The sequence below is a fragment of the Sinohyriopsis cumingii genome, unplaced genomic scaffold, assembly GCF_028554795.1.
Source record: "Sinohyriopsis cumingii isolate HCF-2022 unplaced genomic scaffold, ASM2855479v2 utg000974l, whole genome shotgun sequence".
NCBI classification, from domain to species: Eukaryota; Metazoa; Mollusca; class Bivalvia; order Unionida; family Unionidae; genus Sinohyriopsis; species Sinohyriopsis cumingii.
In genome coordinates this window covers 1,401,171-1,473,259 of record NW_028315950.1, presented here as the reverse complement: position 1 = coordinate 1,473,259, position 72,089 = coordinate 1,401,171, and the positions used below count along the sequence as shown (strand labels likewise).

Here is a 72,089-nt window from a genome sequence, read left to right as displayed (position 1 = left end):
CATCTTCCAGGATATAAGTATTGTGGTCCTGGAACCGGACCTGATATCCGACTTGGCGAGAACGATCAACCAAGACCTGGAAAGTATCCAATAAATGTGATTGATCATGATGTAGCTTATAAAAGGAAACATTTACAACAACGACGTGTTGCAGATATGAGGTTAATTCACTCGTAAAATTCGATAAAGAAATTAAACTTTCAGATAATCATTAGCTAATTGGTTGGTAAGATCTGCGATGAAAGGAAAGCTAGTATTAGGGGCTGATAATTAATCAACCGATTATTATTAAATAATGGAGTCGATTTATTACAGTCCAAGAGGATATTGGAAGGGTAGAGCAGCGATTAGTAATCTTGCTGAAGAAGTAAACGTTGCACGTTCTGTTGCCACAAAATTGATTAGAAGGACAGGCAATATACCAAATTGATGCACCACCACCTAAAAACATTCATCATGCACATTTTGAAGTCAGTACTCCTAATGAAGCTCATCAGTTTGATATTTGATTTTTACCACACGACAGTATTAAAATTGGTAGACGTCAATCACGTACATACAAATACGCGTTAACCGTCGTTGACTTTGCAAGTAGGTATAAAGAAGCAGAGCCGCTATCAACTAAAACAGGAGCTGAAGTCGTATCAGCTTTTAAACGGGTTTATCAACGAGGACCATTGAGATGGACACAGTCACTACAGGTTGATCCTGGCAAGGACTTTCTTGGTGCTGTATCATCTATGATGAAAACATATAATGTCAGAGTTAGACGAGGACATACTGCAATCCACCGTGATCAGGCAATTGTTGATTGAATCGAACACTTGCTGAGCGGTTATTTGGATATCAATATGCATCGGAAATAATTAAGAAAGATAAGAGATCTCGAGAATGGTTTGCAAGATTACCAAGTGAAATAGCTGCGTTAAAATGAGATCAGTCGTGCGATTTCTATGAAACCCGTTAATGCGATTACCAAAAAAAACCCATAAAAAATATATCAATACAACGGCAGGACCTTTCCAAAGAACCAGTATTAGGTAATGTGACTGTCAGATATTTATATTTACCTGGTGAACTTGACAGTGGTTAAAAAGAGCGACTGATCCTATTTGGACTATTACGACACATACAATTTTCAGCGTGGATCTGCAATCTACAGATTAGATTCAACCGCTCCTCAAAGTTGATTTGCACGCGAGCAATTACAAATAATTCCTGAAAATACACAATTACCAACGCATTTTCTTTTCTAAACTAGAACCTCGACGTCGATTACATTAAAGACAGGTCAGCATCACATTTTCGTGTGTATTTCCACAATTACTATTAATTCTGTCTACGGTGAATTGTCTTGGAATATTATTTAAATACTGCCACCTTATTACTGTGTTACAGCTTGCAGAATGTTTATTTAGCTGTTGTTTCTTCAGCGTCACCATAGAGATTAAAATCACGTGTTTTTGCCACATTGTTTATTACTAACCAATTTGTTCTTACTACAACATTGCTATTACCAGCAGCAGTTTGATTATTATTTTCTGTAAAGTATATGACATTTCTCCGCAGCTGAGATATTCTTCTGATTCGAGAAACTGCGACATAAACTAAGTTTGACCATTCGATATGATCATCAACGATCATAACACTTGTAGAAGAGATGGTCAATCCTTGTGATGAATGAATCTTCATTGCGTATCCTAGCGTCCATGGAGTTTTGTCAATAGTTAACGCATCCTCTAAAATATTGACAGGAGCTAAACAATATCATTTAATACAAGATTTTGTTTCTCTGATCATCCTGGTATTTCAACGTAGATGTTTTGTCATCGCGTTTCTGCTGGCCGATAACACAATGGTACGGGTTGATTTAATATTTCTTTATGTAACAAAAATAATTGTTGTTCACGAACTATCTTTCTACTTATAAGTATCAAATCATTTGGTCTCCATAAATTCCAAAAATTGTTCATAGGAGTTTCTGAAATTATTTCACGCATTATTTCACACTGAATTTTATTCGGTTGTAGTCTGATTAATTTCTGAAACTCTCTTAATTCTGGACCAAGTGCTCTATGATCATTAGTAATTTCCTCATAATAATCCACAAGTTTTACACCCATTTATGTGGGAACAATTCAACAAAAGGTGATGGCTGACCATGATAGCCACACATTATCACAGCAGTATTTTTCGTCAATAACCAATCAAGAAATATTTTTAACGTTTCTAATGAAAAAGTGCATAATTCATCAATAATCCTTGGAATATATTGCTCGCCCATTCGTTCATGAGTCCATTTATCTCCCTTCCATTGAAAGTATTTGTGATAAGTTCATGCTTTATTATTTCTTTCTTTCATTTCTCTTGCTTGTCTGTGTGTATGTGGTAATACAACTATATCAAATTCCGAAATAATTCAATCACACGAGTAGTTTTACCAGAACTCCCAGACCAATTGAGATAAACGGTCTTATTTCTAGTCACAGGATCATATACCGATGGCGCAGATGACGATTTTAATATTGGATTTTTTTGGTTATAAATATCCTTAATTTTAACGTCGGCAGATGCAGAATAATAAATTATATTTTCTTGCTTTATCTCCAATCACCCCATGATGCATAAGTGCAGATATCCAGTTTGTTCTACCTATCCTGTATCCCTTTTTATTAATATAAAATGAATTCGTAGCGACTCTGACAGCAAATTCAGAAACTCTATCTATTTTCGATAATAGATTTATCCAAACATACGCAAGCATTGAATATCTTACATGAGTAAATTGCGGTGACTCACTTATTTTTACATCGAGCATATGTCATATTATACTTTTGGTGCCCACATTTTTTTCTGAAATTATTTTGCCAAACCAGATATAACAAATCGGATGAAGATCTTCGGCAAACTTATATGTCTCGATACAAGCAAATCCGTTCAGGTCTAACTCTTGTAATGGTCCATTTATGGATACTCTGGACATGTACAAATCGTGCAAAATACGTAGTACACTCTCCCATTCCAAGTCAACTTCCGGGATAACATGCAACCATATCAACCGAGCTAATATCTGGTATTCCATATTCAATTATATCAGTATTCGTCACAACAAAATAGTACATCATTAAGAAAATCAAACCTCGTAGGATTCCACAATTGTTTTTCTCTAACAAAATGAACCGCGACTGGAGTCATAAAACAATTACTGATCAACTTTGTATTCATGATATCGCCATGGGTGTATTTTGACGCAATACCTTTCAGTTCTTCGTAGAGAGATTACGTGCGATAAATATCTCCATTACGTCATACAATCTGATCATAGTTTCTATCATTGGAACTCTGAAATAAACATACTGATACAGGATCGTTCTTAATTATTTCGTTAGTAAAATTAAATATATATCCTTGGTAAAATTTATCAATTCAATTTCGTGGAAATGTTGTTACTGCATTAGTCCACACATGCGCATTATGATCAATAATTTCAATCGAAGCTCACTTAGATTTATGAATTGATTCTTACACAATATCTGCGGTTTCTACCATTGTTGGAGATTTTAATTTCCTTCCCAGATAAGAGACGTCTTTGATTGACGCTCCGGTATCTTTAACTATTTCTGCAAAATCATTTATTATTTTATCCCTTAAACCATTTCCATGAGTCAAAATTGTAAAATGTTCCGTTATTATGTTGGCTTCACAATTAAGCGTTGACAATGTTATCAGTTTTAGATTATAAGCGCTTGGTTTATGATTCAGCGGATATATTGCATAAATAAACACGGTTACAGGATACGCACTTTCGTTATCCACTTTGTCAATACAAGTCAATATTTCCAATTTGGAATTTTTAATTAATACGGCGATTTTTTCATTATGAAGGACAGGATCACGTTGGTTCCTGATAACCCAAGTATCGTCTACTTGCTTAATAAACTTAACTCTGAAAAAAATATCTTTGACCGTTCGTTTTTCGTTCATTGTAGCATCGATAACATCGGTGTTGCATATAATTTTGAATATTGACCACACATGAGATGAACCATCGTCGTGAATTTCTTTCTTAGGATTACGAACACTTTCAATCAGAGTTACCGTAGGATCGACCAGCTTTCATCTTTGTGAGTCAGGGGTTCTTCTATCAAGAACGATTCTGTATTCAGAGGGTTTAATCGCTGATAATATATTAAACTCATCATAATTAAGACAAATATATATTTCAATTGATGTGATGTGATCTGGATTTTTAACGTAGCTTTAACAATTTTTCAGCCGTATCACTATGATGTCTGAAATGCGGCAGTTTATGGCGATGTCTAGCACTGGGGCATCATGCCCCAGACATGTAGAATGATTTCCCACCCAGTCACAGTATCTTGACACCAGGTCGACCAGTCCTAACAATAACCTCTAATGCTAAGCGCAAAGCATGGCAGCCCTTAGTACCATTTTTGTAAGTATTTGGTATGACTCGGCCGGGGATCGAACACACAACCTCCCGCATCCGAGGCGGACGCTCTAACCACAAGGCCACCGGAGCGGCATATAATCTTGTGTAAACGAATTCTGAAGACTTCACTTACGAAGTTTATGGAGAGGTAGTTTAGGACCTAAAAGTTCTTTGAAATGTAGTGTTGTGGTTAGAGAAAAATCGCACTTGTGTGTGTAATGTGGTGGTAAGATAGTATGATAAAAAAATAAGACCGAAAATAATGTCATTAATGTATGGAATTCTGAAGATTATCTCTCCAGGATTTTAAACTAATCATTTAGAAAATAAAATTTCTATATAATGGAGCAAAAAACATTTGTAAAACATCAAGTATTACAAGGCATCTCGTGATGGTGTAATCAGGCACTCTGGACTAAAAAGTCAGTCGGGGCTGTTAATAATACTGGTTATGACAAAGTTACGGCTGCGGAACACATATTTTGTCAAACGTTTGTCTACGAATGTTTTCGGGGTGTAATTAAAGATCGTGTTGTGATCGATCATATTAATAAACCAAAATTTGATACCTCATTAAATAATTTATGCGTAATTACACGGAGTCAGAATTGCAAATTTGGAAATACTGGAAGTATAAAACAGTTGCAAAAGGGCGGTTAAATCGGTAAATAGATAAACCGGTGAAGAAAAAATATTTCAATCAATGAACGCAGCTGTCAAATATATTGATATATACCCGTGCTCGGTACCACATGTCGCAGAAAAATATACAAATCGGCGTTTTAGATGAAATATAAATAAAAAATAATATATTATTATTGTTGAACGGAGATAACCCTGTCAAGCTACGTTCTGTCCGATAGAGTAATGCAGTAGTTATCTCACTTGTTACTGCGTATTAGACCGAATTATTTTGTTTGTCATCGCAACAAATTATATATAAATATGCAATAATTTAACCAAATGTATGATAATTAGTATCAGTAAAGCAATATAATTTTGTAATAGTTAACATTAATGAAAAGATAATTACATCTTCTAATTTCGTCTCCTTGACAACAGCAATCAGCCTCTTTGTAATACAGTAGTAATTATTAGATCTCTCTGTTATACAGAAACAGGTGTATTTTGAAAAGGACATAGTCAAAGGCAGAAGTATATAAAATATATGATTTAAAATACGAAGTGTTCTTGCAAATTGACACTAAATCCACGCCGTGGCTATAATAATGATCATTTGTAGGAATCCACCATAAGCAACTTTATAATAATTTCTGAAACATATATCAGTCAAGTTGGAACATAAAGCAGTGGTAGCGTGGCTGATTCTCATACTTGAGGTATTGCGTTCCTATCCCGTGTCTGACAAGCTGCCGAGGGTGGCGATATTTCGCGAATTGTCATTAAAAACGTGGGTATCAAGGGATTTCATGCCCACCTCTTCATCACGTCGAACAAATGATAAGTGTGTTTTGCACTGTCCCCGGGGCTTGATATGTGGGATGTACATGAAAATGAAAGGCCTAGACAATCCTCTCAATCTCTAAAATTTCGTTAATTGAGGGATTCGCAGGGAAGGGGGAGTATCTATCAAAAAATAAACCGCAGTATGATGTGAGCTCTCAACCTCACTGAAGGGTACCCCACACAAGATGTTCAGAAAGAATGTCAGCCAATACTCATTGGGTGGCTTATGCAAATGATCCAAGTTGAATTATTTATTTTGATTCGTATGAACTGGCTCCAGCAAAATAATTTTTAAATTACGTAAACACAATAAAATCTCCAGTCTGGTATTCAAAATTACCAACACAAACAATAACCGATCCGCCAATATGTGGCCGTGAAGTAATTTATGTACTCGATGCTATATCTAAATCTTCCAATGCACCTCATAAAGTCATGCACGAGGATCCAAGTAGATTCGTCGTTTTAAACAGATCTTAAAGTATTATGGTTGATATTTAAGGAAGATCTTCTTCTAAACAAAAACGAAACACCGATGGAATAACTCATGAGAATGTAAGTAATCGAATCAGTGATTAAATATCTGAATTATTAAATCTCGCAAAGTAGCTCCAAACGAGGTTGTATTTCAAGATAAGCTAGGAAAATTAAAAACAAGCTATCTTTAATTGAAAGATAGTATCGTTAAAATTAACGGAGTAATTGAAATTTGCATAGCTGTGTTTTATAGTAATGGAAAAATTAAACTCATTGTTATTATGTAAACCATATAAGATAATATTCGTGGTCGAATACAAAAATCCGGTAATACAGTGACTGGTTTTCTCAATATGTCTAATAATAAAATTACTAATCTTGGAGAACAAGAAATCGACAATGACGCTGTCACGCAATAATATGTCCTTACAATGATGAGAACGTCAGCTTCAGTTAATAATGAAATGACCTCATTTAGAACTGATTATTCTAATAATGTACAATTGTTTATGTGTTTTCGTAGAAACATAAATTGATACATTAATGAATTTTTTGAAAGTCCACCAGCCATCGATATTAAAATCTCCGACATCCACCAGCCATCGATATTAAAATCTCCGGCATAAATTATTTTTTACCGACAATGTAGTATATACAGTAGCGTCTGGACAAGCATTATGGTCACCACTCAATAAATCCATTAAACATCGAGCTGAGGTTACGAGTATATACAGGCTCTCAGTACTTTTTGTTAAAACGCTGACGATATCTTCCACAATTTTACGCTGCAATTCACTTACTGGATCCTCTAGATATATGTTAGTGATGTTGGAACAAAATGACGAGGAAATGTTTATTATGGAACCGAAGTAAACAAGCTCGGCTTGATTTACCATTGGTGTCTTGAACCATTAGTAGCTAACTTCCCATATATAATGAGCATTTCGATCAACGTGCAACGTTTTAGAAACTATCAAGCTCTTGAATGGCAAAATAAAATAAAAATATTGTTGACGAATATACAGTAAGAGAAAAAATATCGCAGACTTGTAGATGTTGTTGACATAACTGCATTCGGTGTCTGCTGTTATTGCTGGAACCGGCGTATTATTGTCGGCAATAGCAAAGACATCACCAGCAGTCGTGACACTTTGTATTTCAGCTGCAACAACAATTGCTGGCCTTCTTAATATTAATGGGAAAAATATGTACATGCACAAATGCAAAAATTCAGGAATATATACTAAAATTACAGACAGCGCCGTTAGCATACTCTGAATAATCCTCGTTATTATCATCAAGCCTTAGTTATGGAAAAATATCAGATTCTGAGTTCACAGAGATGATTACAATTTACAAGGAAGTAATGACTGTGATATAATCAACATCTGATTTAGAAAATCAGCATTTATAATAATAATAATAATAATAATAATAATAAGCATTGTCAGAAAGTCATCCGTACTTCGTCTTCATCTTTGTATATCAATGATACTGACGTACTTCGTCTTCATCTTTGTATATCAATGATACTGACGTACAACATCTTCATCCTTTTTATCATAAATCCTGATATACTCCATCTTCATATATTTATATCAACGATACAGACGTAGTACATCTTCATCTGTTTATTTCAATGATACTGACGTACTCCGTCTTCATCTATGTATACTATTGATACAGAGGTACTCCGTCGTCGTCTTTATATATCAACGATACTGACGTACTGCATCTTTATCGTTGTTTATCATAAATATTGAGGTACTCCATCTTCATCTGTTTATATCAACGATACTGACGTACTCCGCCTGCATCATTTTATATCAAAAATACTGACGCACTTCGTCTTAATATTTGTATATCAACGATACTGACGTATTCCGTCTTCATCTTTTATATTAATGATACTGATGTACTCCATCTTCATCCTTTTATATGACATATGCTAATGTACTACATTTTCATCGTTTTTATTAACGATATTGACGAATTCATCTACATCTTTTTATATGTATGATACTGACATACTCAGTCTTTATATTTTTATATCAATGACACTGATGTACTCCTTCATTATTCTATATCAACGATAATGACGTACTCCGTCTCCATCTTTTTATATCATCCATACTGAGATGCTCCATCTTCATCATTTTATATCAACGATACCGACGTACTGCATGTTCATCTTTGTTTATTATAAATACTGATGTACTTCATCTTCATCTGTTTATATCATCGATGCAGCCGTACTCCGTCTTCATCTTTGTATATCAACGATACTAACGTACTCCGTCTTCATCTTTTTATATCAATGATACTGATGTACTCCATCTTCATCCGTTTTTATGATAGATCCAAAGGTACTCTATTTTCATCTTTTTTATCAACGATATTGACGAATTCATCTACATCTTTTTATATCTACAATATTGACATACTAAATCTTTATATTTTTATATCAATGATACTGATGTACTCCTTCTTCATTATTTTATATCAACGATAATAACCTACTCCAGCTTCATATTTGCATATCACTGATACTGGCGTACTGCATATTCATCTTTGAATATCATCAATACTGATGTATTCCATCTTCATCTGTTTATATCAAGGATCTGACGAGCTCCGTCTTCATCTTCGTATATGAACGATGCTGACGTACTCTGTCTTCATCGTTTTATAACAATGATACTGATGTACTCCATCTTATCCTGTTTTATGACAGATACTAATGTACTCCATTTTCATCTTTTTATTAATGATATTGACGAATTCATCTACATCTTTCTATGTCTACGATACTGACATAATCTTTATATTTTTCTATCAATGATACTGATGTACTCCTTCTTTATTGTTTTATATCAACGATAATGACGTACTCCGTCTTCATTTTTGTATATCACTGATACTGACCTACTGCATCTTGATCTGTGTTTATCATAAATTTTGATATACTCCGTCTTCATATGTCTATATCGACGATACTGACTTACCCCGTCTTCATCTGTTTATATCAACTATACTGACACACTCGGTCTTCATCAGTTTATATCAACGATAGTCACATACTCCGTCTTCATCTTTTTATATCAAACATACTCACTCCGTCTTTATCTTTGTATATCAATGATGCTTACGTACTCCGGCTTCACCTTGGTATATCGACAATAATGACGTACTCATTCTTCATCTGTGTATATCAACGATGCTTACGTACTGCATCTTCATCTTTGTTTATCATAAATACTGATGTACTCCAGTTTTCGTCTGTTTATATCAACGATACTAACCTAGTCCGTCTTCATCTTTTTATATCAACGATACTGAAGTACTCCGTTTTCATCGTTGTATATCAACGATACTGACGTACTCCGTCTTAATCTTTGTATATCACCGATACTGACGTACTCAGTCTTCATCTTTGTATATCACCGATACTGACATATTCCGTCTTCATCTTTGTATATCAATGATACTGACGTACTCCGTCTTCATCTTTGTGTATCAACGATACTGACGTAATCTGTCGTTATCTTTTTATATCAACGATACTGAAGTACTCCGTCTTCGTCTTTATATATCACCGATACTGACGTATTTCGTCTTCATCTTTGTATATCAACGATACTGACGTACTTCGTCTTCATCTTTGTATATCAATGACACTGTTGTACGCCATATTCATACTGTTATATGACAGATGCTAATGTACTCCATTTTCATCTTTTTATCAACGATGTTGACGAATTCATCTACATCTTTTTATATCGACGGTACTGACATACTCAATCTTTATGTTTTATATCAATGATACTGATGTACTTCTTCATTATTGTATGTCATCGATACTGACATACTCCAGCTTCAACTTTGTATATCAAAGATACTGACGTATTCCGTCTTCAACTTTGTATATCAAAGATACTGACGTATTCCGTCTTCAACTTTGTATATCAAAGATACTGACGTACTGCATCTTCATCTTTGTTTATCATAAATACTGATGAACTCCATTTCAGATGTTTTTATCACCGATACTGACATACTCCGTCTTCATCTGTTTATATCAACGATACTGACGTACTCCGTCTTCACCTATGTATATCATCGATACTGACGTACTCCGTCTTCATCTTTGTATATCAACGATACTGACGTACTGCATCTTCATAGTTGTTTATCATAAGTACTGACGTACTCCGTCTTCATCTGTTTATATCATTGATAATGACGCACTCCGTCTTCATCTGTTTATATTATTGATAATGACGCACTCCGTCTTCATCTTTTTATATCAGCGGTACTGAAGTTCTACGTCTTCATCTTTTTTAATCAACGAAAATGACGTACTACGTCTTCGTCTTTTTTAATCAACGATAATGACGTACTTCGTCTTCATCTCTTTTAATCAACGATAATGATGTCCTCCGTCCTCATCTTTTTTAATCGATGATAATGACGTACTCAGTGGTAAAGTAAAAAAAGTAATAAACAGCACAAGGATGGCCGAGACAGATTTTATCTTGGTATAATGATTATTTTTATGACCAGAGGACCAGAATTTATGATGATATAAAAATACTGGACCAGAATGTTGCTCTTATAAAATCGATTTTCAGTAACAGTGGTCATTGTATCCTAGAACGTAGGAGCGTAGGTGGCCCATTCTATTATGTATAAAAGCTTGGCAGGTCAATGATTTTTAGCGAAGGTCAAATTTTAAGTGGTCCAGAATCGGGTACTGGTTAGTTGGTCTAGAAGTCGCATATTTGGACGTTCAGTGATTCAAATAACAGCTAACGGTGACAGCCAAATGACCATTTGAAGTATATTTTTAAAAAACATATGAAGATAAATGGTTTAGAGAAAACATATGGGTTGGGAATGAACAAAGAGTTCCGGTGTCAAGGTTAGTATTATGTTCCAGAATTCACAATGTACACAGTCGAAGCAAATTGACAGAAAGTTTAACGATTAATTTCCAGATTATTGTTATTTACTTCAGAAACGCATGCTACCGACCTATACTATGATAATTTTGGTAAATATATTGACCCTCAATAGATTTCCCCTATTGATATAGTCAGATATTAGATAGTTTCTTACCAATCAAATCAATACAAAATATTGACTGTGTAATGACATCATTTGTCAGGCTATATAAATGTGCTAAACATATCCCAGCATAAGAAGGTGTTCTATCTTAATTTTAGTAACCTCTTATCTGGTCCAAACTAATCCAAATATGCACGATATTCGATTCATCGTCAACGATATTCGATTCATCGTCAACTGAATTTAAATTGTGCATGAAATAAATGTTGTAGAATACTACAATATGCGACTTTCAATTATAGGTTGTCAAGTATTTATGACGGAACACAATAATAACATGTCTCGACAATATCCAACGGCGCCCACGCCCGGAAAGTGCAATAATGACGTTAACTTTTGTATATAACAATATGTCAGGTGTTCTTGTTGCCGTTTCTTTTTGCAATAAGAAGACACGACCGAAGATTATGTTTATTTCACCTTTCGAGGTACTAGAAAAACCACCACAAATTCTTTAATATACAGAATTGTGATGGGAAATAATTTTCGCTAATATCTTATAAGGGAGAGAAAAAACTTTGCAGAAGTTGTGAATTTTCAGTATTACCTCCCATTGATTGAATGCAAGGTGGATTGTTTGTTATGTTTTTCTCCCCATTGCAATGGCAAGAATGATTCACTTGCATAGATACAATTTCAAGTTTCCTTTATCAAATTTATTATAAGTAGCATGGAGGTCGGCCGGTATACTTTGAAATGTTTTGCACAATCAATTCTTTCCATGCAAATTGATGGCCCTGTATTTTAGGTTAAAGTTGAACATGCATTTCCAAAATTCATATTAAGGACGTGGGCCTATCCATCTACTGGAAATAGATTATAATCCAACTGTGCAGTTAAAATTTATATAATTTTTTTTTTTTTTAACTATTAACATACCAAAAAGAAAATAAACATATACCCACGTTCCCAGACACCAGCAAATGCAATTTTACAGATATGCTAATTATAACATTGTGTGTCTAAAGATGAGGGAATACACATATATTCAGATGTGTTTCTTTTTGTGTGCGTTCTTGTTTGTTATTTTCTTTCTTTGTTTATTTGTTTTTGTTGTGTATGTGTGTGTTTCACGCAAGTGGTGTACGGAGCAAAAATGCCGCTCGGGGCGGAGGTCCGAGATGTTGCTCTATTCTGACTTTTTAGGGCAGTGGCATCATCAGATTTTCAAAATATCCATTTATCTTCCTTTCTTTATTCTTGTTTCCTCTATTCTTTTTCCTCTTTCTTACTGCGCCAACGTAAGTGCCCGACCAATTTTTCATCTTTCCTGTACGCCAATGTGTCACACTATTTGTTGATAGTTTAAAGGAAAGGTTCTTGTAAACAATATTGTATATTACCATCTGACCTTGAAAACATATCCTCAGATATCTGTCCCCAACACATCGCAAACCCAACCCTACAATATCGGGAAAAGTTATACATTGTATAAACATTAAAAAGCCAAAATTAAGGGCAACAAGCATGCATACGAAACACTCTAAATAAGCATAAATGCTTTCTCTGGGGGCGTGGCATTCCTTTGGATTGTTGATACGTATCAAGATCAAGGACTTCTACACCCCTGTGGGTTTTGTTGGTTTTTTTAATGTTCAGTACGGATATTTGCACACGTTTTAACATTACCGGTGTTTTATTTTCCTGGCCGCATTAAGCTAAGTTGTATTTGGGTCAACCACGCGGGGACGATTCCGGCTAAATTTGTCGGAAAAAACTTCAATTCGACCCCGTAAGAGTTTCGTATTACGCTACTTACTTTTGCAAGCTATCTGAGGCTAGGGCAAACCTTAGCATTCTATAAATCATTACTGTTTAAAACTTCAAACCTTTAATTACTTGGTGAATAATTCACGACTTTTATATAGGCGCTTCAATGACTCATGAACCAGAGAGTCAGCTCGGAGAGGATCACAACAATACATCCGTAAACCGCTAGTGTGGGGCAACGAATGCGGGAACAGGCACATCTACATGTTAATGAAACTATGCGTCAATCACAAACTGTTTAAACAACTCCAGGCGTTCCAACTAAAACAATAGAAACTCGCTTATATGATCAGCGAAGCTATGAGCTCAGGCATACAGTTTTATTGTTGCTAATTCAGTTTAACCATCAGCAACACCATCACGAAATACTGGTGGTGACCATGGCGACCATAGAAATTAGCATAGTTTGGACACCAACATAATCATGCAAACATTTCTGTAAACCCCAAATATTTGACTGACAGGAAAAACACGAATGAGTCGTCATGATGTTGACGATGAAGAAACCCAAGGTCGAAACGATTACTGGTGCTAATTATTATATCATTTATATCTGCGTCTCTATCGCCGGTGTGCTTCTGGGGTCGCTTGACTGCTAACATGTTACGATTCGTAGCATCCATTGAGTCCTTGTAAAACATTATAACCGGAATAGCAATCTCATAATTATCGCTGTATATGGCGCGTCCAACAGAGTGCTTTTGAACAGTGCCAAAATGCCGTTGCTAACAATATCATCACCGTAATTATCGTCCTTGTCCGCGCAGATAGGTTTGCCCTGAAGTTGCCCACAAAAAGCATTACAAACGCGATTGTATTACTCTCCGAAGACTTGAACCCGGGTCCGATGGTAAACGATACATATCATGTTGCCTGCACGCAACAACACCGCTCCCCCCCCACCCCATATTTCGATCATGCACACATCACAACAATTGATGTCTGTACGATCCACTTTGCACCTCATTTTGGTGATGTGTCCAAAAGTCGATATGGTATAAGAGTTAGTGCGTACAGGTAATGTGATATATGAAGGGCTTTAATCTTCGTAGAGTGGGAATTAAACATTTCCCACCCTGTATGATAATATTATATATATAGATATATAGATATTAATATATATGCATTGATTTGCAAGTGATCTTCCGCTCGAGCTATGTGTGAATCCGTGTGACTATGGGGTGGGGAGAGAGAGACATATACAGAGAGAAAAGATATAAAATTAAATTAATCTGGACCGTTCAGACTGCATCATGAAAAATGAAGAGCAAGTGAGTAGTTGCAAATTGGCGGAAAATACAGGTCTTGTTACATATCAAAGGTTATTATTGCTCTTGTTGTCGTTATTGTTGATGATAACAATAAATGTAATCTGGACTTGAGGAATTCAGCAGCAAAACTTAGAAGCATCATCATATATGGTTCAAACTAGCTGACAGGTATTGCGACCGGGACAATAATGCAAATACGTGAAGTGGTACACCAATATTTGTATTTGCCACCTTCTGGCACAAGAAATTACACGATGAAATTTCATACTTTAAGCAATATCAATAAATATCGGCAGGGTTTCTGGATATGAATATATAATTGCAATAAAATCTGTCATTTTCTTTACATGGCTACTTATATGACACTGAGAAAACGCTTGTACGTTTATCCGGACTATTTGTATGACACTAAGAGAATGCTTGAACGTTTACCACGACTATTTGTGTGACAACGAGAGAACGCTTGCACGTTTGTCATGACTATTTTATGACACCTAGAGAATGCTTGTACGTTTGTTCTGACTGTTTGTATGACATTGGGAGAACGCTTGTACGTTTGTTCTGACTGTTTGTATGACACCATGATAAAGTACGAACATTTTAAGCTGTGAGAAGATAGCGAATATATTTGGTACAATGACATTTACATTCCATAACCGGTAACAGCCTTAGCAAACGCGGGGCCCGTTTTGGGTCATTTTGGCAAGCACGGCATTTGGAAATAAAATATTAAACAAGTTTTATACAATACTGAACTTAAAATTTCCTGTCATCGCTTTAAAATTAATTTCTGTCTATAGATATATTTTTTAAAGTTACTAACGCTTGAGGCCCCTGTGAGCACCGGGCCAGATTTCAAATCATTCCATTCGACCTAAGGATGGTCCTGTCAGTAAGTGTCATCACCTACCTACAATTAAGATGAAACCACCCACTATTGTTATATCAACAGACAAAAGGACAAACGATGCTAATATGTAGCTTGGATCAAATGACATCACAATTAATACATCCAAAAGTCTGACGGGTATGTCTACCAACAGTGACAATGTAACAATAGGTCTAGCCAGTTTGGTAGCAGTCTAACAATGGTGCCAATGTAACAATATGTATGGCCAGTATGGTAGCAATCTAACGATGGTGTCAATGAAGCAATATATATGGTCAGTATGGTAGCAATCTAACGATGGTGCCAATGTAACAATATATATGGTCAGTATGGTATCGATCTAACGATGGTGCCAATGTAAGAATATGTATGGCCAGTATGGCAGAAGTCTAACAATGGTGCCAATGTAACAATATGTATGGCCAGTATGGTAGCAATCTAACGATGGTGTCAATGAAGCAATATATATGGTCAGTATGGTAGCAATCTAACGATGGTGCCAATGTAAGAATATGTATGGCCAGCATGGCAGCAGTCTAACAATGGTGCCAATGTAACAATATGTATGGCCAGTATGGTAGCAATCTAACGATGGTGTCAATGAAGCAATATATATGGTCAGTATGGTAGCAATCTAACGATGGTGCCAATGTAAGAATATGTATGGCCAGTATGGCAGCAGTCTAACAATGGTGCCAATGTAACAATATGTATGGCCAGTATGGTAGCAATCTAACGATGGTGTCAATGAAGCAATATATATGGTCAGCATGGTATCAATCTAACGATGGTGCCAATGTAAGAATATGTATGGCCAGTATGACAGCAGTCTAACAATGGTGCCAATGTAACAATATGTATGGCCAGTATGGTAGCAATCTAACGATGGTGTCAATGTAGCAATATGAATGGTCAGTATGGTAGAAATCTAACGATGCTGCCAATGTTACAATATGTATGGTCAGTATGGTAGCAATCTAACGATGGTGCCAATGAAGCAATATATATGGTCAGTATGGTAGTAATCTAACGATGGTGCCAATGTAGCAATATGAATGGTCAGTATGGTAGAAATCTAACGATGCTGCCAATGTTACAATATGTATGGTCAGTATGGTAGCAATCCAACGATGGTGCCAATGAAGCAATATATATGGTCAGTATGGTAGTAATCTAACGATGGTGCCAATGTAGCAATATGAATGGTCAGTATGGTAGAAATCTAACGATGCTGCCAATGTTACAATATGTATGGTCAGTATGGTAGCAATCCAACGATGGTGCCAATGAAGCAATATATATGGTCAGTATGGTAGTAATCTAACGATGGTGCCAATGTAGCAATATGAATGGTCAGTATGGTAGAAATCTAACGATGCTGCCAATGTTACAATATGTATGGTCAGTATGGTAGCAATCTAACGATGGTGCCAATGAAGCAATATATATGGTCAGTATGGTAGTAATCTAACGATGGTGCCAATGTAGCAATATGAATGGTCAGTATGGTAGAAATCTAACGATGCTGCCAATGTTACAATATGTATGGTCAGTATGGTAGCAGTCTAGCGATGGTGCCAATGTAAAGCTGTGCCTGGCTAGTATGGTAGCAGTCTAGCGATGGTGCCAATGTAAAGCTGTGCCTGGCTAGTATGGTAGCAGTCTAGCGATGGTGCCAATGTAAAGCTGTGCCTGGCTAGTATGGTAGCAGTCTAGCGATGGTGCCAATGTAAAGCTGTGCCTGGCTAGTATGGTAGCAGACTAATGCAGCAATCGATTTGGCCGATATTGTGGCAATACAACAACAAATCTGTCAGGTATAAGGGCAATCTGAGAAGAAGTATAGTCGTTATGGAAGATATACTATCTAGCAATGTATCTGGTCAGTATTGTGACAACAAAACAACAATTCCCACACTTATGGAGACAGTCTTGACAACCACCCACCCACGGTATGCCCACACATAAAAACCGATCGCCAATAACACAAAAAATAGAAAATTCAGGTAGATCTAGATTTATGTCTCTGGAACACACACACACACACACACACACACACACACACAGACAGTTTAATGCGGTCCTGCACCGTTTATGGACACTCACAGTCAAACCCACGCAAACGTTCCTTGGGCTAAACAGTCCTGAATGATAAATGTGGCTGCCTCAGTTTAGATGTTTTTATACCTGTATGTAATCTAGGAACAATATGAAATACACGATTTGTTTATATTTGAATAAGTCCTTACGAAAACGCTATCTACAAAATCATACCGCCTTTTGCCTTTTGAAGTAGCAACATAAACGCATTATGGAAATCTAAACCATGTATGTACATGTTCGTATGATAGAAAGAGAGAATGAGTCATATAGAGACTAAATGGAGTACGTACTAACAAAACCGTAGTCGTAGTTGAAACGTTTCACCTTAATTTTGAAAGCATTTGGTTTGCTTATACGTTTTGGGGAGCACTATCGTTCAATTAATTTTAACAGCTCTAGATTTTTCCTTTCATGAAGAAAGTTATGGCTAGAGATAGTTTCGGTCCACTGATGTTCAGAATTAGAAGAAAACATTTACCTTGAGAGATAATGATGCCATATAGTTCAACGCCTGCTTTATTTGTGTATAGTATATGATGCAGCCTTAGTGGGAATAATTGCCTCAGTTAAATCGAAAACAGTCTGGTAGTTTGTTCCGCTACGGTCGCATATAGAAAGGCAATGGACAAAACAAAATCCCACGAAAAACAGTTTGCCATAAAAGACCATCCCTTAAGTCAACACCGTGCGCTATGAAATCCGCCTTAGCTTAACATGACCTATAACTGATACGCATGCTTTAACAATGTAAACTACACGAGATTCTAAAGACATGCAAATACAGCCGCAGTATTTAATGGTATAATGAAACAAAGTAATTTATTTAAAATGCCATGACAGTTAGTTGCTAATTTGTACATGCATTTATTAAAATCCCAGCCCCGAGTAAGGGTTGGCATTTCTCAACTGAGTTATAACTGTTAATAGAATAGGTTGGATTTTCAACTGAGTTATAACTGTTAATAGAATAGGTTGGATTTTTTGCAGCACTTGCAACAAAAGTCCATTTTTTGTATTGGGGCTCGAAGGGAAGCTCATATTTAATAATATAAATTTATTAGCTTATTTCAATGACGGCTTATAATTTAGGGTGGGGGCCCCGGAGCGCTCTCCGTTACGGATCACTGCCATCTCACCTCTGTCTGCGTAGGTTCGAGTCTCGGATTCGGCCAGTGTAGGTATGTGAGAAAGCTTGCCAGTAGCTTCTCGAGGGTCGGTGGTTCTTTCCGGGGTTTTCCCGGGTTCTTCCTCCACCATTAATACTGGCCGCCATGTATAGCCTATCGTGTGCTGAAAAATGGCGTTAAACCTTACAACAACAACATTAATTTAGGGTGGCATATTTTCGAGAAACATATCGGTCGACGATGCGGAAATGGTTTCCATGTTTATTTGATATTTATATATTATAAGAATTAGAAACAAATTTTAGTTTAAGCGTACACACTGTTCGGTATGCTTTTGTGGATTGATACGGCAGTTTTAATACGTTATTGGCTATATCATGCCTTGGTAATGGGAACTTCTTGTCTTTCCAAGGAAAAAAGTAATCAAGCAAGTCTGACCTGAACGGGTATGGTACCCGTGAAATTTATATTACGTGTAACACTATACAAACTGAATTACCGCTGGTCCCTGCACACAATATGTGCATAAATTGTATCTGGAAGGTGGTGGTGGCGTTTTTCGAACCCAACATACTATGGAGGACGAAACGTTTTTATAATTGAACAGCTTGTCTCCCGGTTTTGTTTTCTAGATCGAATTAAAAAATAATTTTGTTAGTGTCCTCTATGCATCGACACACTGGTTTTAGTCAGCCCCGAAACACGTGTGTGTCACTTTGTCGTCTTCTAGCGTTCACAATTACATGTTGTCATACCGAAACAAAAACTATTGAAGCACAGCCTTTTACCATTATAGAGTGTTACATTATTCCCACGTCCAGAGAAAAGTTTCATCCATCCATGAACAGTGTATGCCATTAAAAGATAACGAATCGTATTTATGGAGGTCGTAGCTCGAGGGGTAACCTATGCTTTGATGTTTACATTAGTGTATTTCATGCAAGCTTTCAGATCTTAGACAGATATGAGCGTTATAGTCGACGTTCTTGTCACACTCTGTCAAGCAATCAGCAGGCCATCAGCAACTTTATCTTAGCGCATGACAAGGTGAAAAATAAATGGGAATTAAGAGGCACCTTACGTTTTAGCCATCGTATCTCCTAAAAGAAAGAAAAATGATATTTGATTTAATCCTTACCGATTTTATATGTCATATTCGTGTACAATTGTATATGTTTCTGGGCAGATTCAGCAGGTAGTATTGTTGACGTTGGTAGGTTGGCGGTTGAGGCTAAATGTGCTGCCAATGTTCGTCGTATCATACACACATACATGCATTAAAAACAAACAAAAAAAATGCACATGTTCAATAATTTGGAATGATCACTTCATTTTCTATATAAAAATGAAATTTATATATGATAGAAAATATTCAGCCCCCACAGACTTATCCGGATCAGGCAAAGGTAATGTTGGGGACAAGTGGGGTGTTGGCTGGGGTGCAACGGAACAGAGAGGTTAGATACATGCCTTGTATCGCCAAATGGGTAATATCAATCTGTTTATAAAGATAATGCGTCACGAAGCTGGCGAAATTACGATATCTGAAAATATATACCTTTTACGTGTCTTTATTTCTCACTTACCTTTGACAAGAAAACTGTCTGCAATTTGTTTTTAACAGAATACAATTTAAAATGGAAAATAATGGTGTTACCGTATTATTTTCTCCTACTCATACAATTTTGGAATGACGACACTATACAGTGCCGAGAGAAAGTTTTTTTGTTTCTCTAATTTTTGAACTTGATATATAAGAACGTTACCATGCGCTATACTCTTCATCTGTAGAAATGGGAACTCGTTGTCTTTTGGAATGAGATATAGTATGGGATTCGGCTACTGTAATCAGTCTGTTTCATTGGGGGTATTCCGCTGCAGTGGGATACATTATGGAATTTGATTATTGTAATCAGTCTGTTTCATTGGGGTATTCAGTTGCATCAGGATGTATGATGGAATTTGGCTATTGTATTCAGTCCTTTTCATTTTGGGGTATTCTGTTATCTTACTGTAACTTAATGTAGTGTCTGATGACTATGGTTTTCACGGTTAAAGGACATCAGTACTTGAGTTCAATTTTGTTATTTTATGCTCACGATGTTTGATGTTTGATTTATTTATCCACGTCAGCAGGTGCCATCGCAGCGAGTCCATCATAATTTGGTTAACGAATATTGCCTTATGACTTTCAACTCTTAATTGTTGATGGTAGAACAATGATGACATAAATTTACGCATGCACTATATCCCCATCCCCATCAACGTATTGATGGATGAGAACCCTTCCAAATGTAGAATCTCGACGTATGGCTTCTCCAGTAATCCACGCAGCCGATTGCAAACTACTCTTTCTCATATAAATACAATATAGTGAAAACTATCTTAATAAGCTCAAATTCTTCAGACGTTGTGGAATAATCAGGAAACAAGACATGTACCGATCTTTTTACAGGAATGCTCGCATATCGGAGAACTGACCCACAGCAGTAACTAAATAATCAAATATATCAATACATGGTAATTGCAAAGGTTATTAATAACTAGTGTCATTGATGCAGTGGCAGTTTCTAATACAGAAGAACATTTCATTTCTATGATCATTCCAATTTGCATTTTTGAAAGAATAACCTCAAAGTGCGATCGTTACATATCAAGTTCTTTACTGTCAACTAAGTGGAACACAAACAATTGAAATTTGCATACATCATAAATCATGCCACAAACAGATTTAAAATAAGTACGAAAAGTATTTATCAGATCAAGAAATGTTGTATAAATTTAAAATAATAGCAATAATTCCAGTATCAAATAATAATGGATATTTGCTTACATCTTTTGATTGGATAAAAGTATAGTCGAAGTTGGTTCTGCTACAAAGTACTATTACAACGAAAACAAATATTGAAGATATGTTTCTTACAATCAGGTAATTGTTTGTACGTTATCCGTCAGGTTTAAAAAATGAAAGATTTAAAGAGGAATGATGTAAAAAGTTCATGTTCCACACAATATATATATATATATATATATATATATATATATATATATATATATATATATATATATATATATATATATATAATACGGATGATACCAAATGCAAAGTTCGAAACATACTGAAGACGATAAGAATGGACCAGAAGAAAGTAGGCACATATGAAATTGATATTAGAATCCTTTCATATATGGAAACCAGCAGAGAAAATGACTCCACTGACAATAATGATAAGCTAAAGGCACGTATTTGTGCCGTGAATGATATACCAAAATAATCGAATCCATAGGTGTGAGTTGAACAAGAGTGCCTGAAAAACAATTGTCGTTTGTAGCACAAAAATCACTGACATTTTGCATGAAAAGGATTTTCTATTTTGCAAAAGATGTAAATAATGATGTCGTTTAAGCATTAATGGCAACGAATTTGTACTTATCACATAAGCACAGGATTAAATGAGAGAAAAAAATAATGAAAACAGAGCAGGTAAACAACAAACACTATACACATGAACAACATGTTGAAAGTACAACAATATAAATATGTTTTTATTCTAGCTCTTTTACAGTGCAGAGAGTAATGAAAATTGTACGCATGCTGATGCAACAATGAAGGCATTTAAATGCATGTAACATCCTAAACAAAACTTTATGGCGTCGAATAATACAGCCGCTAAAATAACTGTGTTCGTTGATAATATTTTCGATATTCAACACATCATGAACCAGAATATGTTGATACTGGAATAATTTCTAAACATCTACACGATTTTGGAAAGGCCGATCGAGAAGATTTAGTTTTGGGAAAAAAACTTTCCTTTGATATGTAGCAGTAACCGAAACTAACATTTAGCAGTAAAACTGAGTTTTTGAAATTAATGGTAAAATCAACGTGAGTTTGTGGCATGGCCAATTGACCTCAAGGACACTCGTATTGGAGATCCGTTTAAACTTAAATAATACGTAACATTACTAACCGCAATAAGTGAAAGACGTTTAGACGAAATTGGAAAATCGAATACAGAATAACTAACATGCATTGCTTGTCCAAAATAAATGAGGTTTTTCTTATATAGCAGCGGGAAGAAAAACAGATTATAAAGATGAATTAATACAAAATTACACTTGAATAGGTAAAACAAATAAATAGGCGATATCGCTTTAACATTAAAAACCAATTTAATATTATTATTTACTTAGGAGACTCTAATATTTTTAATTGGATAAATATCGCCGCCCCAAAACAACAATTAATCTTCTCATCAACAACATAGTACTCCTAAAACGGGCATCACCTTCCACACGACTAGATTTTCAGGGTGCAAAATATACAGAAGTGATAAGCTCATTATATATCTAAAAACGAATTATTAAAAATACCGTCTAATGATTCTTCTGCGTATATGTAGCGTAAAGAATTGGCTTCTAGGTTTCATAAGTTGGATATCAGAAACGGCCATGTTTGTTCTCGTTCCTGCCGTTCATACGGAACAGGTATACGGTTTGAAGCATAATGAATCTTCTGTGGTAAGGTAATTCGTGTTTAAATGGAAAATGCAAAATCCAAACACCTTACCGTCGTGAGAGATGTGCTTAAGTATGTTTGACAGGCCATTTGGAGTTTGAAGATTTAACCGGTAGTATTTATATCCAGCACTGGACTGTAGTAAATGCCAAAAATGAACAACCACAATCAAATAAACCACAAAATCTTGGTCGAGACTGAAACACCAAGATGAGATCAAGCTCCGACCTAAAAGAAATAAATTAAAGTTCGAAAAAGCCCTTGACACTTCCTTTTATGATCAATGCTAAACAAATGAAATACGTCAGCGTGATAAATTAAAGCAATATAATTAAAATGTACATGAGCAATTTTTCTCCTGTATCGTCGCACACGAATTAGGTTCAGTTGTTTAATTCACATATCGTTTGAAGAAATATTTTTGAGAAATAGCAAATCTATGAATCATATCTTATGATATGAAGCGTAAATGAAAAATAAGCACGAGGACGCTAACCGCCTGCTAAAGGCATAAAAATACGAATTTTACATTTTTTCCTTTGATCTCAGTAGCTAATCATTGCAAAGATAACGTTCCCATTCCAACCGGTCTAAAAGCCATTGAGGTAGATCCTGATTTGATATACATTTTACGACTCCAGTGACTAGGTGAATGACAGGAGGACACATATATAAAGGGTTTCTATCGACTGCTCCCATTTGAAGGATATTTTTTGTCGTGCCCTCTTTAAATATAAATATTTGGTTATTTTTAATCGTCCTTCATGTCTACACAGTTCCTTTGTGGGTTGATGGTGTTTGTACTGCTAGCTTCCAACATAGGAAGTGCAGAAGATGCTGAAAATAACCAGGAAAATAGCGGTATCGATGCCAAGGGTGAGGATCATCCCGGGTTTACAGAAGAGCTTGCATTGGCTGGCGGAAAGGTATAAATTATTGTGATGATGGCATCTGCCCTCTCTGTTATATATTGTTTATTTTGTTTTAACGGGTGCTTATTTAGTTGCTGATAACAAATATCGACATGTTGTCATGTCTAATGAAAAAAAATATTGATATCGTTCCCAAAATTTACAGGACATTATTTAAAGCATACTATTACGTAAGTTTATGTTGAGGGTTAACCTTTAGACTTTCTACTGCCAAGTTAAGTAATTTGTCAGATTCATATCAAGCTATGTAGAATGGTTTGCACGAGTTTAACTACGTAATGATGCTACACTTTCCTAATAGGTTTGATCGTGTTCACCTATGCGTAAACAGTTAAAATAGCGTGCCATAGCAATGGGAAGAAATCATCTTCCTGACCGGAAGTCGTTTGTAAAGAAGGTTGCTTGTGAAATAATCAAGTATATTACATTCGTTGCCGTTGTTATTGATTTCTCTAAAACAAATTGAAGTATTTGCAATCACACACACACACACACACACACACACACACACACACACACACACTGTAATAGCACGTATTGGAAAAGTTCCAATGGCAGCAGAATAAGCATTTATACCATTCCCCTCCACCCGAAACAAAATCATCAAAGTTGCACAGGTAAAAGATCGTATAGTTCCCTCATCAAATACAGGAATCGTATTGAATCACATAAGTATATAATAAATCTCTGTAATTATTTTCAAAGATCTCTTATACTTTTCATTAATTTTATCATTTTCGTTTACATAACCGTTATTGTGATTATTAAAATGGCATAATTTAACATGACCGTTATTGAGATTATCAAAATGGCATAATTTTACATGACCGTTATTGTGATTATTAAAATGACATAATTTTACATGACCGTTATTGAGATTATTAAAATGGCATAATTTTAATTGACCGTTAGTGAGATTATTAAAATGGCATAATTTTACATGACCGTTATTGAGATTATCAAAATGGCATAATTTTACATGACCGTGATTGAGATTATCAAAATGGCATAATTTTACATGACCGTTATTGAGATTATTAAAATGGCATAATTTTACATGACCATTAGTGAGATTATTAAAATGGCATAATTTTACATGACCGTTATTGAGATTATCAAAATGGCATAATTTTACATGACCGTTATTGAGATTATTAAAATGGCATAATTTTACATGACCATTAGTGAGATTATTAAAATGGCATAATTTTACATGACCGTTATTGAGATTATCAAAATGGCATAATTTTACATGACCGTTATTGAGATTATTAAAATGACATAATTTTAATTGACCGTTATTGAGATTATTAAAATGGCATAATTTTGCTTTTCATCACCATTATTAAATAATACCCGGACACCTCAGTTATCTTATTTTACATCCAATCAATCACATAATTCAGTGCTTTCTGTGAGACGTTTTCAAAATTGTGTCTCAGTTTGATGTAATGTTCATGTCATTTTGAATTGTGCTGTGTGGGTTCTGTTTTCTTCGGACTCCATTAAGTTATTTTCTAATAATTCGGAATAAAATATTTAACATATACAGATTTTTAATTTTTAATAACTTCCATATAAGACGAGTGCTAGAAAAGAACATCTTCATTCTTCCAGATGGACTTTCTGTTCGCACTGATGGCTAAACAGATAGCGACGCTAACTCTTGAAGTTGACACGTTAAAGGACGCTATACAAAGTATCTCTCTCTCTCTCTCTCTGTCTCTCTCTCTCTCTGTGTCTCTCTCTCTCTCTGTATGTCTGTCTGTCTCCCTCTCTCTCTCTCTCTTTCTCTCTGTCTGTCTCCCTCTCTCTCTCTCTCTTTACTAAGCATTTTAATGGGACATTTTTTCTTCATATCTTCTGTTATTATATTAATATTATTTGGTGACCTGACCTAAATCATGAAGAATGGCCCTGAATTCCGCATGTATCGACAGTTTTATTGACAGTCAATAATCACAACATTTTGCTTCTCAAATGGAGGTACGCCTATTTGAAATAAATGTTAGATTGACAAGCACAGGCTGCATAGAGACCATGTACATTTGCTACCCGAACTCCATGAACTGAACCAAATTTGTTAGAGAGCATAACATAAAAAAGGTATATCAACATAGTTTAAAACACAGTCCAGCTTCGATGATAACCACAGTTGTTCGAATTCTTTTATACGAATTTTATTACAGAAAGCAAAAAAGACACATTCCGGAATTTGACCCAAAGACAAATATGATCCCGATGATTCTTGCATTGAATGATTCCTGGTTATAAATAATGCGAATTATCAACTACATATGGTAGTCTTTACAAAGAAACACCTTAAAACAATGAGACGATTATTTTTCCACAACGGTAGCCTCATATAATGATATTAACGTTTTTATGCAAAAATACAGAAATAACGGCTTTCTTTTTGGTACCTAATCGTCATCAAACGTAGCCGAAAGAAAACAACTCTGGACCAGTCTGTAAACAGCTTCTTCCTTTAACGGCCTATTGGAGCACATTTGATATAAAACAATTTCACAGGCGGTATGTCAACGACATGACGCATAGTGGCAGCTATTAAGAAATTACGGGAAGACCGATAAATTACTTCTTCCACAAAAGAAGTTTCTTAAAATAAAAATATAAAGCGCTAAATGTTTTTAAAACAAAATATATTCTTTAAAAGAAAACGTTCAGAAAAATTTGACTATAATGCCAAATTTATGAGGAAGTTTAGCTTTCGAAACGTAAAAAGAACACGTGAAAGTTTTCCTAATAAAACCCCAAACTAACACAGACAGCACGTCCCGTTCATTATTGCTTAATAATAATAATAATAATAATAATAATAATAACAATAATTTTCTCTTTCTTCTTCTACTTTTTTTTCTTCTTCTTCCTCTTCCTCTTCTTCTTCTTCTTCTTCTTATCATTAATAGCAGTATTATTAGTATTATACTGTGACACAATGATTGGAATGTTTTCGTTTCTTCAGATCATTTCCTATAATTCGACCAGTCTATCAACATGCATCTAGAAACTCATAAAAAGACTCAGGCACTAATATAAGAATGTATTTTGTTTATTATTGGAAAGAAAATAATTAGATGTAGAAATTAATATTTTTACGTAATTTTCTGTTAAATATTCCGTTTGTGTTTTGAAGAGGGATTCCCCAATACAACATGACCAGCTGGTCGCAAAGACACCGAGGCTTTCACTGATTTTACACAATATGCATTGAAAGTTCTGTTTCATAAATTACATCACTCTCTGACAAACGGAACCTTAAGAATCACAACTCTGTCAATGTTCCTATATTCCCCTCCCTTTATATCTCTTTCTGTATGAGTGAGTAGGTTCATGTACTTTTCCAAAATGAGCATCTCATATTCTTTATTATCAGTAACTAATTATATATTAAATTATATTCCGTCAAGAATATACAGGCGTTGAACCAGCCCCACAGCCGGGATTGGTCAATGGGCCAGATGGAAACGGGGGACAAGAGCCTGAACCTGAACCGGGTACCGTAGGTGGACGGTCTACTCTGCAAAGATTGGCAAAACTGCTCGCCGAAAGAAAGCTGTCTGATCAGAAAGAATCAAAAATCAACGCTCTTAGGCGCATGCTGGAGGTCTATCTATCTATCTATCTATCTATCTATCTATCTATCTATCTATCTATCTATCTTAATCTAATGTTGCATCGAACAAAAAGATGGATACATATAATCATTTTTGTTCTTTGTAAGTCCATTGGTATGCATGCAATAAGCTAGTTCCTTAATTGAATATTACGTGGTCGATGTTTAGTCACAGCTGCCATCTTTGTTAGCATTTCTACCTACAATGCTTACACTATTACTACTATTACAACTAGTAGTAGTAGTAGTAGTAGTAGTAGTAACAATTATACGACTATTAGTACTAGCAATACTGCTGCTAACACGACTACTGTTACGAATTTTACCATTACTGCTAGTAATATTACTACTAATGATATTACTACTGATACTACTACTAGCAATGATAAGAAGCAACATAATAAAAACAGCAACATCGAGAAGTTTAAATAGAAAGCAATTTTTATTGAGTATGTAATCATCATTTTAAAACTAGTTCAAATAATAATAATAATAATAATAATAATAATAAAATGCACAGAAAAGATATTAGTCTTAATGATGAGAACAAGAGAAAAGGAAGAAAAAAAACTTAATGTGTTCACGTCGTTGTGTGAAACACGCACACGCACTATATATATATATATATATATATATATATATATATATATATATATATATATATATATATATATACATATATATATATATATATATATATATATATATATATATATATATATATATATATATATATATATATATATATCTGCTTTGTTTTTCCTTACAGCCTCTTCAGTAAGAAATTGCGCGACGATTGATGAGAACTGACACGTGACACAATACAGCTCAACAGATCAGAGAATATTATTCTATTTTACTTTGTACAATATTTTATTAGAATAAATGCACACGTTTTGAAAATTTAGGTTTTCTATCCTTCTTTGCGTATATATGTGTTTTATATATGTTCTGTAAAAGTATTTCACATACACATATGAGCAATAAATTATACTTTGGAATACATTTGATAATCCAATTTATTACAGGAAAGAAGAGAGTGCAACAATGACTGATGTGTTGGAAAACCATGCCAACCTAGTTGTGTGTGTGTCTCTGGGTGTTTCTGTATGTGTGTACTATTTTTTAAATGACTAAATAATCATCTCTAATTCTTTGTCTTTTGACAGATTTCAGTGCGATAGCTAGTGTTTGCTTTAAACGTCTGCTTTTGCCTCGTCTGGCAACAATCGAGAACCTTGAATGTGATGTAATTGTAATCCAATCAAATTTGTATTTAGAAACATTAATATGGATAATAAATATCACTTCCGTTCCAACTCATAATTATAATTAATAATCACCATTAACTAAAGGAATCATCATAATATTAATTTGTTTGACGCCTAAAAAAAACATACTTGTGAGCCGGGTAGGTTTATTTAAGTTTGACGAAAGCCCTTGTTTCACGAGTCCAGAGAATGATTTGTTAAAGTTTGTTGTAAGGTGACTATGAACCAAACTAGTGCTGCAGTAGCAATGCAGTAACACTTCTTTCAATACCCACACATAGGCTATTATAATGGTCCTCGACTGCACTACAACTGTATACAGTCTGGAAGAACACGTTGTGCTAGTTTGCACTACCACTGCGTGGACCGTGAAATGCTCGGTTGCAGGACTGTATCGTAATTTACGTCTTGAGTAATGTATTAATCATACTTTGATAATCTACTATCGTGCTGTCAGTCGCAATAAATATCAAATAAATAAATAAGATGAATTAATATGTAACAAATTACAATTTGAGCGAGTAAATATTGATCCACCAGCAGTTTACCTCTACCCTAAATTCCTTCTTGGATATAATGCTGACAAGTGTTTGTCTTTATTCCACCGACCAACTTGTAGAGATTTAGAGTTTTGGTACAGTTACTTGTCCGAAAATATGGAAATCAACCATTTAATATAATGCCATTATTTTGTCAATCTGATTATCAAGATCTCAAACTGTATTTAGTGTATTCCTGTGCATTACACACCAACGACTGATGCTTGACACGGCTTTTCCAGTAAGGTGGAAGTATGGCTGAAATACGTTTGTTGCTCATGTATTCTTACTCCATTTATTTAAAGATAAAGCCCCAAAGATGTCTTACAAAGTCAGTATTTATTGGGCACAAACTTAATGTGCCACTCTTTGCATCTAAGGTGCTCTACGGTACAATTTACCCTGTAGTCTATCTGAATAGTGTGTGTGTGTGTATGTGTGTGATTTTCAATTTTAGCGTATCTTTAACAATTTTTCACTCATATCGCTACGATGTCTGCAGTGTGGTAGTTTATAGTGATGTCTAGCGCTGGGTCATCATGCCGCAGATATGTAGCATGATGTCCCACCCAGTCATATTATCCTGACACCAGGCCGACCATTCCTAACACTAACCTCTTAATACTGAGCGCCAAGCGAAAAAGCTGTTAGTACCATGTTTGTATGTCTTTGGTATGACTAGGCCGGGGTTCGAATCCACGACCTCCCGCATCTGAGGCGGACGCTCTAACCACTAGGCTACCGGAGCGGTTGCTCAATAATGTACCTGAAGGTCTACCTGAACATAACCTCGAGCATACACGCAGTAATATATTATCGGAACTGCTTACATCAAATCAAGTTGTGCAACGATGTGTGCAATCTCCACTCCTTGAAATTACAATAACGTTACCGATCACATTATTGTTTGAGATATATTTATCATGTTGTATAGAAAAGGTGCTGACAAAGAGTGTCTGAAATATAAGGGGCTACATTGGGACGCTATGAGAACTTAACATGGGACCATTTACGAATTAGCGTTCTAACAGTTGTTTGTGCAATAGAAATTTAACATCAAGGTCAGCATGAGCCCTATCGAAACGTAATATTAGTGTCATTGAGTGCTATGGAAATTAACGATGAGGTGGACACAAAAAATTTTAATATATTTTAACTCACTCTTGAAAACGAGCATTCGTTAGTAGATACAAATAACACATTACCTGACCATACATCCATCTTTGCAGACTAAAACTCGAAAAGAGGAAGAAATTCAGTCTTGCAGACAAACACATATAGAGACAGATAAACGCGCCTAATGATAGACATCCTATATTTAATATCCAACATCAATATTCTTTCCAATCATGTGTAATAGGAGTATGGTATGTGATGTTTTTAATCAATAACACAGTCCTATGATAAAACACTGCACGCTCTTTTTATTCAAGAGGAACAAATATATAGTACTGAAAATATTATTGCCAGAGATACGGTTTAGTACAATCATGTTCGGCGAATTCGTCTTCATTCACGATTATGCTGCGTAAATTGACAGTCACATGCACTTCTACCCTTCGTTAAAACCACGTGACAGCTTCTAAATTCAGCACAACTTTTTCTGTACTTTTATATTGAATTACATTTTTTATTTTACTTTTGTTTTGTTTGTTTTTCCGCATCAAGCACGAGTTTAATTTTTAGATAACGATGGATACCTATGAGTTTTTAATTGATAGTTGTCTAGGAGTGTCTATCATTTTAAATAAACTTGTTTGCTTGCTGTGGTGTTTTACGGTAAAACTTGTATTATATGAAAGGAGGAAATGTTGTTATCTTTGATTTCAAGAAAGGAAAAATAACGCTTAATTATTCACTCGGTGGTCTCAACGCCCTCGGTACCTGTTTGTACTTCAGAAAGCGTTTGCTTGCTCTTATTAATAACATGTACAGCAATTATAGCCATACCAGCATAAACTGAATAACGACTGGTATCTCAAATACTTTGAATAGACTGGATAAAGAAAGATGTCGCATGGTCACCATAGAGATTTTCTCGTGAATACTTTTGAAAAGCATATTGAGAAATTACCTTTCAAGCTCAAAGATCTTGTAAATAAATTATGTATGCAACACTAAGAAAAAATACATCTTAAATGTTTAATCATTGGCACCTGAATAGGAGAGAAGAGTGATTGCCGCGAAATTGATCAACTTTTCTGTACTGTGTTGCATCCAATTAGTAGCAAAATAAATTCTATTTGATAAACTGCGCGTGTTAATCTCCCTATTTCTAGCATTTAGATTATTTTCCGACCATATTTGCTACATTTTGTCCATGAAGATTTATGGCCACATTGTTAATGAGAAACTCAGTTTTTTTTAATGTGCTATGTTTGTTGATGAATATATATTTACTCCCTTGGGAGGAAAAGGTTCTACTCACCTTGTCGATAAACCATTGTGTATCGCAAGTGATGTGTAATAGCATAGAAAACGCTGACATGATTTATTCCAAAGGACAAGTTCGGATTCCATGCCGGTGCGAATCATTATTGCGCATTAATGTCTATCTCACCAACACCACTACCATCAACAACAAGAACCAGTCGTAAGTATGGCGCTGTAGGACAGTGAGACAAAGCAAACAAATATAGAAGAATTTCAATGCAGCTGTTTTGACACTGTTTTCGTTCGTTCTATATTATCCAAGTTAACAATGTTTCTATCACTGTATAGTATCCAAGTTAAACTATATTCGTATCATAATATAGTATCCAAGTTCGTATCAATGTTCGTATCATGCATCAAGTGCCTTGCATATGTTGCATATGTTGACTCTAAGACGTTAATAATTTGCAGCCAAAGCTACATTGTCCGTTCTCAAAACGATTGACAAAATGTCATGCCGTCAAATTTGGGAAGTGTTAAATCTTCCTTATTTCTTTATTGTGTTGGTAACACCGAATTTACCAAACTTTAATTGAACACAAAATAACTTTTCATCCAGAGTTCTCCATAATGTATAGCTGTTTAAGCAGCAACCAATGTAAAGTTTGAGACGGTTTGAAAAGTTACTTAAGTCTTAGACAATGAACCTTGAAAAATACACAACGTGTGTCCGCCTAATGTGACATATACAAGGTTCTGAGAGGAACTGAAAGTTATAAAGAATTTAAGCATCTTGAGATTACACACGTTAGAATTAAATTATTCAGTATTGACTTCATTCGTTACAATAAATAGCTTTTATTGACTTTTTACCAAATTTTAATTCGTATAACTGTCTGAGAAATGAATGAGCAGTAAATATTGGTTACATCGTGAGAAAGCCAGACGAAGCCTGCTTCAAATGCACTGTATATTTGTATTTTAGACCCGCATTTAACTCGGCCACCATCATCTAATGATGCATATTTCCCGCCACCATCATCTAATGATGCAGATGTCCGTTACAAAGTGTATGTGCAAGTCAGTATCAATTTACAAAACAATGTACGCGTCCTGTTTATGAGCTTAGTGTAAAAATAAAATGTTTGGAACATTTTTCACTAGTGCGTAAACCTAATAAAATTAATTTTCATCGACTATCATGGGGTCGGGTAAATTTTCATCGACTATCATGGGGTTGGGTAAATTTTCATCGATTATCATGGGGTTGGGTAAATTTTCATCGACTATCAGGAGTAAAATTTGTTTAACAGAAGTCATTTGAATCGTTTAAGTGTTCAAAGTTGCACAGCTGCGATGTTCAGCCATAGATCATCAGGTTATACAAAAGGGAGAACTAATGTATTTAGCGATTAAATATAAAATTATTCATATCACGTACCATATGTATAAACAAAATCTCATTATTTGATCATAATACATGGCAAGGACATGATTTATTTGCTAAAGAGTTGTAGCTGACGGGTACTTTACCTAGATAATTGCATGTGCAAGATTAATATGTCTGATAAAATAAAAAATGACATTTATTTACCCACGTTTTCCACAAATATTATGCATTTTCGATTATTCAACATGCATTCAAAGTGTAGGTTAATTCAGAAGAGGAATGAAGCTGTAAAACACCGAAGTGTTTGCTTATGCATATGACTAATAATTCAGTGAGTTATTTGTTACGGTCATTCCTTTTGACTCTTTTAATAGGGTTACTCCTTTTGACTCTTTTATTAGGGACACGCCTTTTGTAGGTTTTAGTAGATTCACTCCATTTGACTCTTTTAGTAGGATCACTCCTTTTGACTCTTATAATAGGGTTACTCCTTTTGACTCTTTAATAGGGTTACTCCTTTTGACTCTTTTAATAGGGACACGCCTTTTGTAGGTTTAGTAGATTCACTCCTTTTGACTCTTTTAATAGGGACACACCTTTTGTAAGTTTAGTAGATTCACTCCTTTTGACTCTTTTAATAGGGACACGCCTTTTGTAGGTTTTAGTAGATTCACTCCATTTGACTCTTTTAGGAGATTTACTCCATTTGACTCTTTTAGTAGGATCACTTCTTTTGACTCTTTTAGTAGGATCACTCCTTTTGATTCTTTAATGGAGACACGCTTTTTGACTCTTTTAATAAGCTTGCTCGAATAGGCCCTTTTAATAACGACACGCCTGTTGACCCTTTTAAAAACCTAAATACTTTTGACTCTTTGAACAGTGTTACTCATTTCGACTCTTCTAACAGTTTGGTGCAATTGAGGACTCAGTGAACAAGTTCCATCACTTATGATTGTTCAATTAGCGAGAACTGCATCATAAATATGAGGTGTTATATGCCTATGTCTTAGTCACTTTGTACGATAAAGGACAAAGTCTGTAAACTCCAATCTGAGCTGTCTTAAACATAACAGAAAAAAACCCAGATAAAACCAAACCTATGTTACTATAAATCAAAATGACCTAAAGGAGCACTTGTCACAGTTTCATTATATTACACATTGTTTACGGACAAGAAAATATGAAAATAATTTTAGTTTAAAAGGGTATTATGCATGAGATAAAAATAGTAAGGTAGCTTTCATTGTACTATACAATTACGACTCTATGGTCTTAAAATAAGTAATAAAAAAGAGTGCAAACCAACATGCTTTGTAAAATTCAACAAAACAGATATTACCCTAGAATACAATGTGAAAATATAACAAAAATGATGTATTGCGAATTAAATGCCAAGTAAACTCAAAATTACTAAACCAGATCCAAATGAATGAAGTTCTAAATAAATTTTGGTTGTATTCCAAATAATCTTCAACGCTGAAGATGTTGATGTGCCTGTAGTGACCGGTAGTCTCTAATATACTAGTGTACCAGTGGCCTGAATTGTAATTATGGGTCAAATGTCTTTTGTTGAATCACAATAAGATAAGTCAATGTTCCCTTGTTTAAATAAACTATAATTCCCAGCTAATGTCTCTGTCCAAGAATATTTTCGAGCACTTTGCATTTCCAGTGAATATAGAATTTTATAAATACTTTCCAGCACAAATTAAAAACTAAACACAACATGATTCTACCTCAAAATCTTATAGCACGAATACATAATTTCTAATTAAACAAGATTATTTAAAAATGACTAGGACACAGAAGAAGAACCAGGATATATGACAAATAATCACTACTAGAACAATCCAAGCTATAATTAGACAAGGCATGTTACTATATTTACACTATAGAACATGGTTAGCATAATGTCCTTGACTCAGAACATGATAACGAACCCAATATTTAACCTACACGCACAGATAAATATAAACTGTCCTAGTTATTTACAGAAATAGAAAACAAAACATCGGAGATTCTGGTCAAGTAAACAATGAACTTGATTTTGGACAAGGTCAGCTCCAAAATACAATTTTATAGCATATAATGAATAAAAAACTAACGAACAATACAAAACAAATATACATAGCAATACCGAAATTAGTGATGTAGTATTTCCTCTCTACTGATAACTTCAGTAAAAAGTGAAAACCTAACCTGCCATAATTGCATGATTGCATGAAAAACTGTATCTTTATACTTGTACAGCACACTAACGTGCAAAATATATCAAAAACGATTTCTAATTGCAGAAACACATCAGTATCGTCCATGTATTTATACAATAGAAAGGTAACATAGCTCGCATATGAAATCTTAAAAGAAATGTGAAAGTGAAAATACAATAAGTGCGATTTTTAAGTTCAGATGCATGTTTGGGTTGAGACATGAGTAGGCCACTGTTCTAGCAATTAAGACAAGAGTCTGTTTTCAAAGTCCCCTCATTTATTAAGCCAACTTAACGTTTTTGTCTATGGATGACAATGAATACATTTTCACTATGCTACTTCAATACTCTAACCTTCATATATAACTCTAGCAGATAACAAACCGCATGCATTTGTTTTTTTCCTTTTGTGGACATAGTGTTGTCTTATATGTTGGGAACACCAGGAAGCCATTGCATTAATGATATATTTCAAATAAATTACCTTCATAAAAAATCGCATATCGGTAAAGTTTAGCCTAATGCCATTTGGAATAGAAAATGAACAACGTTTCATTTAAGTAAGGCAAAGATTTTAAATGACGACACGTACACGTTCAATTGAACTCAGTTACACAGCTTTGACTCTTTTTTCATGTGCAACTATTTCTAACATAAAGTCGGATGGGAAAGATCGTGGGTATGATCCCCGGTAGAGTCATATCAAAGACTAAAAAAATTGGTACTAACAGCTGCCTCGCTTGGCGCTCAGTAATAAGAGGTTAGTGATAGGACTGGTCGGTCTGGTGTCAGGATAACGTGACTGGATGGGACATCGTGATGCTCCAGTGCTAGACATAACTATAAACTGCCACACTGCAGACATCGTAGCGATATGACTGAAAAATGTTAAAGCTACGTTAAAAATCCATATCACACACACACAAACACACACGTTACTTAAACATAAATTGTTTAACTTTTAATCCAATAATAAATTGCTTGATCAATTTCCATTGTAACTACACGGATTGAGGAACGATACTATTCGTTTGAAACTTCTGCATAAATAATTTTGTCTACAAGCAAAGATATATCAATAATTTTTAGGCTTTCAAGATATTACATTTTCTATATATTTTTGTCGCTTACCTAAATCTACCTGGATATTTTGATTCAGTAAGGCCGGTACAAAGCTCAAAGTTCAATTATTAAGTAATGCTTATCTGCCTTATGACGAGTGGTGAAGACGTCTGGATAGTTGTTTGTGATAGGCACAATTATCAGGAAGTATAGGCTGAAATAATTGCATTGTATAAAGACTGACTTGCCTTGTAATTATATAAACGTTTCCTGCATATACTGGTCCTTGCACACTCATATAAATTATTCTGACACTTGAAAAATCATGCTATCTGAGCATAGCTGTGAATCTTTTCTTTCATCTATCTAAATATCTGCATGTATAAAGTTGTTAGATCAAAAAAGAAGATGACAGAAATTTCATTAAATTCCAGGCTTGCTAAACATGTACATGACTGAACGCTGTCTTGATTACAACCATAATGTGTACATGAATGAATGCTGTCTTGATTACGACCATAATGTATACATGACTGAATGCTGTCTTGATTACAACCATAATGTATACATGACTGAATGCTGTCTTGATTACAACCATAATGTATACATGACTAAATGCTGTCTTGGCTTTAGTCTATAATATATAAACATTGGCGTTGTACTTGTCATTTTACTTTTTCTTCGTTTGTTGATTTCTTTTATAACTATATAACCCAAGCTACAGTCAAGAGTGTATAACAAACTGAAATAACTAAAGCATGCCGCCTGAAAGCGAAAGGTTAAAACTTGAAGGCTAGGCAGCATAATAATAAGTATGCATGATTCTCTAAATTCAAAACGTACATCTTTACATTGTGTGTATGTTTCATGAGTTATTTTAAGCCGGCTTCATGTTCTACATATGATGCTGTAACAACGAAACGGTCTAAGAATACACTTGAAACTCAAATACAAATTTCGTGTTAAATAGTTCTTATGTCGACAGACACTTGTGAATGATCCCATCACAAGTAGTGTCTATAACGAATATAATATAGATCTCTTTAAAGATATGCATTGCGTACAACAAAATAACACATTCAACAGTAACTGCAAACAAATATTGAAAGCCATAGTAACAGTGCACTGATTAGGAAGCTTCTAGGACACCCTTGTATATAATTGTCACGATGATGTTACAAGTCTTAACAGAAAAGAGTGAAAGGCAACAAGCTTTGTAAAATTCAACAAATAATTTATTTCCATAGAACACAGAGGGAAACTAAGAAAAAAGAACTTACGGTAAACCCCAAAATAAACTAGGAATAACAGACACAAGTCCTAGTAATTTAAAGTCTTGAGTAAATTTTGGTAGAAGTCCAGAATACTTCAAAAAGGAAGACGATGATGTGTATGTTTTAGGTTATAGAGTGTTGTTGTGTCAACAGTCCTTTGTTGAATGACAGTAATGTAATTACATGTGTTAATTCACTATAAATGACAGTGCAAACTGCAGCTTTGTGTTACTTTTTCTTCACTGAAAAGGTAATTATTAATACAAAGATGCTGTTACTGCAAATATGTGTGATGTTAATATTGTCTATCTTAATATCTTATCATGATATTTTCAAAGATGTACAAGGAAGGCTTTGCATATATAATAAGATAGTAAAAATGCAAGACAGACAAGAGAAGGACAAACCAAACATCAAAACAGAATGTTGTAGCTGCCAAAATAAAATAAAAATCAAAGAAATAAACAATTATTGTAACACACATCTATATGTAGTTCAGTGCAAGTTAACAAGATTACTGTCATATCGTGCGCTGTAACTTGAGGTAGTGTATATGACAACAGGCAGAACATTAAATATTGTCTGCTAACAGTAAATCCCTGCTGACGTAGCACAGTGCATACTAAATGAAGACTGATATTAGTCTTTACAGAATTCTAAACCCATGTATTGCATGATCTAGCGGAGACCTTGTATGCATGACTTCACCAGTAAAATAAAGTCGTTTTAGAAAAAGAAAAAAGCAAGCACAGCACAAATCTGTACATCCTCCTTGTTTTCCAGCCCATTGGACAAACTAACAAAATAAAAGTTAATACTGACATGTATGCAGCAACTGCAATTGCAAAGGGCAAATTTGATTATACATTCGACGCCTTTCAGACCAGACGTCAAGGGAGACTTGCACACAGCTACTGTGGCATTTATAAACCCTGGATTGAGCAGCCTTGCGAGACGTACCCACGCATTTATAACAAAGATATTTGTTGTGTAATTCGCCTTGTTAATGCTACGTACTACTACAATCAGCACCTTATTGCACCGTTCTGCATACATTATGCATCGCAATTTTTTATATAAATGTTTAGCATAAGAATCCATTTTTTTAGAAACCATCATTGCTCTATTGAATTCTACATTCAAAATAACAAGACTAATCCTTGAAGGAAGTATATAATGGCTTGGGGAACGCAAGAGCTGCCGTCCGTACCTGGTATATAAAAGCGCACTTCGTCCGCGCAGAGCAAACAGCACTCGCCTTCAAACTTTGAGAAAGCATCATCGAGGAAGCAAGTTCAGTATGAAGGTCCTTCTCTTAGTTGGTCTTTTGGCTCTTGTAGAAGCTGGTGGGCAATATGATAGTCTACTCCAACGATTCGCAGAACGGCAAGATGATAAGGAAAAAACTAATGAAGTAAGTAAAAAATATAACACATGTAGCTGAGAGAGAGAGAGAGAGAGAGAGAGAGAGAGAGAGAGAGAGAGAGCATGTGTGTGTACGATGCAAGTATTTTCAGTAAATATGTAGGAGTTTCATCTTGTTGCAACCAAAATTTTCCAGATCTGATCTCTTTTTTTACATGATCGTACCTGTTTCAATCACTCCATTCTACGTGATCCAAATTTTCATACAAATACTGCAAAATATGTAGACTGATCAACCATATTTGTAACTCACCACCCCCATCCTAGTAATATTTCATCATTATCATCATCACCGTCGTCGTCATCGTGATCATCATCATCATCATCATCATCATCTTTAGCCATGGATATTTAAATATCTATCACGTATCTGTAGTTCAATGATATTAACAAAACTAGTAAATAATTACTGATCATCAGTTTCATATTAGTCACTGTACATGCCGAATCAAAACGTTTTAATTTTCTTTTTGAGTGTTTTTTGACACTTCAGCCGTCGGGGGAATTACTGAGTTCGGTGGGTGCCGTTAGTGATGTAGATGGTGTTATAAATCAGAACGTTAGAGAAAGTCTTGTCTGTATGATTCTACTGAATCAGCGGTGACTTTGACATTTGAACGGAGTGAAGTTAACCTTTGAAAATGTTGTTACGTCAATTGAGATTAATTAAAACTATATTCCATATTGGTATATAATTCGTGCAGAGAAAGTATACGTCAAATGTTTCATATATATTGCAGACATTGTATTCATTCAGCCAATTGGTGGAATATTTAATAGATAGGATCAAACAGGCACACAAACATCGGCTGTTTCAGTTAATGAAAATCATGCATTCCAAGAGAAATAAAAGCGGTGTAAGTCATATGAAAATGGACTTGACTTGTTAAGTCTCATCCCACATATATCCTTGAAGTTAATGAAAATGGACTCGTCTTGTTTAGTCTCATCCCACATATATCCAGGAAGTTAATAACGATCATGACTCAATAAAGACATTGAATATGCTTGCCTTCTACTATCTACTCCTTTTTAGCAGTATTGTCCGCGTCCAGGATAAATCAGATATGAAAAACCCATAGGCACAATTACTCTGGAAACTCGAGTCTAACATAATTTCAGTGCCTTGCGTGTGGAGTGTTGTATTTCAGACAGGAGAGGAAAACAATTCCTACGGGAATGAGAATTTGGGAATTAAAAAATTCAGAATTATTGCTAATAATCCTTAATATAATGACAAAGCTGAAACCGAAATACGAAGAATCAGTTGGTACTGGTCATGCAAAATAGTTGCCAGTTACTCAACTAAACATATGTCACTGGCAAGAAACACGTGCACTGTCACAATGACGCGGCGCACGTTTTCAAATTCTCCGAAACGCATAAACAATTTAAGAAATTTATACTGCATTATTTGTATAACATAACAATTTGCCTTTTAGTATGCACGCTCGTTACTCCTGTCGTTATCAATATGAATAAAATTCATACTGAGAAAAAACAATTACATTGTTTGTTAGGTTCACTCAGTTTGATCCGTGAATTTATTGCAGTCGAACAGTTGTTATTGTAGTAGGTATTAACGCCATTTTTCAGCACACGATAGGCTATACATGGCGGCCAGTATTAATGGTGGAGGAAGAACCCGGGAAAACCCCGGAAAGAACCACCGACTCTCGAGAAGCTACTAGCAAGCTTCCTCACATACCCACATTAGCCGAATCCGAGACTCGAACCCACGCAGACGGAGAGCGCTTTAGACCACTCGGCCACTCGGGGACCCGCAGTCGAACAGATGTTTGCTGATACATATTCGTGGTGCATTGGTTATAATATTTAGCTTGGTAAAAATATGTGCTGTTTCGTGGTTTTTCAATGCCAATAAATTGCAGTATACCAGACTGCATAACCGCTTTCCATTTACATGATCTTCTTGTTTTCTGATCAAATTACAACAATCATAACTCCTGCAACATACATACGTATGATCAGGGGTGAGACATCGCTGCTTCTTTTGAACTTTAACTTTTTGTCTGCGTCTCAGAACCTTAATGCTTACACATGTTTTGTCTTGGAGAGGTGTTACTTCAGACACATGCTTTGTCTTGGTAATGGTATACTTTTCAAAGATACTGTGTCGAGGTAAGGTTACATCTCAGTATCGTGAAACAGTATTATAATGAAATCTTATTCAGTGGAGTATTTAGATAATACTGTGGGTTTTTGTTTTTGCTTTCAAAGCTGCACTAAACAACTTCTATGACGCCGTATCCAAGTATCTGGCCTTTTTTATCACAACCATCCTGCGTTCTGATTTTGTCTTTTATTAATCTTTCCTACCTGTGTGATCGAATATTTGCAAATTATATGTGAAGTCTATTTAAGGTTGATTCAGTCGGAGTTACTCAAAACAGCGTCATGTCATAAAGAATATCATGAGGAGAGAAAAACTATACCTTGATTGTACTCGAAACAAACGTAATCTATAGCTTTTTGTGACAAGCTAAATGAGCGTCTGAAATTATCACAATTCCATCCGTTACCAGAACATTAAAGTGCTTTACAACTTAATAGTTTATTCTATGTTAACTCGACATCCAATTGCATAAATAAATAAAAAGACAAACGTTTCAGCAGTAATTCATTTTGTTAAAAATACTTTTATTTGTACATCAGCGATAAAATGAATTATAAAGATGATCCTTTTTGAGGATACATATCATTATATAGCTTTCAAATAATAATAAATATTATGATATCTACTAATAGTAATTTTTGTTTTACATAATAACTGAATGTCAGAAGGAGATCGATGAACTGAAGAACAGGGTTGATAGAATGCAGCAAATGTTACAAGGTACTCTTGTTTTGTTGCAATTTTCGGACAAACACATATACTGGCACACACGCATGCATCCATGTACAGACACATGCATACATCCATGCACTGGAACAGATGCATACATCCATGTACTGGAACAGATGCATACATCCATGTACTGACAAACATGCATAGATACACGTATTTAAACACATGCATACGCATATGTACGAACACACACATGTGTGTGTGTATATATATATATATATATATATATATATATATATATATATATATATATATATACATACATACATGCAACAATACATACATACATACATGCGTACATACATGCTTAGGCGCTGTATCTCGGTAATCAGCCTGTTTGGAAGGTTGTTATAGAGATATGCAGATAGTCGTACCATTACAATTTAGGTAGTAGGTTAGATATATATTCATACAATTGTACCATTATCATTGAGAAGTTGTACAATTATTGAGAGTTACATGTAGTGACATCTATTACTCGTGGAGAAAACAGTGTCAGATTTTGTTCAAGAATACTTTAATCATATCCATCAAGCAGGTGAAACATACTTTTTTAAGAAATACAAATGCCACCTTTCCTCATAACCGTAAGTAATACAAAATGCCACCTTTCCGCATAACCATAAGTAATACAAAATGCCACCTTTCCTAAAAATTACAAAATGCCACCTTTCCCCAAAATAATAAGTAATACAAAATGCAACCATTCTCCATAACCATTAGTAATACAAAATTCCACCTTTCCCCATAACCATAGGCAACACAAAATGCCATATTTCCCCGTAGCAATAATTAATATCCATAAGTAAAACAAAATGCCACCTTCCCATAACCATAAGTAATGCAAAATACCTCCTTTCACCATAAGCATAAATAATACAAAATGCCACATTTTCCTATAACCATAAGTAATACAAAATACCTCCTTTCACCATAAGCATAAATAATACAAAATGCCACATTTTCCCATAACCATAATTAATACAAAATGCCACCTTTCCCCATAACAATAAGTAATACAAAATACCTCCTTTCACCATAAGCATAAATAATACAAAATGCCACATTTTCCCATAACCATAAGTAAAACAAAATGCCACCTTTCCCCATAACAATAAGTAATACAAAATGCAACCTTTCCCCATTATCATAAGTAATACAAAATGCCTCCTTTCACCATAAGCATAAATAATACAAAATGCCACCTTTTCCCATAACCATAAATAATACAAAACACCACCTTTTCCCATAACCATCATTAATACAAAGTTCCACCTTTCCCCATAACCGTAAATATTACAAAATGCCACTTTACCCCATAAACAAAAGAATGCAAATGCCACCTTTCCCCATAGCCATAAGTAATACAAATGGCCACCTTTCCCCATAACATTAAAAATTACAAAAAAGCACCTTTCCCCATAACGATAATTAATACAAAATGCCACCTTTCCCGATAACAATAAGTAATACAAAATGCCACCTTTTCCCATAACATTACAAATTACAAAATGCAACCTTTCTCCATAACCATAAATAATACAAAATGCCACATTTTCCCATTACCATAAGCAACACAAAATGCCACCTTTCCCCATAACCATAAGCAATACAAAATGCCCCCTTTTCCCATAACATTAATACAAAATGGCACCTTTCCCCATAACCAAGTAATACAAAATGCCACCTTTCCTCAAAATTACAAAATGTCACATTTCCCCACAACCATAAGTAATACAAAATGCCACATTTCCCCATGACCATAAGTAATACAAAATGCCACCTTTCCCCATAACCACAAGTAATGCAAAATGCCCCCTTTTCCCATAACAATAACACGAATTGCCACCTTTCCCCATAACCATAAGTAATACAAAATGAAACCTTTCCCTACAACCATAATTAATATAAAATGTCACCTTTCCACATAACCATAGGTAATACAAAATGGCTCTTTTCCCTGTAAAAATAAGTAATGCAAAATGCCACCTTTCCCAATAACCATAAGAAATACAAAATTCCACCTTTCCCCATAAGCATAAATAATACAAAATGCCACCTTTTCCTATAGCCATAAGTAATACAAAATTTCACCTTTCCCCATAACCATAAGTAATACAAAATGCCACCTTTTCCCATAACATTACAAATTACAAAATGCAACCTTTCTCCATAACCATAAATAATACAAAATGCCACATTTTCCCATTACCATAAGCGACACAAAATGCCACCTTTCCCCATAACCATAAGCAATACAAAATGCCCCCTTTTCCCATAACATTAATACAAAATGGCACCTTTCCCCATAACCAAGTAATACAAAATGACACCTTTCCTCAAAATTACAAAATGTCACATTTCCCCACAACCATAAGTAATACAAAATGCCACATTTCCCCATGACCATAAGTAATACAAAATGCCACCTTTCCCCATAACCACAAGTAATGCAAAATGCCCCCTTTTCCCATAACAATAACACGAATTGCCACCTTTCCCCATAACCATAAGTAATACAAAATGAAACCTTTCCCTACAACCATAATTAATATAAAATGTCACCTTTCCACATAACCATAGGTAATACAAAATGGCTCTTTTCCCTGTAAAAATAAGTAATGCAAAATGCCACCTTTCCCCATAACCATAAGAAATACAAAATTCCACCTTTCCCCATAACCATAAATAATACAAAATGCCACCTTTTCCTATAGCCATAAGTAATACAAAATTTCACCTTTCCCCATAACCATAAGTAATACAAAATGCCTCCTTTTGCCATAACCATAAGTAATACAAAATGCCACCTTTCCCCATAACCATAAGTAATACAAAATGCCACGGTGACCCCATGAATATAAGTAATACAAAATACCTCCTTTGGCCATAACTATAAGTATTACAAAATACCACTTTTCCCCATAAACATAAGTAATACAAAATGCCACTTTTCCCCATAACCATAAGTAATACAAAATGCCACATTTCCCCATAACCATAAGTAATACAAAATTCCTCCTTTCCCAATAACCATAAGTAATACAAAATGCCACCTTTCGCCAGAACCATAAGTAATACAAAATGCCACTGTGACCTTTCCCCATAACCACAAGTAATACAAAATACCTCCTTTGGCCATAACTATAAGTAGTACAAAATACCACCTTTCCCCATAAACATAAGTAATACAAAAATGCCACCTTTCGTCATAACTATAAGCAATACAAAATGCCACTCTTCACCATAACTATAAGTAATGCAAAATGCCACCTTTCCCCATAACCATAATAAATACAAAACGCCCTTCTCCAGATAAATAGTATTCGAGTGGTACTTAGCTGGTGTAGAGATTAGTAGTAGTTAAGTGGGGCACTATACGTACAATGGAAATTAGCATTACGGAGACCCCTGGGTGAATATACGTACAATGGAAATTTAACATGGCGAAAAATCGTGGGTTAATATACGTACAAGGGGAATTAACATGGGAAAAATTTGTGGGCCGATATACGTACAAGGGGAATTTAACATGGGAATAGAGTTTGGGGGTTGTTTAGGGACAAAGGGGAATTGAATATAGGATTTTTTTTTTTTAAAAATTTTTTTAAAAAAGGGGTAGGCAATGGAAAGGCTATCTCTTTTCGAGAAATATGGCTGGCCCTGAAAAGGGCCTTTGGGTTTTCTTCTTCTTCTTCTGCTTCTAATTTCTTCTTTTTCTCCACCAAGTTCTTATTTTATCTCCAACACTCTTTCTCTTCTTCTGTTTCTTTTTCTCCTGCTCTTCTTTCTTCTTCTTCTCTTCCTCCTCTTCTTTCTTCCTCTTCTCATTTTCTTCTTCTTTTTCAATCTTTTCGTTCCATTTGCTTATTCTTATTCTTTCCTCTTCATCCTCCTTCTCCTCCTTTATCTCTTTCATGACACCACTAATCTTGTCCTTTACCTTTTTTAAGTTATTAATTTCCATCTTTGCACGATGGGGACTATAGGAATAATGGTCTTCAACCAGTCTTATTAACATCTGCTCCATCATTCCTAAGTTGTCTAAAACGTCTTGTAATGTTTGTATTTTGTCCATTTGGTTAGAAGCCATCTTCTTTTTTTATTCTTTGCAGAATGGTTTGAACGACGAATACTGTGGGTTCTTATACTTAAAGCGCGTACGTGAAGGAAAACATCCCCCTAAAACGTAAAATTGATCTTACCTAGATCATGACCAAACAACGCGCGAACGTGAAAAAAAACATCCCCCTACTTTTTCATTTCATATAATAAATCCCAAACTATACTTTCTCATTTCATATAATAAAAACCCAAACTATACTCTCCACATACGCTAAGAAACAATAAACAAAATCCATAATCTACTATCCACACAATCTTACGTGAGCGCTTACAAAACCCAAACTAAACTCTTCACATACGCTAAGAAACAATAAACAAAATCCATAATCTACTATCCACACAATCGTACGTGAGCGCTTACAAAACTCAAACTATACTCTCCACATACGCTAAGAAACAATAAACAAAATCCATAATCTACTATCCACACAATCGTACGTGAGCGCTTACAAAACCCAAACTATACTCTCCACATACGCTAAGAAACAATAAACAAAATCCATAATCTACTATCCACACAATCGTACGTGAGCGCTTACAAAACCCAAACTATACTCTTCACATACGCTAAGAAACAATAAAGAAACCCATAATCTACCATTCACACAAACTTACGTGAGCAGTTACAAACACAAACACACAAACACATACCCTCGCACTATGAAAAAAGAGTTAGTGTTTATAATCACACTACTCTACCTACACACACACACACACACACACACACACACACACACACACACACACATTGGCAAATCGATAGTTATTTCTTTTCTAGAGTATTGGGTAGCCCTTAAAAGGGCTGTTTTTTTTTTGAACTCCAGATGCACCTATCTAATGGTTGCACCTTCCTGGCCTGGCGCCACACACGCATCTTCTTCCCCAGTCTCATTTCACCTTTCTTCTGGGGAGCGCAGAGGGAGGATGATTCGCTTCAACACCCCAATCCTCTGTCTCGGGAATATTGTACGACATCCTCTCTTCTAGTTTCTTTTCCTCCTCTTCCCTCTGTCTTCTCTCCTCCTCTTCGTTCTTCATTCCTTCCTCTTCTACTATAGCCTCCGCGGCCAGTTCATTTAACAGGCGCCTGACATATTCCAGATGTATCTGGAGTTCAAGAAGTTTGCTTATTCTGCTATTCATTCTTGTGTTGATCAATCAACAAGGGTAGCTAGACTGCCCAGCGAGTTTCAATTTATAGTGAAAACGCGCACGTGATGGAAAACATCCCCCTAAAAACATAAAATTGATCTTACCTAGATCATAACCAAAAAAAACAACAACGCGCGGACCTAAAAGAAACACTCACTCACTTTTTATGCTACCCATCACTATTTTAAAATTTTTTATAAATCACTTCAATAGACTATCCACATACGCAAAGCAATCCAATCTAACCCCAAATTTACACCTCAAACACCAAAAAAAAGACATCATTTTAATCTACTATCCATACCAACTTACTTAACCACTTACAAACACAAACACACAAACACATACCCTCATATTTTTTAAAAAAGAGTTAGTGTTTATTTTCACACTACTCTACCTACACACATTGGCAAATCGATAGTTATTTCTTTTCTAGAGTATTGGGTAGCCCTGAAAAGGGCTGGTTTTTTTGTTTGCTATGGCATTCTTTTTAGTTTCTAAGAATGCGATGTCCTCTGAGGATAGACTTTCTGGCGATAGGTCTGCTTCTTCGGAAAGAGAAGAAGAACTCTTTGGTGTCGATACGACAATCGACAAAGCCTCTGTCAGCTTCAGGTTGCTGCTGCTGCTCTTGTTGTTGTTGTTGCTGCTGTCTCTGAAGTCTGTACTTTTCTGTCCATTCTTCTTTTTCCCTGTTCATTTCTTCTCTAAAGAGCTCTTCTATCAGGTCTTCAGTGATTTTTAACATTCTCACATTCTCTATTTCTTCTGGCTTCGGTATCAGACTGTGTCTGACCCTATGCAAATTCACGAAGGCTTCGTTGAGTTTAGCTAGTTTGGAGCACATCTTCTTAGGAGGATGAGTCGACAATGGATGGCTAGACTGGAAACAGCCCGGTTCTTAAAGTCAAAGCGCGGACGTGAAGGAAAACATCCCCCACACGGTTTTTGAGTCGCAATGTTTAGTGAGTGTCATGAGAGGGATAGTAAGAAATGAAAGAGCATCAATCCAACATTCTTATAGCTAAACAAAAGACAAAGGCATTTTTTTTTCAAAACACATTTTTTATTAAAAAATCACATAACACTAAACAACAACTCTAACATTTTTAACAATAATCCAACAATATAACATAAAACAATTTTTTCAAAACACAACATTTTTTATTCAAAAATCACTTAACACTAAACAACAACTCTAACATTTTTTAACAACAATGCAACACTAAAAGTTTCTCCACTAGGTAAAGAGGGATAACAGTCTTCCATGGTTTCTAGTAATCTAGGATGACTTCTCTCAAACTGTTGATTTCTATGGTATTATCGAATTCTGCATACAGGATGACGTTCACCGTTTCATCAGGGTCTCGGTCTTTAAACTGAATTTCCACACGAATCTGACCGGATTTTATAGGGTGGAAATGTCCCTCGTCGCTGCCTTGGTCTGGAGTGAAATCGAAAGCCCACAAAGCGTAGCCTCCTGCATAATCCTCGTACGTAATACCGTGACTGGTATTGGTTCCTAACTGTCCGGTGGCTTCGTACAGGGACAAGTACGATCTCAAGTAAGTCTTCTTGGTAAAGTCAGGTTCGAAAGGTTGGGTACACAAGGTCTTGCCATCGCGACTGACTTCGATTTTGGACACGCCAAAGTGTTGAAAGTAGAAAGGATTTTTTTTGGCAGCTCCGTTGAAGGCTGTATTCTCGACGATACCAACGATCAAACGTTTGGGTAACTGTCCTTGGAACAGATGATCTTCGATCATGGATCGCTGTCCCTTGGGAATGGTGAAGGTTTTCACTTCCACGCGTCGTATGGGATACTTGGCGTTCGTTCTGCTCAACGTCTGACTGATGTCGTTTCCCACTTTAGGTAACACTTCCACACGGCGTACGTACAGTCTGGCTTCTAGGATTTTGGTTTTGTAACCGTCACTATCAGCCATCAAATGGAAAGCGGCACTGCTACGATTCAGTCTCAGGCGGACATCCACCCCGTTCAGCAAATACTTTTCTTGCAACCACATGTCCAAATGCAAACGATCCATCAGTTCTAAACTTGTGTCGGCTCCCGTGATTCTCTTTCTTCGTTCTACAAATCCATCATTGTTGTCTTTCTTTTCATCAGTTTCCAATATTTCAAACTCGGTAGGTTCGTCAGCTTCCCATACCACACAGGCATTGAGATGGGTGTTCTTGGCATCTATTCCGTACGTCAAGAGATTTTCCAGGTAGGCACGATAAGGGTAAGTATCCATGCTGCTACTGACCAGTTTGTTATTCAAGTACAAGTCCACTCCACTGAACAAGGAATGCATGAAATTGTTGACGGGAGCTACTGCTTCATCGTCTATAGCACCTCCAGTCTTATCTAGAATTTTGACTTTCAGGTACAAGTAACTGCTATTCAGATCGATGTAATCTTCGGGCTGTCCTTTGATTTCAAACTCGATGGGAGCGGAATCGGTCAGTGAGGAGACGGGGTGAAATTCCACCCACTGGGATTCTTGCATCGTCATCATCGTGGGGGGCAAGGCAAACAGATCCAATTCCGTCTTGGAACAAGCGCAAGATTCTCGGTGCATCATGTTTTTTTGTCTCTTTTCTCAATAATCGAAAACGTCTAAGTCTCGACCGGTTCTTCTTTTCTTGGCCTTTCTCGCTTGAAGTCTGGTGAAAGGGTGTTTTCTTCGTCGTCTCTTTCTGCCTTGTCCTTGCTGAATGCCTGACTCGGTAGCGTGCAGGGCATTTATAGGTGTTTCTCGTTGGCCTAAAATGTCTTTGCCCGTTTGCAGCAAGACATTTTTGCCTGCCCTCATGAAGGCTTCTTTAGGTTTTTGTTTGTCGATGATGACATTTTGGAGAAATTCTTTGCCTTGCGTCAGTGCCGCATCTTTCAAGGCGTGCAATCCGCGTGTCACCATCGGTTTCAACACTGGGGCCACCGAACGAAAGGCCGATTTTAACATGTCTCCTAAACCGTGTCCTCGCTGTCGAGCAACCCCTCGGTACACTGGATACACGACTTACTTACGAGTCATGAGAGAACCGTTTTCGAAAATGGAGTTTCACCGTGACTTTTCCTTTGGTGAATGGAATATTTTGTCCCAAATCTCCTTTTATAGCAATGTTGACCGTGTCCAAATACGACTTGCTGACCGGCAAATAGTGAGGATGGACAAATTCGCGGTGGACGTGGTAAGTGTTTCCACCTTCCTCGTCAGTGTTCGTGGCAGAATCCACTTTGAAAGGAATGACACGCAGTAACGGTACGGAGGTGTGTCCCACCACGTTGTACTCCACCACATCGGAATACACGAACATCAAATTCAGTCCTTGGTTCAGTTCTACCGGGGCACGAAATAACTTGTTAAAAGACTCGTTGTCGTAAACGATGGGTAATTCGTTTTTCTTCATCATGGTCTTTCTCATGTCCATGTCTCCGCCCAACATGTCAAACAATTCAGGACAAAATAAAATGGACATGATTTTACTTCGTTCAAATTTCATCAAGAAGCGACGAGCTGGGGGAATGAACAAGTGATAGGTGGTGTACTTTTGATTTTGTGTACGGGTTTTCTTGTCATATTTAACATTGCTATCCATCCACTGTTGCATTTGCTCGTCATGAACTTCCACATCAAAAAAATTTTGATTGGGAAGGACATTGAGGACTTGGGTCGGGTGAATCATTTCTACTAAAGCCACTTTCCAATGGGCTTCGTGATCTAACTGGATGGCTTGAGGTAATTTGGCCGTGTAACAGCACAACGTGTTCTTGGGAAACACCTCCATGGAACTGTCACTGGGTAAGGTTAAGTAAAATTGGTTTTGGTGACTCATAATTCCAGAGTTCTGTGGCTGTCCGAGGGGTTATTGGACGTCAGAGGCGTGTCACCGCCCAAAATGGGGTTCTGATTGTGGTTGGAGTGGTGACTGGCACTGGCACTGGACACAAGGTTCCCGTGGTTCCCGTTCGAGGTGAATTTCAGGGAGGGATTAGGAAGCAGGTAACCGATGCAACTGCTCAATAAAATGGTCCACAATTGTTTGTCTCCTTGTTGCAAACTCAAATTGGCGATGGCTGCCCCGATGACACAATACACCACGAAGATTTGGCAGAAAAAGACGATTTGCGTTTTAGGCACACGTTCTCCACACCACACCCACAAGGGTTGTTTTTGTAAATCTTGCACAGAAGAACTGGGTGAAGGAGGAGTGGTCGACGTAGCTGCGTCTGATGTGTGAAAGGGCATGATGGTCACTTCTTTTTATAGTCGATGACTTGCGAAGCGTCGATCCAAGAATCAAAACTGGGTGGATATCCTTTCCAACGTACTTTGACTTCTTTGACACGTCGTTTGCCCACTTTACGGGTTCTGCGTTCGAGAATGCTTTCGATGTCGTACACGTCGTCTTCTTTTTTGGTGACACGTTGTAACTCGGGCAAATAAAACGTTCCTTTGAGCACTTCTCCGTTCATGTCTTTCAATTTATAGACGACAGGATGACGGCCATGCACTCGTCCAGTGACCAGAAACAGTTCGGTCGTCCAGTTAGGTAAGTAACCTTTGTCAAAAGTGCGTTTGGTTTTGCCAATGCGTACCCAATCTCCTACGGCCAACTCTCCACTTTTCCTGGGGACAGCCCTCGTCGGGGACGTACCAAACAGACGCTCGAACACCAGCACTTCGTTGTCGGGAGTCACGTCTTGCGGGGCACGTCCGATGCTTCGATGGTAAGATTGGTTGTACGCTTCCACCAGGTGCGGTAAGATGTCGATGTACTTCAGAGTGTGGTGATGCGTAAAATATTTCCACATGCGTTCTTTCAAAGTGCGTTGAAAACGTTCCACGATGCTGGCTTTGGTTTCAGGATTCTCGGTGGTAAAAAAATGAATGTCACGTTTCTTTAATTCTTTTTGGAAAGCTTGGTTCAGAAATTCGGTGCCTTTGTCCGTTTGCCATCGAAGAGGGTGACGACCGCTTTGTTTCAACACTCGTTGCAGGGCTCGCACTAACTCGCTGCTGGATTTGGAAGTCAAGGGCACGACCCAGGCAAATTTGGAAAAGACGTCGATGACACAAAACAAATATTTGTAGCCGCGATTGTAGCTGGCCAAATGAGAGACATCGGCTAAATCGGCTTGCCATTGATGATCGACGCCTTCCACTCGGGTGCGACTTCTGGCAAACTTACGTCGAATGGGTTTGTGTAAAGTGTAGGTAGCTTGTTCTTGTAACCATCGTTGCACTTGAGGTAAACGGAGACTTTTCAGTCGCGTTTTGGCAGCACGATACAATTTTTGAACTCCTGCGTAACCTGCAGGATGCGAGGGATCGTAGTAAATGCTGGCTAAGACTTTTTCCATTTTTTGTGTTTGTGTGTTAATAAGGTACCCACTCTTGGAAGAGGCTACTCTTTTTCTCTTGGGGTATTTTTTTGGATTGCAATGCTTTGCGTGTGCGACCGGCAACAGGTGTTGAAGAGGAGGAGGATGTCTGAGTGGGGGATATCGGTTCTTGCTTCACTTCTGTCTTCACTTCTGTCTTCACTTTCTTTTTCTCTTGTGAGGAAGAAGGGGTGGCCATCATCTTTTTAATCCATCCAATTCTGGAGGTAGGTGGTGTTGTTATCTTGCGTACTTTTTCGGGTGGAGTTTGAAACCCTTCTTCTTCTTCTCCTTCTTTTCCTTTTTCTGTCTTGGTCACGGGTACTGGTGGTACTGGTACTGGTGATGGTGCTGGACTTTTCATCAAGCTCTTAAAATCTTTCAGAGTGGGTAGAGCTGTTTCGTCTAAAGCTTTCTGGTGAAAGAGTTGCAATCGTTGCAAGAGTTGACCGTACTTTTGCGATTTTTCTGTTTCGGACAAATCTTGGCATTCCAGCAAGGACTGCAATTCGTGTTGTAACTGGGACATCTCGCTCAAATGGGGATTGGGAGGTAAATGCGGGGTGCGTTGTTCTTGCCACCGATGGTATTCCATCCATCGTTTGTAAGGCACTAAAGCTAGTTTTCGTCGTTCCATGGGGTTGTCAGGGGTCGATTCTGAGATCTTGGGACTTCCGAAGGCCTTTTAATCTTGCTCCCACCAGTCCTCCCAACATGGTTCCCAAGACTCCTTTCAGTATGGGGCCTAACAAGAGAGGCAAAATGCCTCGACGTTGGACCAACATCTTCTTTTTTTGACGAATGGGAATTTTCTTTTGAACCATTTGGCGAAGAACGTGACGATGTTTGCCTAAGCATTGTTTCTGGTGTTTGGACAAAGGGATCGTACCTTTCAAAACGTTCAAACAACATTCGCACACGGTATCGATGACCTCTTTGGAGGCCGTTTGAATGAGTTTTTTTCGTAGGGGTGGAGAAGCTTTGGACAGGACAGATAACATGTCCCCATGTTTGGCTAAACGTGGTGGCAGTCCTTTCCTTTTCTTTCCTTGGGGTTTTCTGGAGGGTGACATCTTTGCTTGTGGGTTCCGGGACATTCACCAAACAGACACTAACGTCGATGACATAACGCACACCCTTTTATCTTTTTTTTGGGACTATCGCTTTGTCATAAAGGTGACAATGTTTTTCCCAAAATCGCCAAGGAATCCTCCCCTTTGTTGACGCCTCTTTTTCTTGGAACGACTGTGTCTTTTCTTAGGGTAATGTCGATGCTTGGCTAAGCGCTTTGTCGGATGACACGTCTGCCTTTGTCTCTTTCTTTTGTGGCTTCTTGGAGGTGACATCTTTTACAAGTTCACTGATACCCCTACTTGGTCACAGGCCTTTTTTATACTGGAACGCGTCGCCACTGATTGTCTTTACGTCGTATCAGTTTGAGGACAGGCATGACACGTCGTGCAGGGGTACGTAACGGACTAAATCGAGCCAGTTCTTGCTTGGACAAATACAGTAAACTTTGTAACATGCCCGATCTTTCTTGGACTTTTGGGAGAAGGTATTTTGTGAGCAGCAGCCACTGCCACTAAATTGGAGGGTCCTGCCACTGGGGAAGTTCTTTTGGGGGTCATCAACGGAGAAGTTCTTGGTGTGATCAACGTCTCCAAGTACTCTTCAGTTCCTGGTGTCATCAACGGAGAAGTGGACAAACGTGAGGATGCCGGAGACACAGTCACTGCCGTGGCAGGTCGTGGTTTGCGAGTGTAAGGTTGCATCCTGGCCGAAGTGCCTCTCTTGCGACTAGTTTTCTTCTGTGGACTTTTCTTTTTCTGGGGACTTTTTTTCTGTTTCTTTTTCTGGGGGCTTCTTTTCTTTTTCCGGGGTGGTGGTGGTGTCTGGTCAGAGGAGGGTCCTGCCACTGGAGAAGTTCTCCGTGGGGACCTGGTCTTTTTCTTCTTGGGGCTTCGTTGGAGTTTTGTCTTGGGGATAACTTTGGGGGCATTAGGATCCCATCTTAAGAGTGAGCGAATGATGACCCCTCCTAGAGTACCGCTCCCTCCAGGTTTCAAAATGATTTGTTTTTTGGTTTGAGTGTCGATACGGGGATCGGCCAGTTGGACCAAAGCGACTTTGTTTCGATTGAAAAAGCGTTTGGTTTGATGAGGAATCTCAATGATTCCTTGGAGTAATTGACGTGCCGTCACCGTGAACCATCGTAAGACTTCTTTGAGACTAGCTTCTAAGACACGAGCTCGTGTTTGTGGATCTTTTTCTCGACTGATGCCATACAAGGCACGAATCAATTTGACGGGAAGATGCGACTGAAGGGACGTCATGTTCGCACTGAGAGTGAGACAGACGAAAAAGGGTCTGAGGTTTTTATAGATTTTTTTATGGGGAGTGAAATGAAGTCGAGGACGGAGACGTGTACAGGACAGGCCCTCCGTCTTGGCACCAGTGGTGAAACAAGTGGGTACGAAATCGCAAATCCTCGGGAGTCGTAGGTTTCAAATCGACGAGTAAATAGGCGTGTAGAGTTTGAGTGGCATCGTCGTACGCCTGAGTCAGCCAAGGCGTTCCTAACTGTTTGGCTAAGACTTGCACTTGCGATTTATCTCGAGGGCTTTTAAACAAGACCACGTAATGCGCATTGAGACTGATGGTGCGATGGGCTTTACTTTGTTGAAACAAATTTTGGGTGATGTAAACGACACTGGCATTACGGTGATGCCCTTTGCGCGTGAACCACAGTTTAATTTCTTCTTCGTCTTCCCCTAACATGTCGTCGAAAATGACCAAATGGGTTTGACGGGAGTCAGAGACGATGCCGTCGTCTTCTTTAGGAATGCCTTCCACAAACACGATGGAATCGCCTTGACTTTCTCGCAAGAGGTTGTACGCCGATTGCCACTCTTTGTAACACCACACGATTCGTTGAGGGGGTCGATCGATCAAATGATGTTTATGTTCGATCAAACGTTTGAAGAATTCGGTTTTGCCTGAACCGCTAGGTCCAGCAATGAGCATGTTAAAGGGATGGCGAAGATACAAAGCCTCCCAACTGGCACGATCTAAGTGTTCGTCGATGACTTTGACAGTAGAGGAAGAGGGAGCAGAGACAGCAGAGGTAGCCATAGTGTGAGGAATGTCACTTGTGACACGAAAAACAAACAAGACAAGAGTTTATATACTTTTTCAGAACACGTTTATTGAATGTTTTTTTCAAACATGGATACGAAAGACAAAAATACATAAAAGCCAAAGGCTTAAGTACAAGAATAAAAGGCACATGATAACCATGAACGTGGAATAAAAACAAGTGTCTGTACAACAACCACATGTTTTGGGTAAAGTTCTAACCAGTTCTATAGTAGGGGTAAGGTCACACAAGTGTCCTCCCGAAAGGGTCTTTCAGGCCTGTCCACGACAGTCCTGTCCTGGGTGACGGGTTCTTCTGGCACCGTCACTAACACAGGTTGAAAAGTAACTTTTTTCCTTGAATAACTCTCGTGCATACTGGGCCACCTCTTGTGTCCAAGCCTCAAAACCCTGGTCTCGGTGATGTCCAACATTTGACTCCTAACCAATCTGGTTTCTTCTTCGTCAACGACATGGTAAGTTACTTCAATGAACAATGAACTATCGATCTTGCCTAGGGTTCCTTTTCATATACAGACCAATACCGACGTGACCGTACGGCAACGTAAAGTGATTGGGAAGTCTCACTCGCTTCTGGTACACGATTTGATAGACTTTTTCCAAGGGTCGACTGACGATGTGGTGAGTGGATAAACGTACAATCTTGTTCGGTTGATAGGTGGTCACTTTAAAGTTTCCATCCTCTCCCGATTGCAAGGCTTCTTTCAATACCCCAAAGTTGACCACTCGACTGGTACGATGATTCAGAGTCAGTCCTTTCACTTTGCACGTCGTGTGCACTTCTCCTTGTTTGTCCCGGTATTCGTAGCCGAAATTTTTGGGGCCGCCACTGACGAAACTTAGAATCTTGTCGTCGGGATGCTCGTCTGTCCAGGCTCCTAAACGGTCTCCTTCGATGTCAGGGTGATGTTGAATCGGGTGATGGATGTAAATGCAACTGTCCGTGTCAAAGTACAGGACGCGTTCCCCTAACAGTTCTGAAGCTTCGTACAATTTTAAGCGAGCATGGGCTGTCACGTAAGCCGCAATGATCACATTTCCAAAAGGGTCGTCTTGTACAAAGTCCAGATCTTCTTCGTAATTGACCAAGATCAAATCCTCTCGAACGACGTCCACGTGCTTCATGTATTTGGTTTTGTCGTGAATCATCTGGAAGTAGCGGGAAGGTTCTGTCAAATATTCCGTCTTGGGTAAACACGGTCGTTGTGCCATTTTACCCCACAAGCAATTTAACATCACTTTGGCAAACGATCGTCTGCCTTCGTTTTTTTCGATGTGGTCTAAAGAGATGCCTTCTTGTGCGTAGTATTTCTCTTTGAATTGTATTTGGTCTTCGGGAGTGTGACACCAGGAAGGATAGCCGCTGGCTTCTTGATTCAGTTTCAAAAAGGCATCCACGTAGTCGGCGAAAATGCCTTTCTGAGTAGGGTCACCCTTGTGGTACTGTTGTGTCTTGGGAAAGTGGCAAATTTTGTACACTTCTAACAGTTGGTATCCCATGTCCAGAGCTTTGAACAATTCCACGCTGACCCAGGTTCCCGTCAAGGCACGTTCTTCCTGGCTGTGATGGCAAGGTTGGTCCTGGTTGCACGTTTCGGCACAAGTACGGCACAAGGGAAACATCAGTTTGCCTTGACAATGGTGAGGTAAGACGGGATGGTATAGGTTCGTGGGAGGCAAAACTTTACACTTGATCAAGCCTTCGTATTGTCGAATGTTTTTCAGGTCGATGTGTTCCGTCAACAATTGCGGGTGCCCTACAGGAAAGCGACAATATTTGCACACGTAGGGATACAGCGAACACACGTCCAAGTATTTGATTTCTTCTCCTTTCTCTTCGTCGGCTTGGTACAGCAAACAGGTGGCATTGGTCCTTCCTCCGTACAAACTATCCCTCGGGTTCAGCGGGTCCATGAACTGGTAACTTTCCACGAGGCGTTTAAACTCGGGATCGGTTTTCAAACGGTGATCGTACTCGTGTTCCCACATTTCCACCACTTGGTATCCTTCCTGTTCTAACTTTAGGCGTCGCTGACAAGTGTCCTGGTACAAGTCTTCCATGGTTCGTTGCAAAAACTGATTTTTAGTGTCACGGTCAGGGTAACAGACGGGACATCCGTGAAATAAGCAACCGTTAAACTCGTACACGATCTTGGGGTTTTCTAAGTCCCAGCCATCGACCGAATACCTTCCGATGATCTTTTCGCCCCCTCCGTTGCGGGCATGCTGAATCCACTTGTCTTCCTTGTCGCACAAGTAATGTAACCAACGTAGGGCTTTGACCGAGTATTGACGTTTGACAAAGTGGGTCGTTTGAGGACTGATGACAGCCACGGTGTTTTCAGGCATGAATCGTTGGCGGTACACTAAGGAACACGCTTTGGCAATGGTGCCAGCTTCTTTCAAAGGATCGACCCCTCCGTGTTCCATGAACACTTCTCGAAATTTTCCACAGCAACGTCGTAAAATGTCCACGTCGGAACGACAATACTTTAACATTTCTTCCTGAAAGTCGAAGGGGTCAGAGGCATGAGCCTGGTACCAAGCGTAGAAAGCTTCTCGTTGTTCGGTACGCATGTTGTCGGGGTCGTAATAGTGAGCCTCAGGCAAATGGGGTAGAACGGCGTGTTGATTGGCTTCCGTATTGAAAAAGTGTGGAAAGTACCCTTTAGCCATTTCTGTCATTCCAAACGTTTTAGGCATTCGACTCAAAGGCATGGCCAAGTAACTCATTGAATCTTTAAACTGCACGTGTCCTACTTGCATGAAAATGATTTTGGCTCCGTTCAAAATCACTTTAGGACGTTCGGTGCCATGTTCCGTATAGTACCTCAAAAGAAACTGTCCATCGTATCCGGAGAAATTGTGAGCCATCACCGTGGCATGACGATGACAATCTCCGTAACGTTCGATGTCCCCTTGGCTCCACGTCTTGTCGATGGGGTTTAAGACCCATCGGGCAAAATCGGCTAACGTGTTTGGTCCTCGAAAGATTTTTTCACGCCCTCCGGGAATCTTACTGCAGTGAGGGCAATCACTGAAGATAGGTTCTTGAATGCACTTCTCGCACGCTCGATGAGCCACGCAGAAATTAGGAATGTGAATGCCGGTCTCTTGCATGCATTCGAAATCGAAAAAGATGAAATTGCCTTTCTTCTTGTGACCGTCCTCTTTCTCTGGTGGGGGTTGGTATTTTTGCACGTAACATTCGTGTTCCAAGTCCACGATGTGGTGACAAATGTGACATTTTTTCTTTCCTCGACATACGTGTGCCTTGGCATTGTTGGTAAGTATGCCTTATCCACACGTAGGGCACAATCTCAGGAGTTGACAAGCACATTTCTTCTGTGAACCTTGTGTTTTCAAATGTTGCTGGTAACAGGCAGGGCTGACAAACGTGCGCAGACAGGTTGAACAAGGCACTGGTTCTTCGCTCAGACAGGGTGGAGAGGCCAAACATCCTGGGCATTTCAATCCACAATGCTTGTGTTGCTCTCGATTGTTATAACCATAATCACATTTCTCACAATAATAACTGTATCCCAGGAATCCGGTGATACTGGTAATGGTATCGAAATGGTCATCGTGATAATAAAGGTGAATGTATTTTCCGTCCTTAAAATCCTGGCCTCGAAACAACAGAGACCCGCGCATTTCTTGAGGGTGCACTTTCAAGGTGTAGCGTGGAGCTAGGGCATCTTGCAATTTTTGCATCTCAGGAATGCCACAGGGTGTGTCTTTGGACGGGCCAGCTTGTTGCAACAGGAGTTCTGCTTCGTTTCGTTGTTTGGCTCGATCGGATCGTTGAATAGTGTTCCAGGTTCTTTTCCATTCTGTCGTGTCGTTCTTGTTGGCATAGGTTCGTCCCACCACGATGGCACGGGTTAAACACATCTGGTCATGAGGATTGTGAATTTGGACAAGACTACCCTTAATGCTGCGAAGCTCGTTCACCAATAACATCTTTTTGCGTCCTGTCCCTTGAGGAAGAGAGACGTGGGCCATTTTCAGTGTGGCTTTACCATCGGTGATGTCAAACTGGTCATTATATTGTTGTACGTGTTGAATCTTGTCCATGATTTTGGAAGGGGTTAGTTCTGCGGGTCTGCTAAACTCGATCCAAACAGGGGATTTCAAACCGTCGTGATCTATGGATAGTGTCAAGCGATCGTCTTCTTTGGGTTGACATTGTCGCTTGAGTGCGGTGAGCAAAGAATCCCACATCTCGGTGATAAACCCTTCTGCTTTCTCCAAGGGTACGTCGGACTTGAAATCTTTAAACTTCACCGTGTAGGTGTAAGCCGTGGTTCTAAATTTTCTAGAGAATAGTACTTTTCAGGGTTGACTAAGGGTGGTGAACTTGGTTTAGAGGGTTCGGATTCTGGTTCACTCATGTCCTCTTCAAAATCACTGGCATGAATTTGTGCAAAGATTTCAGCCCTGGTACGAGGCGATAGATCACGTTTCTGCATCTTACTTTCTTCTTCTTCTTCTTTCTTCTCGAATGAATGGGATCGTTTCATCTTGAGTGCAAAACGTCAAATGACTCAAGTTTAAACACCATAGACTAATTTATAGTCTTGGCAAACCAGCGTATATAAAAAGGGTGTGTCTTGTCCTTTCACTATTCATTTCACTCTCAAACCGAGGAGAACGATGGAAGAGACTACCCAGATGGAACGTTTCGTCAGAGCTTTGCGAGGGGTCATTAGAAAATTCTCTTCAGACCATCCGACGGACTACTCTTCTTCCTTTCGAGATAAGAGTCAGGATACTTGCTATATCTGTCAGAAGAAAGGGCATTGGTCTTCAGAGTGTCCAGACCGTCAAAAAAGAAAAAAAAACAGGGGCTAAAAAAGACAAAAGTCAAGATACCTGTTATTATTGTAAAGAAAAAGGACATTGGTCTCCAGATTGCCCAAAAAAGAAACAAGAGGAGTCAGAAGAAAAGAAGGATTCTTCAGAAGAAGAGAGGGATTCTTCGGAAGAAGAGAGGGATTCTTCAGAGGAAGAAAGAAGACAATTCTATTTAAAAGAAGCAAAGAAACAGGAGAAGAAAAGAAGGGAAGAAAATGAGGAAAAAACGGTGAAGAAATTAAAAAAAACAGAGACTAAACAAGGAGAAAGAAGAAGTCAATGAACTTTTAATTAAAGTGTTGTGTTGTGAATTGGATTGTAAAAAATGGATAAAAGAATACATGAATGATATAAGGTAAGTGTCTTTGAGTTTTGATTTTAAAATAAGAAGCTACACTCACGCACTCATACACAGACACGTACTATAAGGGTAAAATGGGTGGGGTTTATTTTTGAGTTATTGGCAAATTGAAATTGTATTTCTTTTCGAGAAATGTGGGTGGCCCTGAAAAGGGCCTTTTTATTTTGGTGTAGGGGTGAGTTTAACCAATCAACTTTAACTGCCTTAAGCCTTTGCCACGGCCAAGGCCTACTTCTGATGATTGGGTTGAAATCACTAAGGGTGGTACGACAGGCTTAGTCACAGGGTTGGCGTGTTTAGCTCGGGAAGGTCGTATTCTCTTCGGTCGTGATAAAGAAGTCTGATACATTTGTTTCAGACTTCTTAACTCCGCTAAAATGTCCAACAGTACCGTAGCCGTTTGATTTTCACCCTCTTGTTTCTTTGCTGCTACTTCTTCTTGCTGTTGTTGCTGTTGTTTTTTTCTTACCTCTTCTTGTTGCTGTTGCTGTTGCTGTAGGAGAAAAGCTTGTTCCGCTTCCTTTTGTCGTTGCATAAATTTCTCCAATTCTTCTTTCTGTCTCTGTCTAAAATTCTCCACTTGCGGTAATGAAGAAGGTAACGAAGGTTCCGGAACAAATTCTTGCGAGGTAAGAAAATCCACAAAATCCCAATGTACCTCTTCTGAAAGTAAGTCCGGGTTCCCTTGGGCAGTCTCCCCTGCTGGTGCACCCCAATGGATCGTTTTCTGAGTTTCCGTCATGTTGAATCACTGTCGCATAGATTGACTGCACACAAGCGCTAAGGAATCTATATAGACCACGTGACGTCACAGACTGCTCTCTTCGGATTGGATGCGAGCTGACTGAATTTTGTAACGCGTGTTCGGATTGGTGAATGAATTCAATCCGTTTCAATCCTTCCTGTACCTATAAATAAGCGCAGTTCACTGCATTGATTCACTTGTTCTCGTCGCTTCAAGATGTGGACCGATGTGCAATCTTCTACGCTTGTGTCTTCCATGATGTTCCGGACGGACATGCTCATGTATGTCCGATCCAAGTGGACCGTTGTCCACAGGACAAACACCAGCCTGTGGATACGTAGGATCTACATTGAAAGACAAGGATGCCTGAAAAGAGTGCTGATTTACGGACCAACAGTGAGACGTAGCCTAAGGACAAGAAGAAGACCAATGCGGTACCATTTATGTTAATGAATACATTAACATAAACCCAAAGGCCCTTTTCAGGGCCAGCCATATTTCTCGAAAAGAGATAGCTTTTCCATTGCCTACCACTTTTTTTTAAAAAAAAAATTTTTTTTTAAAAAATCCCATATTCAATTCCCCTTTGTCCCTAAACAACCCCCAAACTCTATTCCCATGTTAAATTCCCCTTGTACGTATATCGGCCCACAATTTTTTCCCATGTTAATTCCCCTTGTACGTATATTAACCAACGATTTTTCGCCATGTTAAATTTCCATTGTACGTATATTCACCCAGGGGTCTCCGTAATGCTAATTTCCATTGTACGTATAGTGCCCCACTTAACTACTATTAGTTGAATTGTCCTCAATGCACAAACCATACCCGTTATTATCACAAGTAATTTACTACTCAGCTGGAAAGAACGCCGACCTTCTACGAATACAGTATAAAATGATCCCAAATCTGTATGTAGTGGACAGAGAAACTTTATATAGAGGTGAAATATGCAAGTGAATTAAGACAAAGTTGAATAATGTTCTGTATATGAATCCGTCTTTCATACGAATGGTAGTCGATCCGGTGGGATTCACAATCAAAATATTAGATAGAAATATCTTATTTGAATCCGTCTTCTATACAAATGTAATCGATCTACTGAGTATATATATATATATATATATATATATATATATATATATATATATATATATATATATATATATATATATATATATATATATATATATATCGAGAGAGAGAGAGAAGGGTAGTTCGATAGTTCGATGGATGGATTTATTGATTACTTAGTCAACAATGCGCCTTATTTAATTATATCAAGTTAATTAGTGTCATTTACTTCTCCTCGATTGGTGTATTAGATCTATTTCCCAACGTTTTGGCATCGGAAGACGATGGAGGAGAAGATGTCAATAAAGACGACCAGGGGGTTCCCATTAATGAAGAATCTAAACCTAATGAGGAGAAAGAAGAACAAGATGGAAACGGTGACAATGGGGATAGCAAGACTCAAGACGGAGCAGCCATGCGTGAACTTCTGCAAACAATCAAATCTCGTACGGACGCGATAAAACGAGAACAGTCACAGATGAAATTGTCAGACGCACTAAGACTTGTCTTGAAGGTACCGATCTAACTTTCAAATATCTTTAGATTATTAATATGAATGAATGTACACTAAAAAGCATCAGAGGTATACAGATAAACAATTTCATACTGAATGAAGAATGGGTATATATTTATAGGTTACTGCATTTGTATGGGAAAATGTTTATAATATATCAAAGTTTAGTAAATGTTAATTCCTCTACTGTTGTCATGGCATAACATAATCGTATATAAGTTCAAAGGAGCTCATTGTAATCGACGTTTAAGCTTAAGGAGAAAAGGCTACATTTGTCTATTTTTATTACGTCGCGATGCTAATATATTTGTAAACAGAGTATATATATATATATATATATATATATATATATATATATATATATATATATATATATATATATATATATTCTACGGGAGATTATACTGAAGAATGAACAGACGTAACACTTTTACTGATATGCTATCTTGTTTCTTCATTGTGTGAGGTGAATCAAATCATAAAGGTAATTGTTTAAACCCTGCAGGTGAAAACTGTGGATAGACAATTTTATTTTTTAAAAATGTTCCAATGAAACGTTGCTTCAGGTTCATTATTCATAACAATTGTTAACAACATTGTTTCATATTTGTTCAATCATTGTTAACACTCTTATGGTGGGTCGTGAAAATATGCAAATGCCAAGAAAGCAATATATTTAAAGTTGTGACACCATTGTATGCTTACACGGATACAGTACACAAGATGTTTTCTTTTCCAGGAAAGACGAAGAAAATAAGCATGATACGAGAACCGTAGGTCATCAACAGGAAAGTGAAAATAAAAAGAACATTATTCAGTGAAAAGGACTTTATTAAATAGTTTAAGCCTACTTTTATAACAAATATTTCAGGTCAAGGTCCACATTAAACGTCATAAAATATTCTATTCAAAAGATTGATACATTTCTAGGCTACAACTTATTTTTAGATCAGAACGCTGTATTTTTTTATAAAATTGACAATAAAGCATATATCCTATGCTGTCTTATTTTAATATTTTATACAAATACTGACTGAATTGTCTTCTAATCAAGCTGATTTACCTCTTTGTAAGTAACGTAAGCTGGGCAAGAATTCTAAATATACGTCATCCTAGAGTTCTAAAACAGATCCTTTCAAACAAAGGTTCAACGAGCGCGGCGGAGAAAATACTACCCATCCTCAAGAGACATTCAAAATACTCACACACACACACACACACACACACACACACACACACACACACACACACACACACACAAAACCACACACACACAAACATACACATACACACTGTTAAGCTTGTCTTATAATTTCACAATCACTGCATCTTGTTGTATCATATATATATATATATATATATATATATATATATATATATATAAGGTTCATTTGATAAAATGCGCGTAGAGGTAACCGATTTCAGCCATTGAAGTAGATGGAAGTTCACGTGTTTTACGTCATGTTCATTGACCAAAGATTTCTCTATTGATATTCACATTAGGCACCATTTCAGGCTTGGTAGAGAGAACGGCGCCGGTTAGGAAACGGAATCTGTTGTTGTCCCAACACTTAGTGTCGGAAACCAAATACGTGATATTGACCTTAAGAATCTATTTTCCTATATAATAAGCGAAATCTCCTTTTGTAGAGTTCACTACAGCATCTTTTCACACTAATAAGATAGAGAAAGTTGCATAAATCAATTTTCCAGGTTTGCTCATGATTATACAAGAAAGTACTCAACAACTGAATGGCAAAGGAATTCGTGGAAGAAAATTGGTTAGGAGATGTAATTCCTGCTGAGATATTTGTCTACTAAAGTCGATTGAAATATATAATAGGATGATTGGACACACTCACCACGTGAGACTTCGATGTGGACATTATAAATGATTTAATCTACAAATTATAAGTTGCAACTGTTTCTATTTATTTGTGGGTAGGCATATGGTTCAGCGGTGGAAGGGTGTGTGTTTTGTGTGTGTCTGTCGTTGGGAGTTAAGAGTACATAATTACAACATGACAATTGAATATTCCGTAGTTTATCCGAAAGAAAGAGCATTTATTCATTTGCTTTGTAAATGAAAGTATGGCAGAATTGCAAAGGAATAACAATTTGTATAGGATTGACATGAAATATTTCCATGAAAACCTTGATTCCATAACTTTAAAGTATCTTACACAAGAACGATGAACTAATGTAGAATTCGGAATGATATAAAATATGGCAATCAATGCACATATTACTTCACCGTGGTCAATTAAAATATACAACAAAGTTAAGAGTTTCTTCTGATTTTACCATGTCTCAGTTGGTTTTGTATTTATTTTGTCAAGGCAAGAGAAAAGTAAGGTTGTCATGACTAATTTGTAACTATACACATACTATTTATCGAATCGGTCAATTGCCAATCCTAGGAGGCGAATAAAAGTAATTTATAAAATAATGTTTCAAAAGATTTGGATGAACGTTTTTTAAAAAGTTTGAACATAAAATTACAAAAGAAATATTTTAAAAACGTTGGGATTCTGCTGCGAGTTTTGAACTCGTGATCAGTTGTTTTAAAATCCGGGACTTACAGAACGACAAATGTGGGGTTTATACATAAAATACATCCTTGGCTTTTAGTTTAGTATGCCTTCATGGTATGGACAGTGATTGCTTCAAATAACTTGCGATTACATTTTGCCCTTCTTATATGGGTCTGCTATTTGTCTTTGTTGCTAGGAGATTTAGAAAGGGATTGACTTCATTGATTTTTTTTCTCTTATTGATTAGGTCTATGTTAAAGGCAGAACCGTTTCACTCAAGATATCAGAAATGTGAAAAAATACCTTTGACTTTGAATATTCCAAAACAAGGTGAATCAAAAGTTCATAAACAAGTTTTTCTGAAATACTTTAGAGAAATTCGTATCCCGGACGTGCCCCCAGTTTTATATTACAAGTCTACGCTTTTAAAATAAGTTACAAAAAAGAGTGAAAACAACAAGTTTTGTAAAATATAGCAAATATAATAATTTCCCTAGATTACAAAGTGAAAATGATTAAAAAACAACTTACGGTATTGCAAATTAAATTTAAAAAATAATCCAAGAATTACAGACACGAGTCCTAGTAATTTAAAGTCCTGAAAAATTCAAGTAAACGAGAAGAACGAATTCCAAAACTGTTGAACTGTTGAAGAATTCCAGGTTTCAATATATTATAAATTGCAGTGAATGTGTCTATCCAAATATTTTATTAGAGAATGTTTTCATTTCCAAAGAAAATAATCAATAATTTCAACCAAGAGAAACTATTCCAGCACAAAAGTCCAAGTCAGAACATATAAATACAACTTAAACGTACTAAATATTAAAGCACAAATAACTGTCCTCACATTTACAAGATTATATAGTTCTTTACTTGACATCAGGTCGCAATCAGCATCTTCTAAATAAAACATTGTCTAATGGAAAAAAAAGCTTCTGAATGATCCTGATATTTGCAAACTTTAAACCTTAACCTCAAGCATGAGTTAAATCATTTTTGAACAAGGTCGATTCAAACACACCGTGTTACATTGCAAAAGTATGTACCGAAATAAAACAAAAGTTAAAATTAACAAACAAACAATTAAATTCTATATACATAACAACTGAATTGAGTATTAGACCTGATACAGATAAACAAAATAAAAACGAAATTTAATCATTCAGAACTGATTTCTAAACGTCCTCTAAAAGCTAGAATGGGTTGATTAGAAATGGAAATATCAATAATAACATGAAGTATTTTGATGATAAGACTAAAGTAGTGCCTCTATGTGCATTTTCTCTACTATATTGCCATTATATATATTGAGGATTATCCTGCTTAATTGCTTATAATGTGATTCCAAACGGTCAGATTTCAATTGGAAAAGAGAAAATGAGATACTGAAATTAAATGCAGAGGTATTGATCGAAATTATGTATCTGAGAGTAATAACTTTATTTATTTAATTACGCTTGCTCACGATACAAATTGTTCAAATAGAAAACTCAATCATGTACACAACTTGTACGTAACTAAATATAAAGCCTATGAGATTTGTGCAGGTTTTACATTATACGAGGTAGACAACCAACGTATTTCTCAAATCTCCACCTAATTTTTAGAAAGTAATATTAGCATGTATATACTGTCTTACAAAATCCTACGGTGTGACCGTTTGACTTCTATATGTCCATGATGTTAACTTTAATAGGCATTGCCCTTTAGAAAACTAACAGAAAGAGCAGTGAAGAGAAACTTTTCAATAACATACAATCGGAAATATTTTGTGCCGGAATTTAAATTCATCACATCATTATTACTATTCTAAGCCAACATATTTTAGTATTTTTTTGGTATTATAGTCACCTCTTAATGAGAGTAATGCTTGACAAATGTATTAATACGCAGATACCATTGTTGATGAAAAGTGTTACATACGTTAAATATCATTAATTCCAGTTAATCTCATTATATACATGATATACGCACTTACCAATTAAATACATGTAATCTCCTCTATAACATTGTTTCATTCGTCCATCACAAATATGGCCAATACCGTCTAAAACCTAGATAATTTGGAATCTATGTGACTAACACAGAGGAAAGTCATAAAGCGAGGAAAACATTCGGCTGCTGTGTATGTTCCTAAGAACAACATCAATAACAAGTATTCGGCTTGTATGCGTACACATTATATTTGATATCACAGATTCCTTTATTGATGAAATTATGTTTGAACCATTATTAATAACGTTAAAGATCAGATTAGATAATCCGTGAAGACTGTATTTTCTTCATGACGAAGAGTTGAACTCCCGTTTTGTATCATTTATCTACTAAAGATGAAAAAGTATTATTGTGTTTTCATTATAATGGTTACCTCTCTAGACGATACTTAAACGTACTTCCTACCAATGCAAAGATAAAACGGAAATGGAATACTGCACATCAAATATGGAACGCCGTAATACTTGCAAATATGATTTGGAGCAGCTACAACCGTCAACGTTTAGTAACTAAGATATAGAGGCTGCTGCGCATTCATTTTCACACTTAGTCCCTGTTGACGTTTGAGGTATTATATAGCTTATAATACATAATTGGCTACTTATAACTACGGACAAATATTCAGCTTTCATGAATACACAAAGAGTCGACAAGTTCTCTAGCGTAGGTGTGATCACAATCAGAGTCCATATGGACCAATTGTTCTCGGTGTCAAAACAATGCAGACAGATCTTGTCAGTCAGTGGTCTACTTCAGGGAGACAGTAGTTAACTGTGTTCGTATATAAAAATGAAAAATGCATTCGTTTTTCCAATTCTTGTAAGTGATTAAATTGTTTCATGATTGGATATTTCGCACATTTTAAAAATATTCTAGAAAGTAATAACCATATTATAGTGACGCCAAGCTATCAGACAGAATGTAGTTTGTTCCAAGTTGCATTTTTTATAGGTGAACAAGCAACATAAATTAATTTATACACTGCATGCATTAAATAATGATGAACGTTCAAGTTTGTAATTTCGAATCCGAGTATTCTTGTGTCGGAGAAATATTTGTGCGTGAAAGACATTGTAGTAAACATAATCTCGTACAGTCGTTCTCATGAAAGAAACCAATTAGTAACTAAGTCAAATATTTTTGCACGGATTCGTATAATATAGCGTTATTTTCGCACTAGAACTTGTTGCATGTTTATAAGGTTCGGTCATTGTATTTCTTGTTGTTGTTTGGAGGAGTGGAACTTTAAGGGTTTCGTTTAACCAGATACTGCAGTGAATTGTAATGATGATTTCTATAGACGATACAAGGTATCTCAGTCCAGCTCAAAGGTTCTGGACCAACGGATGTGCAGAATATGGAGATTTGGAAGGTATCCTACTGCTAGGATGTTCTTTTGCCATGTGTCTGTGGCTGTCGAATTCGAAATGATCAATATCTAACGGGTTTTCAACGTAAGCATCAAAGTCATTATATGTGAGACAATCAAATATACATCCATCACATATGTTGATAAACAATACATAGATAAAACTTGTTAACAATTCGGATCAATGACATTGAAATGTTAATTTTCCGGGGTGCGCAAACAATTTTCCCACCATGGTTTGTTCCAAATCTTCTCATATGTACTCAGTAATGAGTATTAAATTGCTATGACTTGACATCAGCAAAGCTAGATTAATGATGCGTTCTACAATTATGGGCTCAGCTGAGGTAAGAAACAACTGCTATATTGCTAACATTTTAGCACGCATATAATATAACGAATTTGTCATCAATGACGTAAACATTTGGTGAATCTTGTTTTAGCGAGTTCAGATACTGGGAGTTTGTTATACGTAAGATAAAATATTTTTGCCTGAGTTGATGATAGCGATGCTACACAGATACTGCTATTCTGATGTAGTTATCTTGATATAAATTCTGTCATACAGTAACTTCAACATCAGTCATTGTAATCTGTACTTACTACTAAGTTCATATACCGTAAGAGTCCTGATTTAATATATTTAGATATAGGGTGTTTCTGATGTATCGAATGATTCATTTCGTTTGGTTTATGTTCGCCACTGCTAAATATTGCTGCATGCAGCGACTTCATTCAGACGTTATTGGAAATGCATGAAGTGATTACATAAGCAAAATATAAGACAAAATAGGAAAATACAACATTTAAATTAGCATCGGATGAAATAATCTGATGAACAAGGATTTTAAGGAAAACACACACTAATGAGGGTTGCAAAAGTGCTGATTCCTGATAACCATCACAATCCCAGACGACCACACACCCGTTTTCTTGGAGACTATTGCATAGGCAATAGAAAACGATGGAATCACCGAGATAATTTGTCTTGATTGGAGGAGGAAGTCATCAGCAAAAGGATAATTGACAATAAGTAGTAATATATTTTGATACAGTTTTAACCTATGTCACAGTTTGATCAAAAACGCTGTAGTTTTCTTCCTTGTAAATAAAACATCGGATGCGTCGTAGATAATATTTTCAAATATCAAGCAGCCACAATAAAATAGTAAGCTACATTTTACAAATGTATTCAGGATATTGGGATTGAGCACTCGTGGTTGAGGTTCAACTCATCTATATCAAAGTTATATTTCGTATAATTCGCCTCTAGAATGCTAAGCAACATTACAATACAGCGCATTGTTCCATAGTTCTGCGTGAAATATGGCATTATGCATCGTAATTGGCTTTAATATTTAGTTTCCATATCCAATTAGTTACCAAACTATCTTTAATCTTTACATTTTTTATGATACATATGAATATTGGTTGTTTTTTCAATGCCAGAAAACCATGTATATGGATGTAAATACAGACAATCCCTCCTTGAATCTGAAACATTTCCGTCCTTAGGTATATTAGAAAATATTACAGACGAATCTGAAGGGGCAGGTGACGATAGTCTGCTGAAACATTTCAGCAAACTATAGCCGAATCAGGAGAAAATATAATCATTGGATATTGGCACTACCAACGGTCACAGTAAAATGCATACAGTATAAAGATCCGACGGAGAAGGGGGGGGGGGGAGCAAGGCTGCGTTCAGAGAGAGCGATTCAAAGGGATATAGGAAGAGATACATGGGAATTATATACAGGTGCGAATCATTGGTCCTAAACTAAGTAACAGAAGGGTGCAAAAGACACAAGGGTTTGCGCAGCTTAAGAAATAATTTAATTATCAAGGGTTAAAATGACAATGTTCGAGAAACTTACATTATTATGAAGTGAATCTAAATTAATCATGAACTAATTATATTACTATCGAAAAGAATGACATCCGGAAATGTTCAGATCGCCAAGAATAGTGCGTTGTCAAAATGGCTTTGTCCAGAACTCCGTGGAATAATCCACAATAGTTCCAGAATAATGTAACAGTCCTAAAATGCACAATTTCTTTAATATCAAAGAACAGACACCATGCACGTATTCTACCAACTATAGATAATATGTACAATTTACAGCCATGACTAAAAATTATAAACCTTCTATAACCTTAAGCAGTTACAAAATAATTTAGACACACAAAACTCCAGCATCATAAGCAGTTAAAAAAACATTAAGATACACAAAACACCTCCTGTCATAAGGAGCAGAGAGATTAATGCAATAAATCTTTATGTACCATATCAATCAAACATACACATGATAATGATAATAACAGAACACAGGAAGATGAATCATAAATTTGCAAAACATAAAATCTCTTCAAAATAAAGCAAAATAAAACTCATTTTATATTAGCTAGCATCTGGGAGTATGTGCCTTTTCCACGTGATATGCCGAATATACAGCTGGAGAAAAAAGACCAAAATGTATATCATCACGTTGAACCTTCCCGAATCCGTTAAACATGTCAAACTTGGAGACACATTTTGTATTTCCAGATTCTGTCAATATAGTCATCAATTTCATGGTATTGGTTATGAGACCGCTTTAGTGACATAGTTCCCTTTTC

General features: G+C 36.8%; 2 protein-coding genes across 2 annotated transcripts; both read left to right on the top strand.

Moving 5' to 3' along the window:
* Positions 1-23,893: 23,893 nt before the first annotated feature.
* On the top strand, positions 23,894-28,678 carry LOC149772909 (uncharacterized). Its single transcript, XM_089947111.1, has 4 exons — positions 23,894-24,132; positions 25,756-25,837; positions 27,570-27,766; positions 28,545-28,678. The coding sequence occupies exons 1-4, from the start codon at positions 23,971-23,973 to the stop codon at positions 28,554-28,556; spliced, it is 453 nt and encodes a 150-aa protein (XP_089803237.1). The 5' UTR covers positions 23,894-23,970; the 3' UTR covers positions 28,557-28,678.
* Positions 28,679-39,131: 10,453 nt separating this feature from the next.
* On the top strand, positions 39,132-64,567 carry LOC149772908 (uncharacterized). Its single transcript, XM_089947148.1, has 4 exons — positions 39,132-39,310; positions 42,124-42,178; positions 63,307-63,569; positions 64,309-64,567. The coding sequence occupies exons 1-4, from the start codon at positions 39,197-39,199 to the stop codon at positions 64,324-64,326; spliced, it is 450 nt and encodes a 149-aa protein (XP_089803274.1). The 5' UTR covers positions 39,132-39,196; the 3' UTR covers positions 64,327-64,567.
* The last annotated feature ends 7,522 nt before the right edge of the window (positions 64,568-72,089 follow it).

Excerpts from the sequence above, each read along its gene's own strand:
- LOC149772908 (XM_089947148.1), top strand. The coding sequence starts at position 39,197 with ATGAAGGTCCTTCTCTTAGTTGGTCTTTTGGCTCTTGTAGAAGCTGGT. Across the intron at positions 39,311-42,123 it reads ATAAGGAAAAAACTAATGAA|AAGGAGATCGATGAACTGAA; the intron begins GTAAGTAAAAAA and ends ACTGAATGTCAG. Across the intron at positions 42,179-63,306 it reads AATGCAGCAAATGTTACAAG|ATCTATTTCCCAACGTTTTG; the intron begins GTACTCTTGTTT and ends TTGGTGTATTAG.
- LOC149772909 (XM_089947111.1), top strand. The coding sequence starts at position 23,971 with ATGTCTACACAGTTCCTTTGTGGGTTGATGGTGTTTGTACTGCTAGCT. Across the intron at positions 24,133-25,755 it reads TTGCATTGGCTGGCGGAAAG|ATGGACTTTCTGTTCGCACT; the intron begins GTATAAATTATT and ends TCATTCTTCCAG. Across the intron at positions 25,838-27,569 it reads GTTAAAGGACGCTATACAAA|AATATACAGGCGTTGAACCA; the intron begins GTATCTCTCTCT and ends TATTCCGTCAAG.